We start from the raw sequence: 72089 nt of genomic DNA on the forward strand, positions 1-72089 counted from the left end.
AAAAATTGCACAGGTTTTTTTTGCATACTGACAAACTTAGAATAGTGCTTGGGTTTGTTTGTAATGTATGCTGATGTCTCTTTTTATGCATAATTTTATTGACTACATATGAGGTATCATTTGCACTTTTTTCTGCAAGGTTTTGCACAATTATATTTGTTTGAAATAAGGTTGATTTACACTTTATATTGCTGTCTATATATTTTTGTTTTTAAATGGTTTACCTTAAATGTAAGAAAATACTCCGAAATGAATAAGAATGGATAGATAAACAAACTGTGTATAAAAACGTATAATTTAAAATCAATTTTTGGGTTTTAGATTGTATATGGATTGATTCTGGGAGACTGTACATGATAAATTGAGTTGGTATATTTTCTTTTTGTGATAACTGAATCGATTTGTAATGATTTTACATACCTGTACAATAAATATTACTACTGCTACTTCTGTAACAAGACAATTATTCCTCTGCTTGATAAAACATTCTGAGATGATTAGACAGCTTTCATATCGTTCGTAACTAATTTCTACATGTGTTTGCTGTTTTAGGTTTATGCTTCAGAGCGAAAAATTGTGGATTTCACTGCTTTTGTCAATATTTATTTACAGGCCAGGCCGGTACAAAATAGCCAATTGGCAACTTTAGTGACAGGTCTCCAGGTGAAGTGAACAAAAGAGATAAATAGGGTAAAGTGAGTCCAGAACTTCCACACAGGCTGTGGGTGCATTCAATCAGGACAATTGTCAGCAGCAGAGTCATTGGTTGAGTCGTGCATAAGAATCCACTACCTGAGTGTGGCAGCTAATTCTATGTCAGGACTGAAGGCTTCGGATTATGCTTCTCCTTCTTTACTAAATTTTCTACAGCAGACAATAAACTTTAAGAAAAACAAAAACGACATATCCCATCAGCACTAATAGTCCTAGCATGCCCAATCCCAGGCCTGCATTCTCTATAAATGTCACTGACACTAAAGTCCTTCCTCTTTCTTTGCTGCTGCACAGCCAAAGATAAGTACTCATAACTGCATATTGTGATTTAAGCTGTTTTCAGTGTTTTTCATTATGGCCTGTGGAGCGGGAGCAAGGCTGAGCGGCGCTCTTTCAAAGGGGTTTTCCCTATATTTACAATAACTGGCATGCACGCTTTGCGCTTAATTCGTTCCCCGTTGTGGGTCTGGTAGCATTGTTATTTCTTCGCGTTTCCCTCAGCATCAAAGCATGTTATCAATACGCTCCGACCTCTGGGGAACGCGTTGTGTTTCTGTTGTGTTTATTTAGTGTTTGCCCAGACCACGGATGGTGGTCTGAATGGCGCTGCACAGAGGACGTTGTCCTCTTTCTATTTCAACGGTCGCGCATGTGCGAATAGAGAGTTCCGGAATTTCAGCATCGGAGATCGGCGTTCATGCAGTGTGAGCCTAATACTTGCCAGTTGTGCCACCAGAACGCCCGATGGGGCTCAAAAATGGTTTAGGGCTTGGCCTTAGGGGATTTGAAGCAAGTGCTCCCTCCACATTTCATATCTGGGCCTGGAGAGACTGTGTCTCTGTGACTAAATAGGAGTTTTTTTTTCTAATTGTCTGCCTCCTGGGTTTATTTCTCCCCCCCCTGTTTGAACTCCTTCTTTCCTCTGACAATATGGCGTATTTCGCAGAAGAGGATGACTATTTCCAGGAAGAGGCAGAGGTGCCCTTCGAACATCAGGTGGAGAACAGATTGGTACAGGCCCTTGGCCATCATGTACAGGACTCAGTAAATGAGGCCCTGGTTAAGGCCTTAAAACCTTTTACACAGCCTTTAGTAAGATATGAGCAGAGAGAGCTAAGTGGACGTCCATCCTCTGAGTCACTGAATAGAGATCTTCAAACTGATGATAGCGGCCAGAGAGCTCCTTTGAGATCTTATTCCTCTACTGAGCTGTTTTCCCAAATGGCAACTGCGGTCCTTCATGACCACGAATATGGGCATGGGCCAGTGATGGAGGGTGAATCTTTTCCAATTCCGTCTGTACCTCACACAGAGGAGTCCTATTCATCTGTTCACATTCTTCGGAGTCCAATCACGCTCTAGCAGAGCCCAAACAATCGGGCAAACATAAGCGCAAGGCCCATCACACCGCAAAGGAGGTGGTAGCGCAAATCACTTTGTTTTTTAAACCTGAAAATATTCATGCCAGATCTTCCATGTGTTGAACTAGCACATTATGTCCAAGATTGCGCAAAGGATTTGATAAAGACCTGTGCAGTCTTCTGCGTTCTGAATGTCCTCGACCCTCATTATTGGGTAAAGTGGCTGATACCCTGGAATTAGATCCCAGTGTGGATACATTTCTGAAAAAAATTGCAAAGGAACCCAAGAAGGGCCTAGATCGAGTCTGGAAGAGTTGCCAGGACAAGCTTCTTGACCTGTTGGGTCCCATTACGAAAATCTTGGAACTAGAAGTTCAGGCTAAGGAAACCAGCACACCTTTGGACCCGGTGGCCATTCTTGAATGGACTCAGCAAACTATTTACCTTTTAGGAAACGCTGTGCTATGTCCACAGAACGATAGAAGTCTTTTTTGATGCATATAGACTCTAAACTTGTTGAACTTGCCACTACAGAATCTGGATCTTTGGCTAATGGTCTGCTTTTTGGGGAAAAGTTTGTTAAGGACCTGGGCAAATATGTATACACTTTTTCAGCATTGGATACAGCTCAAACCTCAATGAGGAGAATGTTTAGTGGTAACCTTTTTACAAGGGCCGGACGCTATTGGGGTCGGGCGTCAGGCCGAGGCTTTTCTCAGATCTCTCATAGCTACGGCCAGAGAGGCAGAGGTTCCTATCAAGTCACCTCAGAATTCTACCCATCCAGATCCAGAAGAGGTTGTGATCGTGGCTACAGAGGTGGGGGACGAGGTGCTGACAACACCTCAGATGCCTCAGCTTCAGGTAAGGATGATCCATTTTCCAGACGTGGTTCTTGAGGGAAGGTTAAAGTACCATTTTCACGCTTGGGTGTGCTTAACCCAAAACCCTTGGGTGCTGCAACCAGTGCAGGGTTACAGACTAGAGCTTTATTCCACTCCCAAACAAAGTCTGGCCCCACTTTCTCCCCATTTTTCCTAAACAGAGAGCACTTTTATAGATGTGGAAATAGTAACGCTTCTTAGCAAGCAAGCGATAATCTAATCCCAACCCCATCCAACAGGCTACGTCAGTACAATATGTTTGGTTCCGAAAAAAGGCGGAGGCTTTCGCCTGGTACTAAATCTAAAAGACTGTAATTCATGGATAGTGTACCGTCACTTCAAGATGGAGGGTATCCACCTATTAAGAGAACTCTTTCAAGAAGGAGATTGGTTAGTGCGTCTGGACCTCAAAGACGCCTACCTAACGGTGCCACTTTTTTCTCTGCATTGTCGATTTCTTCAGATTTGTTGGAGAGACCAATGGTACGAATTGAAGGTCCTTCCTTTTGGTCTGTCTTCAGCCCTTGGTGTTTCACCTAATTGCTACGCCCTATAGCTCAGTTTCTTTGAGAACGAGGCATCTGCCTCAATATTTATCTCGACAACATTCTAATCATGGCCCAGTCCAGAGATTTGGTTCTGAATCATCTTTGTTGGGTGATCCAGATTCTACAGGGTCTCGGTTTCTTAATCAACAGTGAAAAGTCTATAACTCTCCCCTCACAATGTATAGAGTTCTTAGGCTTTCAGGTGGATTCCATTCGGGCGCAACTAAAGTGACATGTGACGAAACGTATCTCGATCAAGAGAGATTTACGGAGAGCCCTTGCCTAGATCATTAAGGACTTTAGCTCGCCTGGTAGGACTTCTTGCTTCTTCTATCCAGGCAATCTTTCTGGGACCTTTGCATTACCGAGCCCTCTAATGTCTGAAAATTATGCAGCTCCGCAAGGGTCTGACATATTCAGAACAGATTCTTTTGTCAGAGGAGGCCAAATCAGAGATTTCTTGGTGGCTGGACTACATGGATGTTCGGAACGGCAAGGCCATCTTTGCATCCTGACCGGAAGTAGTGATCGAGTCGGATGCCAGGCAGTGGGGCTGGGGAGCTTGTTGTGAGACAGTGGAGATGGGAGGCCGTTGGCCCTCAGAAGAGTAGAATCTTCACATCAACTGTTTAGAGCTTCTAGCGGTAGCTTTCACAATTCACTCCCTTTCCCCGTTAAAGGCCAGCTGCTGTATTCTGTTGCGGATGGACAACATTTCAGTGGTAAGATATATAAATCGCCTGGGTGGGACCAAGTCTCGCCTTCTGGCGGAGATCGCCAAGGACTTTTGGCATTTTTGTCTCCATCATCAAATCTCAGCGGAGTGTATTCTGGGTCGCTCCAATGTGGTAGGGGACTGGAATTCTCGGTTTCTGAAGAATGGCAGCGATTGGAAGTTGCATCAATCAATTTTTCACAGTCTGATCAATCGGTAGGGCTCATGCATCTGTTTACATCCCGACTCAACTCCCAACTTCTACGTTTTTTCAGGTAGAGACCTGATCCTCTAGCAGGGAGCTCAGATGCTTTTCTTCAGGAATGGCCTCAGGACCTCCTTTATGCTTTCCCTCCATTTTCTATGATTCAGAGGGTACTCGCGCAAGTCAAGAGGCAAGAAGCACAGATCATATTAGTGACCCCTCCCTGGAAAGCTCATTTGTGGTTTCCAGTAGCGATGTCACTGTTGTGTGCTCGGCTGGTTCGAATTTCATCGTTCCCTTCATTATTCCTGGACCCGTCGGGTCTCCCTCATCACCTGGCAGTTCAGGGGCAGTTAATTCTCATGGCATGGAGACTTTCCGGAAACAATGGCAAATGCCGGGAGTTCCGAAAGACGCTATGTTCTTCCTTTCCCAATCGTGGGCTCCCTCCACCCATAAACGATATGAGGCTTCCTGGAAGCGATGGGTGGGTTGGTGCAGTGAACGAAGTTTTGATCCCATGGGGGCTCAAATTATCATGATTGCTAATTTTCTGTCGGAATTGGCATCTTAAGGTCTAGCATACAGGACCATTAATGATTTTAGGTCAGCCATTTCGGCCGGACATCATAATTTTGAGGGTAGACCAGTTGATGAACTCCCCTTGATATCGAAACTCTAATGGGGTATTAGGATGATCAAGCCCCCTCAACCCAGATATTCCACTTTATGGGATGTACATATTGTTTTGCGTTTTCTCAGATCCTGGCCATGTAATGAGGATCTTTCTCATAAACAACTATCGGCCAAGCTTACTGTACTTTTATGTCTCATATTTTGTAGACGCATTTCGGATGTGCGAGCTCTGGATTTGACAGGTAGAGTATCTACTCCGACTGGAGTTTCATTCAAGGTTTCTAGACGTACAAAAACCTCAAGTAGTTCCTATCTGTCCTTTCCCCACAATCAAAAATTATGTGTGGTGCAATGTTTGAAAGCTTATGAAAGCTGTACTCGGGAGAGTCGCAGAGATGTTGGAAGACAGTTGTTAATTTCATTACAAAAGCCATTCAATCCAGTGCCATCAGCTACTTTGGCTAGATGGGTCAGATGGTTAATAGGGGAAGCTGGCATAGACACCACCATATTTGGAGTGCATTCAGTTCGAGGTGCCATGGCATCCAAGTAGTTTGGAGTTGGCTCATGTTTGGAAGATATCATGGCGGCCGCAGATTGGCCTTCTGATAATACGTTTAAGGTTTTTTATCATAAGCCTATTGTGGATGTAGCATCTGCTGTGGTGGATCAGCTTTGGACTATCATAATCCAAAGCCTCCAGTCCTGACATAGAATAAAACATTTCTAGCTAACGCGTCAAGAAATTTTAATTCTATTAAGGACACAGAGGCAAAGATTGTCCTACCCTTATGGTTATCTGTGTGATTTTATATAATTTGTTGTGTAATTATTTGTTTAAGAGATATTCTTACATGTGATTATATATTTAATTTTGACTGTCATGTTAATAATTGTTCCCTCCCTTGTTTTTTATGTTCATTTCAAGTTATTATTGTTGGACATTTCTTTCATTCTTAGGTTCCATTAATAAGAGCATTTGAACAACCGCTGTTATTGTAGAACATGATGTTCATCGCAGTTCGGCCGCTGTTGGCAGTTGAGTTCTCCGTTGAGACGTTTCCATTGTGTGGAGGTCAAGTTTCAAGTTGATGCAAAGAAACAGGAAGGACTTTAGTGTCAGTGACGTTTATAGAGAATGCAGGCCTGGAATTGGGCATGCTAAGACTACTAGTGCTGATGGGATATGTAGTTTTTGTTTTTCTTGAAGTTTATTGGCTGCTGTAGAAAATTCAGTAAAGAAAGAAAAGCATAATCCTCGCCTCCTTGTCTTTAATAGAATTGAACATTCTTGATGTGTTAGCTAGAAAAAAATGTATTCTCTGAGCAACTTGCACTAGTCATGTATGAAGCCTGAAACTTGCAGTGTCGAGACTTGCAGTATTCGAAGTATATGGTGCTAGCACATTCACACCAACAGGGTGTGTAGCATTTGTAGCATTCTGGAACAACAAGCACTGTAAGTAAAACATTCCTAGACTCTAATGTGGTTAGCGGTGCCACCTTGCTGGCCTATTACCAGCCTGTTCTGTCTTTTTGTTTTAGTCCAGGCCAGTAATAATATTAGGAAAAGCGGTGAAAACTGGCATTTTCCCTTCTGACACGTAAACCTAAAATAGAAACACATTAGGAAATCAGTTAAAAAGATATTTGAGAACTAAAACCCTTCTAAATGTTTTTTAGAGCAACCAGATGGATAATTGCCATAGGCTACAAAAGAATCCTGACAGTTATACATGAATTCTTTTCACTTACTACCTCTTACGTGCTCCAGAATAGCAAAACGTAAAGAAAATGCATTTTTTTCAAGAGGCAACCCTAAATGTAAGGTTGTAAGGTAGTACATAGACTGTTGATTATTGTCAGGAATGGGGACTGGTTTCTCGTGCACCCGTACTGCCTGCGAATGTTGTCCACCTGTGTACTTTAAAATATGTAACCGTTGATAGACAATAAATCGTGTACACATCTGTTTACACACATCTGTTTACACACCTCCATGTCACGCGAACGCAAACAGGAAGTAAGTATAAAGACAAGATTCTAATCGGAAGTATTTTTAAAGATGGCCGCCACGTATTCCGTGTCAATTACCGAGCAGCTGCGCTTCCTACTATTTGAGGTGTAGAATGAGTTAAAGTTCTTGAGGTCAATGTACGTACGCCATTTTCATCGCTAAAGCGAATCCTTTACGTTGTTCTAGGACTAGAGAGAAGAACATATGACTGAAGTTAACTAGTGTCTTCACAGAAATGTTGGGGGAAACCATATAAGGCGGAGGCTCATATAGAATAAATGGCATGCATGCATTTAAGCACAGGATACAACGCTCCTTCCATGTAGAATTAGTCTGTGACTGTAAAATTGTACCCGATATATTTTAGGAATTACAATTGAAAACAATTTACCCATTTGAAAGTTGTTCGGTAATTGTACCAATCGGTTTGGGATTCTTTCTGTTTGAGTTAAAATATTTTTGCACAAATATGTACGACCACCATTGTAAAATGGCCGTCACGTTTGGCGATAAGTATTTATTTCTTTTTACACTTTCAGCAATAGTCCGCTGTCTATGTTTACAGCTACGGGACATGCCTGCCTGTCTGCATGAGCTGCAAGCAGCAAGAACCAAGAGAAGTTCTTCGGAAGAAGGGCTGCAGCAGTCGATCAGCTAGTGTCAAAGCTTCTATTACTTTTCCTGGCAATGGCAGGCAGCAGATTAGAGAAGCTAGGCACCGTCTTCACCAGGTAGGAAAATAGCAGGTGTACTCTTGTTACTGCTGCCGTTGCAAAGTTCTTACAGGAATTGTCTTATATCGAATTCTCTAAAAATATATATGTTGGCTTTTCTTAAAGATTTTCAGTCCTTCAAATACACATTTAGTTTCATTTTGAAGGAAACAAGAATTAGACAACCTTCTTTTCCTTTTCATTAGTCGCATTTTTAACATGTTTTGGAGTAAACCATTTTCATTGAATGAAGGTCAAGTAGAAATAATTTTCAATGAGTACCAGGTATCACCTCTGTGCCAAGCATATCCCAAAGCGTTGGTCTCAGATTCTGCGTACAATGGGTAGTCATCATGCACCTCACCGATGACACTATTAAGTTCAATTGCATTTGTTTATCGTGTTGGTTCCAGGCGTTGTCGATGACCTAGTCGTTCGTGATGGGCTGTCCCCTCCGGTGTAGGACTAATGCACCAATTTAGTGTGCTGCTTTTTTTCAATCCTTTTAATACATATTTTAGTTTCTCTTGACACCTCCAAATGAAATGTCTAATATTGATGGATCCAAACATTCTGTTACATTCGGTTATTTTTCCTTATTTCATTACCATTCCTAACAACTAAGCCACTTATTTCTCAGTAATCCTTTTACTTGACCAAATTAACTTTTTCTTGCCTCCATTTAATATTTTTGATCACTGTTTTACCTTTATGTAATACAATTAAAGATATGTAGCCTGTTGGCAAAATTGTAAACATTGTAGTGAATCGCCTGAGTTCTTATCTTTGCTTCCCTGGTTGTCCAATCTCTGAGTTTACAACAGTATAAATCTTGGCTATCAGCAGCTCTTTAGGATAAACTATTGATGTACATCAACACAGTGGCGTAACAAAACCTTAGTCAGGCCTCCTGCAAGGAATGGCAAGGGGGCCCCTACAATGCCCATTACCTCACAGTGGACAACCACCTTGTGGAAGTACTTCACCTTTGCCTCCTGCATCCATAAGACATCAGCAGGAGTTTCCATGATATGTTTAGCGTCAAAGAGAAAAAAGGTACCCTTGTGGGATGAGCATGCTCTAGACACATACACACTAAAAATCGAGTTGAGTTCGTATTTTTATTATAATATTATTATTAGTTTTATTAACAAAATGTAACTTTAGGGGCTGAGTGAATGGTTCTCTCACTGGTGCCTAAATAGGGGAGTATGTCTGTAACGGATGTGCTGATGCAAATTAAATCTAGTTCCCAAAAACTGAAGATTAAGCAAGTTATTTCTATTTTGACAGAGCAAGTTAATCTACCATAAATTTGCAGCGCTCCCACTCTATGAGATTGACAGTTCCTCTTTCCATTTAATGCCTTATTCCGATTGCCCAGGTGTAGCACCAGATTATCTGGGACTTATTGTGTGCCCCCTCCCCGAAGTTTATTTCTGGGAACACCAATGATAGTGTGGCTAGTGGTATTTTAAACCTTGTATATAATAAGACGCATACAAAACATAATACAGATGTATGTAATGACCCAAGCAGGCATGGGCAATATGCATGATTGGGTAATAGACAGGGCTACTAGAATTATGCAAGTCTGATGCTGCTCCATTTTCCACATTATTATGCATTTGCTACATATCTCATCATCTGCTGCAAGCTACAGATTTTAGCAAACAAAATTTGTTTCTAACTCAAACATATCAAAAGTTACTACAATCCCAAATCTGTGTTGATGTGCATTGCAAGACCCTTTGAAAAAGTTGACTGGACACCTTTCTGTTGCTTTTTGCTATATTTGTATGTTAAATTGGTACAAATTAGGCCAACCTTTTGCCTAGGGAATGTATTAACATGTTACAAAATGACAAAAGTATGAAGTAATTCCATCACAAAATGTGTTGCATGATGCCACATAATTTGCCTTTTCTTGCTGCATAATGTAGATTTTCCTAGTCTCATGACAGAAAGTCTTAATTTTATTAAAGACACGGAGGCAAGTATTATGCGTTTCTTTTCTTACTTTAATAAATACCAGCATTCAAGAAACGTACTACGATTCCCAGAAGGCAAGAGAATAGCCAATGGGAATAAAAACGTAGTCAGAACAGTGTACACCAGTCACATGCATACAAGGGTATTATGACATCACTTGACTGCAAACAGCCCTCTTTTCTTGCGAGAGAGTCAATTAGAATGAAACAATGGGAAAATAGTAAACAAAATAAGAATTGCCATAATGAAAGATAAAACATCAGTACAAAAGTTCAAAATCCGAGACAACCAAGACGGATCCTGGTAGGTAACTCCAGCAGGAAGTCCAGCTTTGAACGGTGCCATGGAAGCTTGAAGAGAAGAAAACCAAGCTGAAGGAGAGGTCTTAAGTGGAAAGTTGAGTGATGGCCAGTGGCGCTAGAAAAAGGGAGGGAAAAGAAAAAACTAAGTTAATAAGAGTGGAGGGATAATACTCGCCTCCGTGTCTTTAATAAAATTAAGACTTTCCGTCGTGAGACTAGGAAAATCTACATTTTATGACAAGACCGGAGGCTCCTATTATGCGAGTTTAAAGCATATTAATTACATTCAATGAGACATTATGGACAGGTTTACTATAAAAAAAACTTTAAATACGTTGTCATTAGACCAATCTGCAGATTTAAGAATATCTTCTAGACGGGAGCCTGCCCAGAAGGCTTTAGAAGCCATTAAGCTCCAAACATAGAAGTATCTATACCCGCCAAGGACATCAACCATTTAACCCACCAAGCCAGGGTAGCTGCAGAAACAGGATTGTGGGGTTTTCTAAATGAAATTAGTAATTGGGAATGGGAAGAAGTTCTTAAATCTGCAGTCTTTAATTCGTAAGCTATCAAACATTGTCCAACACATAGTTTAGGATGATCAGGAAAATATGGATAGAAGACTAAGGATAAATTGGTTTTGGTTCGACGAACTACAGTAAACAAAACCCCGGAGGGTGTAAATTGATGATTAGAAATATCTAGAGCTTTAACATCCGAGAGACGTTTTATAGAAACAAGGCACAATAACATGGTTAACTTTGCAGACAACATTTTTAGAGAAAGCATGAGATTATCAGGCCATGGCAGTAGAAATTTCAAAACAATGTTAACGTCCCATAACTGACTATATTTCGGCAGAGGAGGATTGGAAAACTTTACTCCCTTTAGTAAACAGCAAATCAGAGGGTGTTCTCCAACAGGTTTTCCATTAACTAGAGAATGATTGGCAGAAGTAGCTGATCTATATAAGTTGATAGTATGGAAAGCCTTGCCTTTGCTGGCTTCTGCCGCTAACAAATTGAGAATAAAAGTCAAATCTGCTGAAAAGGAATCAATGTGTTTCCCAAACAGCAGCTGTGCCAAATAGACCAGGCTGATGTATAGGCCTTTTTTGGGCCCAAGACTGTGAGATGTATTGGGAAGTTTCTGCCAAAATGCTCGGGAAAGATTGGGATTGCCCGAGATTTTCCATGCAGAAAGAGTTAGTAAATTGTCCAGAATGAGAGGATGAGATCGGCCTAGAGGGTCTAGCAGTAGATTAGGGAAAGAAGGAATCAGAACCAGGAACTCTACTGACTGTTCTAAAAGAGCTGGGAACCAAGTTTGTGATTGCCAAAAGGGGGTTATGAGAATTAAAGAGGCTTGTTGGCGCCTGAGATGGGCCAACACCCTGCTGATCATGAGAAAAGGGGGAAATGCATAATTGAGGGAAAGAGACCAGTCCTGTAAGAAGGCATCTGTTGCTAAGACCAATGGATCTGGACGCCAGCTGTAGAATTGGGGAAGCTGAGAATTGAGGCGTGATGCAAAAAGGTTGATTGCTAGAGGACCCCATTTGTTCTGTATGTTCTGAAAAATTGAAATGTGGAGTTTCAAATCGCTTGAATCTCGAAGATGACGACAATTCCAATCTGCCACTGAATTTAGAGACCCGGAAGGTACTCTGCATGAACCGAAATGTGGTTTAAAAGGCAGAATTCCTAAAAGCCCTTGGCTAGTTCTGCCAGGGGTTTGGATTTTGTGCCTCCGAGATGATTGATATAACGAACAGCAGAAATGTTGTCCATTCTGAGGAGAATGGCACAGCGAACTCTGTTTTTTGCAAGGCTTCTGATTGCAAAGGAGCCGGCAAGCATCTCTAAACAGTTGATATACATTTTGGACTCCTCTGACGACCATGTGCCTCCAGTCGAGATTGGTCCACATCAGGCCCCTCCAACCGGATTGGCTTGCATCTGATTCTAATACTAGATCTGGGGCTGATGCAAAGATAGTCCTTCTGTTCCAAGCATCTAAATGGTCTATCCACCATTGAAGTTTTGTGCGTGAATCGACGTCTAATGGCATGATGTCTGAGTACGAGAGGCCTTTCCTTAAGTGACACATTTTTAACCTCTGAAGGGCTCTGTAGTGGAGAGGACCTGGGAAAATGGCTTGAATTGAAGAGGAGAGGAGACCCACAATTCACGCTAACGTTCTGAGAGAAATCTGAGAACTGTGTAGGACTTGTAGAATTTCCGACTTTATGGTCTTGATCTTTGCAGAGGGAAGCATAAGAGTGGCTGAAATTGAATTTATTTGGAAACCTAAGAATTCTATAATTTGAGAAGGAATTAGAATGGATTTTTCTCTGTTTATGATAAAACCTAGGTCTGCTAGGAGGGAACAAGTGAGAGATAGATGAGACAAAAGGGATTGTGGAGATTGGCTCATTATTAAGATATCGTCAAGATAAATGATGAGTCTGACACCTTGAGCCCTGAGAAAAGCTACCACCGGTTTCATGAGTTTGGTGAAACACCATGGGGCTGATGAGAGACCGAAGGGTAGAGAGGCAAAATGAAAAATACTGGTTTGACCACTGAAATTGGAGGAACTTTCTGAAATGAGGGTGGATTGGAACGACTAGATATGCATCTTGAAGATCCAATCGCACCATCCAATCCTGTTGAAGAAGGGTATCTCTGAGATGGAGGATGGTTTCCATCTTGAAATGATGATAGACTACAAAGTGATTGAAATACTTGAGATTTATCACAGGGCGCATTTTTTTGTTTTTCTTTTGAACCAGGAAAATTGAGCTGGTAAAACCCGATGGATCGGGAAGGGTAGGAGCAATGGCTTGTTTTTGCAATAGGGATTGCACCTCCGAAGCAATGAGAGATGCCATGTCTGAGGAAAAAAGTGGGAGAGTGGGTAACTGAGTCTGAACAGGAATTGCATAAAGTTCTATGGAGTAACCTTGAACAGTGCTGAGAATCCAAGGATCTGCTGTGATTTCCGACCACTTTGGTAGGAAAAAACGGAGACGCCCTCCTATGGGTATGGAAGGAAGTATGGGCCAGATGTATGATTCTGGCCCATTGCGATTCGGTAATTGCGATTTTTAAGAAATCGCAATTATCGACTCGCAAAGGGCCATGTATCACATTTGCGATTCGGTAATTGCGATTTCTTAAAAATTGCAAATGCAATTACCGAATCGCAAATTGCGATACTGGCCCCATTCGCAGCTATGGGCCTGTTGGCCCATAGCTGCTAATTTTTTGCATTTCCTAAATTGTGATTTCTGAACCAGAAATCGCAATTTGGGAAATGCAAAAGGCCAGGGTCCTGGGGGCCTAAGGCCCCCTCTCCTGCACCCCAATTTTTTTTTTTTTACCATGTAAAGTACACACATGCCAAAAGGGAATGTGTGCTTTACATATTAAATTTAAAAATGCAGTTTTACTGCATTTTTAAATTTTGCACCAGGTTACCACCTGACAATGGTATTTTGCATGTGCAAAATACCATTCTGCGAAAAATCGCAATTTGCAGAATTTTTTGCAGAATTGCCTTTTCCAGAATTGCCTTGCGACCTGGATTTTGCGAATCGCAAATTGCGATTCGCAAAACCCAGGTTGCAACGCACAAAATCGAAATTTTTGCGATTTTCATTTTGTGGTCTGCGAATGCCTTTGATGCATTGCAGACCACGATTTTGCACTCGCAAACGGCCGATTTCGCCGTTTGCAAGTGCAAAATATTTTGATACATCTGGCCCTATAAGACTTACTTGGTTGAGAAGAGGATCTTGAGTTCCTGAAGCCTCTGGAGCGGGAACCTCTGCTTCTCTGAGGATAAAATTGCGGCCTATACTCCTGGTAGGACGCGTTGTGGTATCCTCTGGAACCTTAATTGTGGTATGGACGGCCGGCAAAGCGGTTCCTTCCTCTGCCAGCCCTTGCAAAAACACGCTGGGAAAACATCTTTCAGCGATTGCTGAGCCTTATCCAGCGATGTAAAAGTTGCTACGTATTTGCTTAAGTCTTTGATAAAAGACTCTCCAAACAGAGCACCATCAGTCTGAGCGTTAGGTTGAACAATCGCCAAGTTGACCAACTTAGGATCAAGCTTCAAGAGTAGACCCTTCCGTCTCTCATGAGTAAGTGCGGAATTCGCATTCCCTAGAAGGCAAAAGGTACGTTGGACCCATAGAGTAAGTTCTTCAGGGTCGATGAAGGAGCCGTCAATTCTGGCTTCCTCAGCGATGTCAAAAATATGGGTTAGAGGACCCAGAACGTCAAGCAATTTGTCTTGACAAGAGGCCCATGCCTTATCCACCCCTTTGCGTGGATCCTTGCCCATTTTCGTAAAAAATGTTAAGAGAGGTTAGTCAATAGAGGGAGTAACGGAGAGATTACGGGATAGGGAGGGGCGGGGACACTCTGATTTTAATTTCGCTCTAGTTTGTTTGTCCAAGGGGCAATTCATTTTTGCAGAGACATATTGTGCAACATGGTCTGCAGGGACCCACTCAGTAGAGTTAGGGTGAAGGTAGAGCCCATCGAACTGTTGAGCCGTAGCGCGCCCGGTGTTTCCTCAAGCACGACAAGACCAACTGCTGCGTGAGGAAATGCCGGGCAGTTGGAAACAAAGCGCGCGGGGCGCCACGTGACGAAGAAATGTGGCAACCTGCCGTCTGGAAAAGAAGGGAAATGAACCTGATAAACGGCGCGTTAGTGCAGCGCGAGCATGAGAATAAATAAAGATTAATAATAACGAAACACTATTGAAATACTACAAAATTGTGTAGACAAATAAAACGGGTACTTAACTTGACTGCGAGCAGCAAGAAAAGAGGGCTGTTCGCAGTCAAGTGATGTCATAATACCCTTGTATGCATGTGATTGGTGTACACTGTTCTGACTACGTTTTTATTCCCATTGGCTATTGTTCTCTTGCCTTCTGGGAATCGTAGTACGTTTCTTGACTGCTGCTATTTATTAAAGTAAGAAAAGAAACGCATAATAGGAGCCTCCGGTCTTGTCATAAAATTTAATCGACAATGCTGCGTAATTTGGTCCTTTCATGCTGCATAATTCCAGTGGCCCTGGTAACAAATTTAAGTTACTTGTTGAGGGGTTCACATTCAGGGTACAAGATGCAGTCACATTTTCAATGCATCTGCGAGGATTAAAAATAAATCACATGTCCCTACAGAACTCCTCCCCTTAGTTTATTGTATATGCAGGGGACACCATGACTACATTTTACTATATCAAACAGGGCTGCCAAGTTTAAGTCAGTTTATGTGTGACATTTCATTGTTCACAGCAGCTAATGTGTGACATTTTCAGGCCTCACATGTGACACACTGAGTGACACCTTAGGGAAAACATTGTCTTTGACCGAAGCAGATATTTTTTATGTACAGATAGCAGGAATTTTCCCTGATGCGCTTTTATGGCCCCTTTGTGGATAACTTACCCTAATTGTGTCAGGAATTATACCTAGCAATACAAATTGACTTGATTTGGACCTCTCACAATATCACGACTCCCCTTTCAGCAATAATTCCCTGATGGCCGCCAGCCGCAATCATTTTCTGCCCAATAAAATCATATGTTTGGTCCCCTCCCTCGCAGCTCCTTAGATATTACCTTGGTATTACTGACTGCTTTGTTATACACAAGGAAATTATTTTTTTTGGAAACTAAAATAACCAACTGTGGTATACATTCTTGCTATGGGAGCTACCAGTATGAAAACACAAACTTACTTTGTGGAAACACTTGTATTTATATAGCACTTACCTCCCCTGAAGAGGCATTGAAACAATGAAGGAAAAGACTTCCATACCCATTTGTATACAAGAAATTATCAATTAAACACAGTCACCTCACATTTTTCTATTTCAGCTATGAGTAATTAATGCATTGCATTCTGGTACTTGTAATCCTGTCTATAATGGAAAATGTTATAATAAGAGCCAAGTTTAAAAAACAAGATACATCTGACAAGAGAGAGGTTGACATCTGCTTTAGAATCTTGCAACTTAATGTAGTTATTTAAAAATTCACTGAATGTTTTATGTAACACAGAGGCTTGACTTTGGTTTAAAAAAACAAAAGCATTTGTAAATTTTAGTAAAGCCGGTCAATTTAGTTTTTCAATCTTGTGCTTTTATTGGTATATATTTGTCATTTATTTATAAACTATAAGTGTTGCATGTTGCTTTTAACTGTGACCTGGCACATTATTAAATGCATGCTGGAGGGAAATAAGAACTCTGTGTTTCCATCACATTCTTTAATGGCACCATTGTGAAATCACATGAAATAATTAGCATTGACTGTCCTGGCCTTATGTTTTTCCACTTGCTAGTATGTACTTTTTTAAACAGCTAATATAATAAGAAAACACTTTAAAATATGTTCTATAGCAGTCCTAATGACCCCTGACTGATAACGTAAGTAAATAAAGACAATGTTAAAAAGAAAACATATAAACTTTGTCTTAATAAATGTGTGTAGGCCTTTGCAGAATCTTGAAATGTGAAGTGCCAGCTGGCATCTTTCTCTGGGAAAGGTAGCAACCCTACCTTTTACTGCAGTAAGTTCTGTGCTGCCTCTGCCCTCTAAAACATGTAGTGCTCTGCGGAGAACGCTCTCTCAGAGCCCTCTTACCCACTCCTGTAATGTGCCTGGCATGCTGGGACTGAAAAGAAACACATGCATTATTTTGTTTCTTTTTAGTCCTAGGCCATCTGTGTCAGCTCAGAGCAAGCAGCACACTGCAGTGCTTTAGCGAGACACTGACTGCACAGACAAGCTGACAGGGCCCTCTTCCTGAAGAGAAGACTGCCCCCCCACCGTAGGGGCTGCAGGGGTGTTCCTTACACCCCTGCATCAACATCAGAACTGCTCCCACCCTTTAGGTTTTCAATAGGAACTAAAATGCACCTTTTCAACGAACACTACCTATGCACTTTTTTGGGACCTACAGGCCCTCATTCTTTAACTTGTAAATGGTCATTGTAGGAAAGTGCTATCTTTCTAGCATGGTTACCTCCAGTTTTTGCCTGATGTCAGTGTGTTTAGGCTGTAGTTCACAAGGATTCTGCTAATCAGGACCCTTGTGTCTGTGCTCTCTCCTCTAAATGTGGTTGCTGGAAAACGTTTTACACCCACAATTGGCATACTGTGCACCTTTGTAAATGTCTAGTATATGGTACTTAGGTACCCAGGGCATTGGTATACCAGGGGTCCCACATGGGCTGCAGCATGTATTTTGTCACTCATGGGGACCCATGCAAACTGTGTCTGCAGGTCTGCTTTTGCAGCCTGCGTGAAATGGTGCATGCAACCTTTCACCACAGATCTAAGACTTGCCTTATATCCTGGCCACTGCATTTAGACACTGTAAGCCCCCATCTGGTAGGCCCTTCAGCCCAGGGGCAAGAATCTTGTCCCTAAGTGTGAGGATACCCCAGTATGAGAAGGGTGCCCCTACAGACCCCAGCCTCTAACAGTCATTAATCATATCTCTAGTCTTTGTCCATTGTTCAGCGTTCATTGGTCTCTGGCTTAGCCCATTGTATAGAGAAACCATTATGATATGCATGTACTCATAGTTATACATATCATATTTATATAGATCTTTAACAGTCCCTATAATGAAATAGAAAGAAAGCCTATTGATCACTAACCTACAAGCTTGGCTTCTATACCCACCTAAATATATAAATAATTATAACTCTTGGAAAAACGTTCTGGGAATGTTTTCACACAGGAGGTTTCCCCTCGCTGTCTTCTTTCTTAGTTATGGGCCCAGCAGGCATTATATCTGAAGTTCTTTAGTAAAAGAACATGATAGATGATGGCTCCAGAGAATCTACAAGATAGGGGTCCAAATCCTGTTATGTAATTGGGCGAGTGGGCCTGGCCTGTACAGTCACTTTTCTCCAAAGTACAGCAGTCACTATATGGAAGAGCAAAGGCGTGACATTTGAGAAACATATGCCTACAGAGATGGCCCCTCTCCTGTCACCTTCACACCTTAGTTTAAACTGTCATCACCTATAAAGAAAATATTTAAAAAAAACATATTTATTTATAACTTACAAATTAAAAGTTAGGTTGCCCCTGTATCTCTCCCTGGAGTGCACTCCTGTTTCATTTTTGGGGCAGATGGTGCACAATTAGTCTGTAGCAGAGGCACAAAAATGTATATAGCACATAATGCTAGGAACAGTATATAGACACTGATGTTTGGAAGAGTGAGGACTCTGAAAAAAAGATTCCTCCTAAATATATTGAAATGTATTTCTTAGTGAGGAAGAGATTTTGAAAGTGTAGTCCGTCATCAGCCTATTCACTCACTGAGATTAGACACCAGACTGAAGTGTACAGGTGTGTCTGGTGGCTGTAAGCTTTGATTGCAGATAAACAGGGAAAATGTCCTGTCTACATTCTCATACAATATTTAAACAACCAGTGAAATGCTATTTGTATTTTTTTTCTTTGGAAAGCCCCACGACTAACAAAACCCACAAATTATGAGCGGTGCGGAGGTGGAGAGTTCTGGACTGGCTGTGCCAAAATACAGAGCATTACCATTTTCCAATTAAGAATTCATAGTCACTCAAGGTCTGAATTCAGTAAACCTTTTTTAAAGTAGAATATGAATCCAGATACTGTTAATCACAACATTGACAAGAGTGTTCATTGCAAGGTTATGTTCTAGGTATAGCCCTAGCTTTTACTTTTCGTTTTAGGGGTTGCAGTCTGGGCGTGTACCCAAATTAGATCCTCTCCATTGCATCTCGGATCAATTGGAACCTTAATTTCTTCACTCACATCTCCATGCCATTCGCACAGACCAGCATATGTCCTGCTTTGCTTGAGTGTTGTTGATTTTTTTCAAAACATTTGCATGGCAACAGAATGTGATTGAAATATTAAAGGCTATATGGTGATTCAACGCATGCCTTTATCATGATATATTATTATTGATAAGTCCTCTGCATGGTAAAGATGTGTACCCCTGTCCTGAATGCTCACCTGTCTCACTCATTACAGTTTTGTTGGACCATGAGAGGTGCCCAAAGTGCTATCCTCATAGTGGTGGAGGGCTACCGTCCTTCACCGGGAGTTAAGCAGCACAAGCGCGGTGGTGGCAGCATACCATGTAGTGATCAGTAGCAGAGAACAGGACCTTTTTACCATGTGTCACTGGAGTGAGGCCTACAGACTCACTCAGCTTTTAAAAGTTCAGCTGCTGTGTGCTTAACCTACCCTTGGCCTACATCAGGTAGGTGTGGAGTGCTTCACAGTGCAGGAGTGACTCTGCCTGGTTGATTGTGTACCTTGGTTACAATACAGGGGTAGAGCAGCACAGTGTCGTACATGTGAGATTAGTGCATCTACTGAGTGTATGTATGTGAGGAATACATGACGTGACAGATGTAGTCCTTCGCAGTGCGTGTGCAATGAAGGCATGTGCTGGGCGTATGCATGCTTGCGTGAAATACAATCCATCAAGGGTGATGTGGTGTGTGTGTGTGTGCTGGCAGTGTGTATGTTTGTAAGTAACATGCCCTGGTTAAAGATAGAAAAGCTTAAGTGCTGAAAAGGGCACACAGATCGAGTGTGTGTACTGAATGCATGTGTACACGTAAGTGTGCAATGCATAGAGCTAACGGTGCTGGACTGAAAGTGTGCTGTGAATGTGCATTGAGTGTACCTGCAATGGTACATTATATGGAGGACCCTGGGTTCCATTTTGGGAAGTCCAGGCCTGTATGGTGAAGACACGAGGAGGAGAGGAATCCCCGAGACAGGTTTGTGTATTTCAACATTCCTGTGAGCTTTGTGGGGCACATTCTTGAAGGAAAAGGAAGAGATTCCCTTTCCATTTCAAAAGACTAAACTTCGCTGCCAGGCCTTTTCCCCCTCCTGTGCCAGGCCTTTTTTTGCCTATTTGGGGCAGTTCGCGCTTAGGCCCTCATAACTTTTTGTCCACATAAGCTAACCAAGCCAAATTTGCGTCCTTTTTTTCCAACATCCTAGGGATTCTAAAGGTACCCAGACTTTGTGGGTTCCCCTGAAGGAGGCCAAGAAATTGGCCAAAATACAGTGAAAATTTCGTTTTTTTCAAAAAAATTGGAAAAAGGGGCTGCAGAAGAAGGCTTGTGGTTTTTCCCCTGAAAATGGCATCAACAAAGGGTTTGCGGTGCTAAACTCAGCAGCTTCCCAGCTTTCAGGAACAGGCAGACTTGAATCCGAAAACCCAATTTTTCAACACAATTTTGGCATTTTACTGGGGCATACCCCATTTGTGCAATTTTTTGTGCTTTCAGCCTCCTTCCAGTCAGTGACAGGAATGGTCATGAAACCAATGCTGGATCCCAGAAACCTAAACATTTCTGAAAAGTAGACAAAATTCTGAATTCAGCAAGGGGTCATTTGTGTAGATCCTACAAGGGTTTCCTACAGAAAATAACAGCTGAAAAAGAAAAATATTGAAATTGAGGTGAAAAAAACATCAATTGTTCTCTACTTTTTACTCTGTAACTTTTCCCTGCAATGTCAGATTATCGAAAGCAATATACCGTTACGTCTGCTGGACTCCTCTGGTTGCGGGGATATATAGGGTTTGTAGGTTCATCAAGAACCCGAGGAACCCAGAGCCAATAAATGAGCTGCACCCTGCAGTGCGTTTTCATTCTATACCGGGTATACAGTAATTCATTTGCTGAAATATAAGGAGTAAAAAATAGCTATCAAGAAAACCTTTGCATTTCCAAAAAGGGCACAAGATAAGGTGTTGAGGAGCAGTGGTTATTTGCACATCTCTGAATTCCGGGGTGACCATAGTAGCACGTGAATTACATGGACTTTCTCAAATAGATGTCTTTTTTACACACACCCCTATATTTGGAAGGAATAAATGTAGAGAAAGACAAGGGGCAATAACACTTGTTTTGCTATTCTATGTTCCCCCAAGTCTGCCGATAAAAATGATACCTCACTTGTTTGGGTAGGCCTAGCGCCCGCGACAGGATATGCCCCAAAACACAACGTGGACACATCACAGAAAACAGAGCTGTTTTTAGCAAAGTGACTACCTGTAGATTTTGGCCTCTAGCTCAGCCGCCACCTAGGGAAACCTACCAAACCTGTGCATTTCTGAAAACTAGAGACCTAGGGGAATCCAAGGAGGGGTGACTTGTGTGGCTCGGACCAGGTTCTGTTACCCAGAATCCTTTGCAAACCTCAAAATTTGGCTAAAAAAACACATGTTCCTCACATTTCTGTGGCAGAAAGTTCTGGAATCTGAGAGGAGTGACAAATTTCCTTCCACCCAGCATTCCCCCACGTCTCCCGATAAAAATGATACCTCACTTGTGTGGGTAGGCCTAGCGCCCGCGACAGGATATGCCCCAAAACACAACCTGGACATATCACAGAAAACAGAGCTGTTTTTAGCAAAGTGACTACCTGTAGATTTTGGCCTCTAGCTCAGCCGCCACCTAGGGAAACCTACCAAACCTATGCATTTCTGAAAACTAGAGACCTAGGGGAATCCAAGGAAGGGTGACTTGTGTGGCTCGGACCAGGTTCTGTTACCCAGAATCCTTTGCAAACCTCAAAATTTGGCTAAAAAAACACATGTTCCTCACATTTCTGTGGCAGAAAGTTCTGGAATCTGAGAGGAGCCACAAATTTCCTTCCACCCAGCGTTCCCCCACGTCTCCCGATAAAAATGATACCTCACTTGTGTGGGTAGGCCTAGCGCCCGCGACAGGATATGCCCCAAAACACAACGTGGACATATCACAGAAAACAGAGCTGTTTTTAGCAAAGTGACTACCTGTAGATTTTGGCCTCTAGCTCAGCCGGCACCTAGGGAAACCTACCAAACCTGTGCATTTCTGAAAACTAGAGACCTAGGGGAATCCAAGGAGGGGTGACTTGCGGGGCTCGGACCAGGTTCTGTTACCCAGAATCCTTTGCAAACCTCAAAATTCGGCTAAAAAAACACATGTCCCTCACATTGCTGTGGCAGAAAGTTCTGGAATCTGAGAGGAGCTACAAATTTCCTTCCACCCAGCGTTCCCCCAAGTCTCCCGATAAAAATGATACCTCACTTGCGTGGGTAGGCCTAGCGCCGGCGACAGGAAACACCCCAAAGCGCAACGTGGACACATCCTAAATTTTGGAAAAAAACAGAGGTGTTTTTTGCGAAGTGCCTACCTGTAGATTTTGGCCTCTAGCTCAGCCGGCACCTAGGGAAACCTACCAAACCTGTGCATTTCTGAAAACTAGAGACCTAGGGGAATCCAAGGAGGGGTGACTTGCGGGGCTCGGACCAGGTTCTGTTACCCAGAATCCTTTGCAAACCTCAAAATTTGGCTAAAAATACACATGTTACTCACATTTCTGTGGCAGAAAGTTCTGGAATCTGAGAGGAGCCACAAATGTCCTTCTACCCAGCGTTCCCCCAAGTCTCCCGATAAAAATGATACATCACTTGTGTGGGTAGGACTAGCGCCCACGAAAGGAAAGGGCCCAAAACACAACGTGGACACATCACATTTTTTTATAAAAAGCAGTGCCTACCTGTGGATTTTGGCCTGTAGCTCAGCCGACACCTGAGGAAACCTAGCAAACCAGTGCATTTTTGAAAACTAGAAACCCAGGGGAATCCAAGATGGGGTGACTTGCGGGGCTCTGACCAGGTTATGTTACCCAGAATCCTTTGCAAACATCAAAATTTGGCCCAAAAAACACTTTTTCCTCTCATTTCGGTGACAGAAAGTTCTGGAATCTGAGAGGAGCCACAAATTTCCTTCCACCCAGCGTTCCCCTAAGTCTCTCAATAAAAATGGTACATCACTTCTGTGGGTAGGCCTAGCGCCCACAAAAGGAAATGGCCCAAAACACAACGTGGACACAACATATTTTTTCACAGAAAACAGAGGTGTTTTTTGCAAGGTGCCTACCTGTGGTGTTTGGCCTGTAGCTCAGCCGGCCCCCGGGGGGGGGGGGGGGGCAGAAATGCCCTAAAATAAATTTGCCCCCCCAACCCCCACCGTCCCCCGCCGGGAGCGACCCTTGCCTACGGGGTCGCTCCCCCTGCGTGACATTGGCACCAAAAAACAAATCCCCGGTGCCTAGTGGTTTCTGCCCCCTTGGGGGCAGGTTGACCTAAACTCAGCCAATCTGCCCCCAAGGGGGGCAGAAATGGCCTAAATACAATTTGTCCCCCAGGGGAGCGACTTTTGCCTGATGGGTCGCTCCCCATCTCTAAAAAAAAAAAAAAAAAAAAAAAAAAAGAAAAAAACGAAAAATTCCCCTGGCGCCTAGAGGTTTCTGCCCCCCCCCCGGGGCCAGATCGGCCTAATAATAGGCCAATCTGCCCCCCGGGGGGGCAGAAATGGCCTAAAATAAATTTGCCCCCCCAACACCCACCCCCCCCCGGGAGCGACCCTTGCCTACGGGGTCGCTCCCCCTGCGTGACATTGGCGCCAAAAAACAAATCCCCGGTGCCTAGTGGTTTCTGCCCCCTTGGGGGCAGATTGACCTAAAATTGGCCAATCTGCCCCCAGGGGGGCAGAAATGGTCTAAATACAATTTGCCCCCCCAGGGGAGCGACCCTTGCCTGATGGGTCGCTCCCCATCTCTAAAAAAAGAAACAACAAAAAAAAAAAACACAAAAAAAAAATTGCCCTGGTGCCTAGAGTGTTCTGCCCCCCCCCCCTCCCGGGGGCAGTTCGGCCTAATAGTAGGCCGATCTGTCCCCCGGGGGGGCAGAAATGGCCTAAAATAAATTTGCCCCCCCCAACCCCCACCCCCCGCCCCCCGGGAGCGACCCTTGCCTACGGGGTCGCTCCCCCTGCGTGACATTGGCGCCAAAAAACAAAACCCCGGTGCCTAGTGGTTTCTGCCCCCTTGGGGGCAGATTGACCTAAAATCGGCCAATCTGCCCCCAGGGGGGCAGAAATGGTCTAAATACAATTTGCCCCCCAGGGGAGCGACCCTTGCCTGATGGGTCGCTCCCCATCTCTAAAAAAAAAAAAGAAAGAACAAAAAAAAAAAAAAAAAAAGAATTTGCCCTGGCGCCTAGAGGTTTCTTCCCCCCCTGGGGGCAGATCGGCCTAATAATAGGCCGATCTGCCCCCAGGGGGGGCAGAAATGGCCTAAAATAAATTGCCCTCCACCCCAGGGAGCGACCCTTGCCTAAGGGGTCGCTCCCTTTGCGTGAAATTCACGCAAAGAAAAAACTCCCTGGTGTCTAGTGGTTTCTACCCCCCTTGGGGGCAGATTGGCCTCATCAAAATAGGCCAATCTGCCCCCAAGGGAGGCAGAAATGGCCAAAATATAATTTTCCCCCAAGGGGAGCGACCCTTGCCTAAGGGGTCGCTCCCCACCCAAAAAAACAAAAATGAAACAAAAAAAAAAAAATGGTCCCTGGTGCCTAGAGGTTTCTGCCCCCCCTGGGGGCAGATCGGCCTAATAGTAGGCCGATCTGCCCCCAGGGGGGGCAGAAAAGGCCTTCCCAAAAATATGCCCCCCCTGGGAGCGACCCTTGCCCAAGGGGTCGCTCCCTTTTGTCAATAACAATAAAAAAAAAAAAAAATCCCTGGTGTCTAGTGGTTTCTACCCCCCTTGGGGGCAGAAAAGGCCTTTTCAAAAAAATGCCCCCCCTGGGAGCGACCCTTGCCCAAGGGGTCGCTCCCTTTTGTCAATTTAAAAAAAAAAAAAAAAAATCCCTGGTGTCTAGTGGGGTTTCAAAAGCCGGATTGCAAGCAATCCGGCTTTTGAAACCCTCGGAGGGACTTCAAAGGGAAGGAAATACTTTTCCTTCCCTTTGAAGCCCCTCCGGGCCTCCCAAGTGATTGAAAAAGAAATGCTTGTGCATTTCTTTTTCAATCGCGCTGGAAGCAGAGCTTCCAGCGCGACGAGGGAGGCCCCTGTGACACATCAGCGCGCGCGCGCTGACGTCACAGGGGGGGGTGGGGGGGTCGGGGGTGGAAGGGGAAGGGATTCCCCGGTCAGCCCTGACCTAGGGGGGTGGGGGGGCGGCCCTCGGGAGGAGCGCTAGCGCTTCTCCCGAGGGAAGCATTCAGGACGTAATGGTTACGTCCATGGCGCCACACGGGCGCTGCCATGGACGTAACCATTACGTCCGTGGCGGGGAAGGGGTTAATTCAGTGATGGATCACAAGGAGCGGCCCGGACACATCTCAGGAAGGGGGATAAGGCTAATGGAATCATAAAGATTAGGGCTAGACGGTCCAGGATTAAGCTTTTGATACACATATGAATGTGGCAGACATCTAGGTATGAACTCTGGTCACTCCCATGGGTGATGTTCTGGGACAATCGGCTTCGGAGTCTTGCCTGCTATGACAGACACCTTTCATGAGGAAAAGAAGAAAGAGAGGTGTGTGGACTTGAAAAAGAAGCAGAACCCCAACATAAAACTTCAAAGACTCAGACACTAAGTCACATTTGATGTCTAGAAAATGACTATAAGGAGAGGCTGAGTCCCCATAAATTTGTCATCTGCCAAGTAGCCAGATTGGCTGTGTGAAGAGGAATAGCTCTGCAAGGCTTCTGCCTGTGACCAGAACTGGGGGCCAAGGACTCCTAGTCTCCCTGCTGAGTGAGGGGACACCACCCAGGATACCAAGATCATCTGCTGTGGGGCACAATTGCCTGCCTGCTTACCAAAACCATTGTGTCCTGTGAGGGCCACCGATTGGGCCGTTGCGCGTGTGCAGTATTGGCTCTGCGACCCTTGTATACCAGGAGAGGGCCACTTCCTTTTTCTGAGTCGTATTGGAAGTGCTGTGCAAGAAGCACCAGGCCACACCTCTGTGCCGCTGTGACACTGTATACCAGAGGGGCTCACGGAGAAATGATTTTGGGCCAGGATCTGGAATTTGTGACTGGCAAAGTCTGTGACCCTGTAAGCCAGCAGTACAAGACTATGGGCCATAGCTTTGTCCTCCGCCTGTAACCTGCCTTTTTGAAACATTCTCTGTTTCTCTGCCTCAATGAGCTTGGCACCCATCTGTATCTAGTTTCCATCCATTTTAGCCTGTGGCCATAGCATCTGGGGAAACCTGGCGTACACACAGCTTTGAAGAGGTGTTGATACTGTCTCTGGAAGTGACTCCCCTCTGCTGCACTTGGTAATACAACAAATAGTTAAGTCGTTATTTTCCTGAAACCTTTGGTTGCATTATACTCCATTTCGCTTTAAATGCATCTAGCATTGTTGCTGTCAACACAGACACTCTTGATTTTCACAGTTGATTCAATGTAACTGTTTTAAGTGCTCTATCTGAATTGTACTAATAACATTATGTAATGCTACCATACGTGTGCTGTTTTGGTGAATTAGAACAACAGATGCTTAATTTCGCAATTTAATGTAGCCTAAATTACCCACCTCTGTAGGATAGAAGTCTAGGTCTGCCTTGCTGGAAATCAAACTATCGACCTGCAGCTAACCGCATATTTCAGTTTTTAACGCTTTTAGCCAACTTTATCTACAGAGCCTGGTTCCTTTTAGTTCTTGGGAGATATCAGGGCAATGGGCATGGATAACTGGAATGCAATTATATGTTTCCTGATGTTTGGGCCACATTCGTTGTGCTGCCAGTACTTTCAATATTTTTTCAAGGTTGTGAAGTTTAAGTAGTACCTAATAGTTTGTAACTTGAGCCTGAATGTGTTCTCTGCTGTTAAATGTTTGGAGGATTGAGAGTTGCATATTGATTGCATTATACTCCATAGGCCTCAGCCGTGAATTGATATGTGCATGAAAGATTTGAATCAGAGAACATCTCCAAGTTCTTAACTTTCAAGACGTATGATTTAGATTAAAAGGCAAACTGCACAAGTGCCTTTTCCTTGCCTACTGTATGAAATTGGAACCAATTCCATGCTGCAGGCAAAACAGATGCTTAGCTTTGAGCTGATCCTTCAAAATCATCTCTGCCTTGAAGAGACTGGCACAGCTTTGGTTCAGTAGGTGCCAGCAGATTCTCTTAGGGCTTTCAAGTGTAACTCTTCAAATTGTTGCACTGTAGCTCCAGATCATATTAATAGTTTGTGACAGTTCAGAAATTTCCGAGTGCCGGGAAGGATCATTGGTTCTTTCTAAGATTTGGTGCCAGGCAAACAGGTTGGTTTTGTCTTTCTAAGCTTTTTCCTACCCTTTGAGACTCTGATTTGTTTGCATCCTCAAGGACCGGAACTCTTGAGTGAGAGGGTACTGTCGACATGAGCTCAACAAGGCTTGCTCTGCTCCCAAAATTCCAGGGGGCTGGCTTGGGAGCTATTGTCAGGAAAATCTCTAGATCTTCCTCTGATACGTTGCTAGAAAGCTTATTTGACATGGCAGTTGGTTATCCCTGCTGATGGTGTAGAGGAAAGGGGGCATTGGGAATAGCTAGGTTATTGTACTGAGAGGAACACCATCTTGTCCCACACAGCCATGTTCCACAGTGCTTATTCATGCCCACATGCATTGTCTGGATGGGAGGGAAAAGGGCCCTCTTCGCAGGGAGAGTCTGGACTTGACATGGAAGAGGAGGGTCATTAAACAATGCCTCTAAAGTAAGCCATGTTGCACTCCCAGGTAGATAAATTCAGTAACACCAGCCAGTAATGTCTTAATAAGGTGGGGGGAGTGTTGCAGAAGAAGAACTGTCCTCTTGAGAACACATAGATGAAGCCCTTTTTGGGTGTTCACCCTTGTCTTGGTATTCTAGTATCCAGGCTACTAGTAGTATGGCTAGTAAACTGGTGGTCTTCTTGGGAGTATGCGGCTTGGTGTGGTGTTCCTTTGGATTAGAGGCCAGCTGGATACAACAACAAATAGGGAATAGTCTGAGAGCCCACAGGAAATGGCAGGATGGGATAGTGGTTTTAAACAGCTATGGAGTTTAATCCCTGTGAGGAGTATCTGTAATTTGCTCAGTCACACAGTTCTTTTCGCTTTACTGAAGCCAGGATTAGAACTCCGGTTGCTGCACTCTAGGGTCAGTAACCTATCTAGTAGATCACCACTCCTGATGCCTTGATTCAGATGATGAGAGCAAAAACTGTCCTCAAGCGCCATTATTGAACCACTTCAGTGATACAGTGTGTAAACATAATGTGACATTAATCCACAGTAATATTGTGATACACTACATACTGCCTCTGATCGTTTATACATTGCCCAGCCATCTTGTTGCTCCTAGTAAAACCTTTGGGTTTGCGTAGTTTTAAAGAGAGTTGCCCAACTGAAATCTTTGAGGTGTGCATGTGTTCGGAGATTATCATGGGGGATTTATCTTTTCTACTGTGAAAGGCATTTAAAGATATTTGTGTTGTAACTAAATTTATTTTAACTTTTCATCCAATAGGGTGCGTGATCTGATGCGGGCGGGCGTGATAAAGCCATCGCAGAAGCCTGTCTGGTACGATGTTTATGCAGCGTTCCCCCCAAAAAAGGAACCTTTGTATCAGGAACCTAAGAAAGGTGTCTCTGTGACAATAGAAGATAACATAAGGCCAATTTTTTATGAAGAAGATCTCATCAGGGCGTAAGTTCAACTTTTCTGGAAACAGTTTTTTCCCATTCTAAAGCTTCACACATGTTCTCAATCACGTGCCCCACCCAGTGCATTGTGGCTACCAATAATAATTTACTTAAGGTAGAAGTACAGTACTCTCCTCTTTCTCCACACATCCAACATAAGATCTTTTTGAGATCCAGGGGCGGACAAAAGTACTGCAGACGGTACTAGAAACACCAACTAAAGCTTGTGTCAGGCAGGACCAATGGCACTTGCTTTCCTCATTCCTCACCTATGTATCTGTTCATTGGAGCTTTGGGGAATGTGACATATATTGTGACAGGCTACAGTAGCAGACAATTTACCTTGGTGAACAAGAGATTTCTGGGGGTGCCTGTCAGCAATAAGAAGCATATTTCTGATGTTGTCAGGACCTCAAAATGTGAAAAAGAAATCTGTAGGGCTAAGATGGAAAGAGTTTATTTGGTTGGATTATGTCTCTCCAAAAATGTAATGGGGTTTATTCTTCAACCAGGACCTCCAAAGTTCAAAAATAAAAATGTAGAAAGTCATTTTTTTGTTTAGTGTGGGAGTTTACCTTTAAATCTAATTATGATATGTCTAACAAATGATCAAAATTGAAGAGACTTTTCTATTGCCGTTTGTCCGTTTCTTATATTTTCTCTTTGGGAGGCTCACAAATACTGACCAAAACATTTCAAGATAAAAAAAGTACTCTAGGATATAACGGATGATGGACAGATGTGGAGACCGAGGATGGATGTGGGGGAACATTACAAAGGGGCATCCAGTAATGGGTAGGAAATCATTCCATACATATATTTTAGTGTTCTTGGAGCGGTTTGGGCTTGCATGGTCAAGTGATGGGCATTCCAACAATTGGGTAATAATCCCATTTCACTGTCCAGATGTATTAGAACATTATAATGGGATAGCTCTGTCAAGTGACGTAAACAAAGCAATTACGAATTACATTTTTTAACAAAAAATGTTGAGGGCAGATGAGGGGAGATGACAGCAACCGTACAAATGCAGAAAAAAGGTTGTTTAACCCTTCAATTTCTACATCTGTGCCACATCTGAGAATGTCCTCCTATCTTCAAATAAAATAGGCTTGTGGTTGTTACCCAAAGAAACTGCAGGGCCATTGTGAGCTTGGGATGACCAAACATATCCTTGAATTCTACTTCACTGTGGGAAGAAATTAGCAAGAGGAATGCGGTGGCTGCCAAAGAGGTGTGAAGCAATATTCTTTTTAGTTGTGGTGTTTTGTTATCACTACATGTAACGGAGCAAAGGCATAGCTTGGCATGGTATTTGCCTACCACATCATTCTATACTGCATTGTCCACACCACCTATCAATTTATCTGTTTTTGGGACATATTGTTGACCCAGATTCACTACATATTGATGCTGTACAAAGGATCCAGTACCGCTATCATAATCCACTGTCTGGAACCCAAGTTTTTTTTTCTTTTCTGGGTGATTAGTGAATATGTTGTATTTCCCTGCAGTCACTGCTTCTACAACTATTGTTAGCACTCCCATACTTGACAGAACACACATTGGCACTAAGCATAATGACAATCTTTTGAATATTGTTAAAGAAATATGAACCAAGTCCCTTTACATATTACATTTACATTCTTGCACACAGATATCTTAAATTGTAAAAGTGTGTCCAGTCATGTCAAGTGAGTTTTCTAATCTAATCCCCTATAGTAGATATTAAATTGGAGGCATCCCCTCCATGGGATCTTCCCACAACTAGGCCCATCCTGTCTCTACCTTGATATGGGTGACAGAGAAATAACCAATATACTCCTATGAGGAGTGCAAAAAAACTCTCTAGGGGTGATTTAATATCGAGTAAATGGCGCTCCCTCTCAAATTATCCAAATAATTCTCCAAGCGGTGCCCTTCACTGGGAAATCCCCCCCAAAAAACCCAGAGTGATAACAACTGTTATCCAATATAATGAATTAGAACGGCACTCATCTAATATTCCTGATACAAAATACTTCAATAATTATAAATGTCCATGAATAAAACAGTCCTCCATATATTCAACTGTAATGTTCTTTATTCTTCTTGAAAGTTCTTGTATCCAAAATTGCTCACATCACCGTCCCATTTTACCGTCCTAGTCAACACATGTTTCGTTTGGGGAATACCCCTTGACTTCTTCAGGACTTTCTACAACAAACAATTTTAATATATAGAATATAATTATGTTTTAAAATGTAAACATTAATCTAACGACCCCTCACCATCCAATGTGACTTGATGTACAATCACATGTGAAAACCGTGATTTCAAACATTGTGCAATAAAATACCAATCTCTAATTTACAAAGCAACCATCCCTATGTGCACACACCACTTCGTGCAAGGCCAAAATTGTATGACCCAATTATTAAAAAAGTAACCCCCTATAGATAGAATCAATACGTGAAACACATACTCGGTGATGCTAGTAAATGTACCCATTAAACAGTTTCAATAAAAGATATTAAAAAAAGATATAAAAAAATAAATGAAAGAAAACAATAAAAGAAGGGGTAGCTAATACCTTATCTCGAAATGGACAGTCTCAGAGGCAGAAATCTGTGTATTTGTTAATCATCCAATTCATTGTTATGCTGCCATAGGTAATCTGTAAATATAAGGTATGTTTGTACTGTCTTAAAAGACCAAGTCCTTTTTAATGCTTAATATAGTAGTATTGCTTACCTTACTCTGTGTATTTACTTGCATGTACTAAGTTTATTTGTATGCCCCAGATGTGGAGGAGGCATATCCTAAGGAATTAAAAAAGTTATTCAATACCATGTATGAACATTATTCAAACTTTCTCCCTTCTCACCGTATGTATGCGTACCTGCTCTTACTGGCCTGCAATCCCCAAGTGCCTCCGAAGATTTGTAAGGGAGAACGTGTTGCTTATCGGCGTTTTTATGCCCACCCCCTAAGGCCATAAACATTGAAGACGGACTCGTCCTTATGACGCACTAATCTAACGCTCACTTGTACTGCCTGTACAATCGATGGTCTCTTAATATTAAATGGATCAAAAATATTCCATTGGGCCCGCGAGTGAAACGGTCCGCTTACATCCTCAATGTATTCAGATCGGCCCCCTCTAGCCTGAGACATCAAAGACAGACTGATCATTAGTATCTTACTTTACTGGGCTTGCTCAAGGTTACACAAACAGTGAGTAAGCCTTCTCTAGTGGACAAATCAAATCTCTTATTCGTCCTAACCTTCATATACAGGATCAGTCTAGATATCTTATTGCGCTATTCCCGCGTACTCAAATTTTCTGCTCAATTTATAAGGAAAAATTAAGACACCCATAAAATATTCTGAATACATAATAACTACAGTCTGTACATGTGTTCCATTCTTCAATCATATACCAATGATTAATCATGTATAGCAATTCTATCCTAATTGCCTTGTGATACAAACAGTCCCCATGCATAAGGTATTAACCCCACAGTTATATACATCATAATTCATGATGGATCATAAATCTCCTATTCTATCTGTCCCCAAGAAAATATTCTAACTCATGGTCCGAATTTAAACCATGTTCCACTGCCCCTAGGCGCATAATCCAAACTGATTCTTTCCTTCTTAATGCCAATTCCCTATTTCCACCCCTTGGATTTTTTTCACAATATTCGAATCCAAAAAACTTAAAATCTTTATGAACTCCCTGTACCTTACAAGATCTTGTATGCGAAGCAATGGGATCGCGCTCATCCTCTTGTCTTATAGCTCTCCAGTGCTCCGAAATCCTCTTCTTAAGGGGACGAATAGTGCTGCCCACATATATCTTACCACATTTACAAACTAGCATATAAATAACATACTTAGTGTTACAATTGATGTGTGTTTCTATGATAAAGTTATTATTACCAATTCCTTGAAAGTCCCTTTTTGCATGCACGCCCACCTACACATTGCACAGCTACCACACTTATAAAAGCCCATATTATGTACATTGAGCCAGTTCTGCTTCGTTTTCTCTTTCAAATAACTAGGGCTATGGATATTATTGAGTGTAGATCATCTCCTATACAATACATCTGGTTTGCACCTAATATATTTCCTTAAGGTTTGGTCTTGTAGTAAAATTGCCCAATGTTTCTTCATGATTTTAATTAATAAAACTGAATTATCCGTGTAATCCAATACTATTCTTATCTTCTTGTCATCAATATTCTCCTTCTCTTTCTTTTTGATACGATGCACCAGTGTTTGTGAGCGTGATATCTTAGAAGCTTTAAGCTGGGACTTTCTGACAATATCTGGTGAATAACCTCTGTCCATAAATCTCTGTCCCATTTCCTCAATACATTTGTTAAAGTCATTGTTTTTGCTACAATTCCGTCTAGCTCTGACCATTTCGCCAAACAGTATTGCATCTATCTGATTCTTCGGGTGTGCACTAGTTGCGTGTAACAAAGTGTTACATGCTGTTGATTTGCGGTGCAATCTACTCTCAATCTTATTGTCTTCTACAAATATTTCCACATCCAAAAAATCTATGCCCTCTGAACTATATTTATATGTGAACTTAATATTAACCTCATTGTTGTTTAGATGATTGCAAAATTTCTTTAGAGTTTCTTCATTCCCCGTCCATATCATAAAACAATCATCTATATATCTCCCCCAATACAGGATGTGTGTCTGCCATTCTGCTGCTCCTAGACCCCACACCCATTTCTCTTCAAACCATCCCATAAATAAGTTTGCATACGACGGAGAAAATCTCGACCCCATTGCCACCCCTTGTTTTTGCTTAAACCAATTATTTTTGAAAAGAAAATAATTGTGATTAAGAATGAGATCAATCATTTGTAATATCATCTCTGTATTTTCCATCATGCTCGCTGATCTCTTATTCAGCATTTATTTAATTGCTTGAATACCACTTTCATGTTTAATACTAGTGTACAAAGCAACCACATCCAAAGTTACCATAAACATATTGGATTCCCATTTAGTATCTGATAACAAACTCAATATATATTTCGTATCGCTAATATACGAAGGGAGATTAATTACAAAAGGTTGCAAAAATATGTCTACAAATTCTGATAGTCTTTCTGTGGGACCTCCCATACCTCACACTATTGGTTTTCCGGGGGGAAAATCACATTCCTTGTGTATTTTGGGTAAGGTATATAAACATGGAAATTTAGGACGATTCACCTGTAAGTACGAATATTCCTCATCATCCAATAAATTATTATTGTGCCAAATTTTAAGCTGTCCATTTATCTTACTGGTTAACCATGCCATAGGGTTGTACACTAATGCCTCATAACAATTAATATTAAAAACTGTGCATATATTTCTTTCTCATAGTCTTCACGATTCATAACCACTGTATTGCCACCTTTGTCCGCACGTTTTATAATCACTTCATCACCATGCTTCAAAGTTTTTAACACCTGATATTCTTTAAAAGTTAGATTATATCTCATTGTTTGTTTTCATTTTGGCCTATATTTTTCCAAGGCATTCCATACTAGTTTAAAAAATACATCAATGTTATTATCCATGGTTTGCTAGGTATCCAAGTTGATTTTTGCTTCAGACCACTAGTGACATGTAAATCAGACATTAAATTTAATTCTTGTAATACTGAAGATATAGTTGTTGGATATTCCTCATAGTCAGTAATGGACATTAGAGCCACTGTATCATGTATGTCTTGTATTGAAAATTCACTATGTACTCTTTTATTATGAAAGGTTGTTACAACATCTGCCGATTTCATATTGGTCTCAATATGTTTCTTAAGTTTTAGCCTCCTAATAAATTTAAATAAGTACATTTTTGACTTGCACATATCTCCTCTACTAGTAGGGCAGAAGCCTAATCTCTTGTTCAAAAGCGTCAACATATCAACTGTTAAATCCTTTTTAGATATATTGACCACATTATTTTCTTCCCTTGAGGAAAGGCTCATATCTTTTTGTCCTGTGACCTCGTCTGCATACCTGAGTACTGTACCCCTACCCTTTCCTCTCTTTCCTCTTCTTGTCTTCCTTCCCGACTTCTCTTTTGATTTTGTTCCCAGTTCCCTTGTTTGATCCGCTTTAGCTCTTGTAAAAAAGCACCCCCTCGTACACCGGAGTTCAAAGATTGTGCTTCCATATTATCAATATCACTTGAGCTGATTGCCACACTACTTAGATTCGAATATTGTGAAAAAAATCCAAGAGGTGGTAATAGGGAATTGGGATTAAGAAGGAAAGAATCAGTTTGGATTATGCGCCTAGGGGCAGTGGAATATGGTTTAAATTCTGACCATGAGTTAGAATATTTTTTCTTGGGGACAGATAGAATAGGAGGTTTATGATCCATCATGATGTATATAACTGTGGGGTTAATACCTTATGCATAGGGACTGTTTGTATCACAAGACAATTAGGATATAATTGCTATACATGATTAATCATTGGTATATGATTGAAGAATGGAACACATGTACAGACTAGTTATTATGTATTCAGAATATTTTATGGTGTCTTAACTTTTCCTTATACATTGAGCCGAAAATTTGAGTACGCGGGAATAGCGCAATAATATATCTAGACTGATCCTGTATATGAAGGTTAGGACGAATAAGAGATTTGATTTGTCCACTAGAGAAGGGTTACTCACTGTTAGTGTAACCTTGAGCAAGCCCAGTAAAGTAAGATACTAATGATCAGTCTGTCTTCGATGTCTCAGGCTAGAGGGGGCCGATCTGAATACGTTGAGGATGTAAGCGGACCGTTTTACTCGCGGACCCAACAGAGTATTTTTGATCCATTTAATATTAAGAGACCATCGATTGTACAGGCAGTACGAGTGAGCGTTAGATTAGTGCATCATAAGGACGAGTCCGTCTTCAATGTTTATGGCCTTAGGGGGCGGGCATAAAAACGCCAATAAGCAACACGCTCTCCCTTTACACATTTTTGATCCATTCAATATTAACAGACCATCGATTGTACAGGCAGTACGAGTGAGCGTTAGGTTAGTGCGTCATAAGGACGAGTCCGTCTTCAAAGTTTATGGCCTTGGGGGGCGGGCATAAAAACACCGATAAGCAACACGTTCTCCCTTACACATCTTCGGAGGCACTTGGGGATTGCAGGCCAGTAAGAGAAGGTACGAATTCATACGGTGAGAAGGGAGAAAGTTTGAATAATGTTCATACATGGTATTGAATAACTTTTGTAATTCCTTAGGATACGCCTCCTCCACATCTGGGGCATCCAAATAAACTTAGTAAATGCAAGTAAATACACAGAGTAAGGTAAGCAATACTACTATATTAAGCATTAAAAAGGGACTTGGTCTTTTAAGACAATACAAACATACCTTATATTTACAGATTACCTATGGCAGCATAACAATGAATTGGATGATTAACAAATACACAGATTTCTGCCTATGAGACTGTCCATTCCGAGATAAGGTATTAGCCACCCCTTCTTGTATTGTTTTCTTTCATTTATTTTTTTATATCTTTTATTGAAACTGTTTAATGGGCACACTTACTAGCATCACCTAGTATGTGTTTCACGTATTGATTCTATCTATAGGGGGTTACGTTTTTAATAATTGGGTCATACAATTTTGGCCTCACACGAAGTGGTGTGTGCACATAGGGATGGTTGCTTTGTAAATTAGAGATTGGTATTTTATTGCACAATGTTTGGAATCACGGTTTTCACATGTGATTGTACATCAAGTCACATTTGATGGTGAGGGATCGTTAGATTAATGTTTACATTTTAAAACGTAATTATATTGTATGTATTGAAATTGTTTGTTGTAGAAAGTCCTGAAGAAGTCAAGGGGTATTCCCCAGACGAAACACGTGTTGACTAGGACGGTAAAATGGGACAGTGATGTGAGCAATTTTGGATACAAGAATTTTCAAGAAGAATAAAGAACATTACGGTTGAATATATGGAGGACTGTTTTATTCATGGACATTTATAATTATCGAAGTATTTTGTATCAGGAATATTAGATGAGTGCCGTTCTAATTCATCCTATGTAGAGTGGTTGTGCTCTATGAATGGCTACATCCTGCTGGGCGGTATGACTGCTAGTGGCACACTTTGTGCTTCCTTCATGTATCAGGAAGAGTCAACTTTTTGGGGAGGTCTACCTAGTGTCCGCAGACACACACTGTATCTACGCCTAGCTGTGTTTTTTTTTTCATAAGGGCGAAACCATTTCAAGACTTAAACCTGCTTTCACTATTTTTTTCTTCTATTATTATTGATAGTTTTAGTAGCATCTTTATTTATTATGGCATGTTAATGGCCTGTGGTCAGTGTGGCACATTATGTAGCTATGTAGTAACTCTTGCTGCTGTTACAGTGCAAGAGAACCTGACTTTCCTCTACAGGAACAGATCCACCTCCTTCCACTTTATGATGGATATTATAGGACACATCCCTCAACATAGAGACTATTCCCTTAACTTCTTGCTTGTTCTTCATTCTTCAGGCCCACATCCATAAGTGGAAGAGGAGTGCCATAGAGTGGCTAGATCACAGGCACAACAACAGTTCTAAGAGGAATCCAAATCAAACCACCAGCTTGTTCCTCCTTCAGGAGGTACATTGATCTGAATTCAGCCTGCGCATCCTCCCCTGAGCTATCATTACTTTTGGAAACTTTTAAGTTACTGCCAAAGTTTTCAGAGGAAGCCTACGAAACCCCACCACACCAACAAATGTCAGTTAAAAATTAAATCACCTGTTTACTTTCGAATATGTGTTTCATATGTACGAGTGATTCACATTTGGGTGACAGTTGTTCATTGCATAGTAATGGACAAAAATAATTTTAGAGCTTTGAAGCTGTCCATTGGTAGCACATAGCTTGTGTATTCCTTCTGTGTAACCTGGGTGCTACTACTATGGATGAAAAATGGTGTAAAATCCATCACATGTTAGAGCGGTAGTGTTGGAAGACAGATATTTTTAAATTAGGCTTTGTACTTGAGTTTCCTCATTACATTCTGCACACCATGCTCTTATTTTCCATTTTGAAATATAGACCTCACTGTAAGCCACGTACTTGACAGGTTCCATCAGAGAACGTTTGATGAGTAATATGAAAAGTCTTTTCAGTGTGGAGTAATAATATTTCCTGCCATTTGAATATGCAAATCCGCATAATTAAATTTGTATAGGTCAAATATTAAGTGAAGTGTTAGATAGCCTAAAGGGAGAACATAAAATATTCTGTATTATGGGTCCTGCATGGTGCTGCCCAAAGCTGTAGACCTTTCATTTAAAATTTACTGAATCAGATATCAAAGGGACCCTTTTTCATAATAGATCTCTCTCTTCTCTCAGGAGGCCAAATGACTAATCTTTAACCGAAGAGAGCCTTCAGGATTAATGTGTTCTCAGAGGCAGAGAGCAACTTTAAGGTACATGAAAACTAGAAATGAAAATGTGTTCTAGAAAACAATCCAATATCATCGTAACATCCCAATATTTGTGTGTGTTTATTCACGATCTTTCATTATAGATGTGGTAGAATTTTCTGACCTGTTCAGATCCCAAGATATCAATATCTACCATTCTGACAGTGGTAGGTACTTTTGAATATTTCCAAATTAGATTATTGAAAATAAAATAGATAAATATTGTGACGTTTAGAAATCTTTCAAGAACACTAATTACAGATGATGTGACATAAGTCGGAGACAGGCTAAGAATAAGTCACACGAGGGAAAATCAATTTTGTATTAGGGTTTAACAGAGATAGAGTTTAGTATTATTATCCCTTGGTTAATATTCATTTTTAAATAACCTCCGCGCCCAGTGCTAACACTGCATACGTTTCAGGGTAAAATCAAGTTGCAGCAAGGACCTTAAACAAAAGATGTGTGGAAAATCACATAAATAGTACTACACAGAGAGCTCCTCTTGCACAGCAACAGAACCATTGCTGACTGGACATCCATACCAGTTGAAGGTGGAAACTGTAGCGCTCCCTCTGAAGAAATGGTATTCGCTTGATGGGAAAGGTGCTAATTTAAAATTGTATTTTGAGTGCAAACCTAAGTGGGAAGAACTGGAATCTGCTTTTTTTTATAGAATCATTTTATTGGTATTTTTAACTTACATCATACATTGGATTTTCCATTGAACGACCGTTGACAGCTGTACTGCCCATCTATATACCAGCAAGTAACTATCCCCATCAAGTCCAAGCAAACAAAAGAACACCCCCACCTCAAGCATTTTCCAGACAAACCGTTTCAAGTATTATGCAACTGTGTCCGGCACTAGTGACTATCCCCTTCCCCTGTTTCTGGCAGTTGTCAGTCTATATTCTGAGCCCAGCATGAGTCCCCCTGGGCTTCTATTCTGACCCCAACATAGTGTGACCCAGCTGCATATATACCTGCAGTTAGCCCTCCTCCCACTCATACTTGTGTGAGCCGTATTTGCAGGGGCAACTTGTACCCTTTGAAAACTGTGGGGCGAGTAAAGTGCCCCACCACTTCTCAAAAAATAAAACACGCCCTCTCTCCAAAAGCCCAAAGAAAACCATAACACTAACTTCAAAATAAACACAACCACTGCATGCATCTCACACACATACACGTGCAAAAGCATTACATATTTAAAATAAAAAAACAGCACTTACCCATGGGCTGTGCCTCCTCATCAGTGCTCTTCTCCTTCTCCTGTGCCGGAAGAGCTACCCTAACCAATCCAGATGCTGCTCTCCTGCTGCTAACCAGCATGAGAGAAGTGCCTAGATTGGATGGAGCAGCCTGGCTGGGCGCTCATTCAGGCTCTAGAGGCCTGTGCGTGGTCTCCACCCAGCTGTCTGGAGAGCTTCAAAGTGTGCATGTCACTTTGGTCGGCGCAAAAGAGCCATCCAAAGTGACACGCGCACTTTGAAGTGTCCAGTCAAACCACTGCTCCATTTCTCTGCTGCCAATCGGCAGCAGAGGACACACCCAGCATGTCTCTGGGCTGGTGCGTGCTGTGCCGGTAAAAATAAAATGCAAATTAAATCTTTTCATTGACATTTTATTTTTGCCTGTGCAGCTCATTGCGGGTGGGGAACGATGCTCGCCAGCCCCTGAGAAAAAACGCGACTGCATATTGGGCATCTGTTCATTGGTGCAGTTAAAACATCGCTCTTGTCACACATTAGGTCAAGGGTGCAAGCACTCTGACGTGTTGTAATCTATCTGTGAGCTTTTAACCACGTCCGCTGCACGTCCATCACTATAACTTGTTCATGGGCTTGCCTTGCAAAAATTCTTTATCATTGGTAAATGCTTTATGTTTGTCCCTCCTTAGGGCAGTTTTGTTACCGCCTTGGCCATCGACCCTGTTAAATGGATAATTGCACTTTTGCTGATATGTTTGCGAGCAAACTTCTTTTTCCTTTTGTGCCTCTCCTTCGTGCTCACGCTCGTGGCGGCCGTGGTGCTTTGAATTGGCTTGCTTATGTCAACTTGTTTACTTTTCATTTTCAATTTATGTGGCAAGAAAAGTCCAGTTTGGAATTTGCAACGCTAATAGCTCTTACTCGAGAAAACGCGAGACCCATTGCATTGCAAATGCTTGTTTTTCCAAGTCTCTGTTTCCCTTCTAAACCTTTCAATTGGAGAATTCCTTTTCTGTGACATCTGGATTTGTGAGTATTATGCCCTACAGAATGGTTCCTCACAGCATGACTAAATTGAAATTCTTATGATCGTTTAGGCGGAAAACATTGAAGCAGTTCTCATATATTAACTAATCAAGTTTCTCCATACACTATTTTATCAGTGTTTTTTTTTATTTTGTTGCAAACGGCTAAATTAGATTCAGGATTCCTCACTTCCTTCATATTTTCAAGACCCCTGCATATATCATTGGAAGTCATTTGTGAGTGGGTTACAATTTGGGATGTACTTTTTACAATTCAACAAATTGAGTACATCCATCTTTGTTAGTTAACCAAGCATTACTTACATTACAATTAATCTATTATAAGCCGCGTAATTTCTACCATAACTAAGTATTGGCTTCATTGTTGATTCCTTAACGTTACCCTTTAATTTCAAATATATTACATTTATTCTACAAAGCACCATACATCATTTGTTATTCTATACATTTTAAACTCTGTTCTCTATTTGCCACCGTCAGAATATTGTTTTTACATTTTATAGGCCATGTTGTGATGTTGCATACAATAACCTCAAATCTAGATTTGAAATTGTGCATAGGTGTGTGAATTTTTTTCTGTATGCACATTCTGTGGCTTCCTAAATTGTTGTCCTTTTTATACTGTCAAATAAATGAAATCACACATTAATGTAATCCTGTTTTAGGATTAGGCGCCATCATAATGTTGATCTGAGTTTCGTTTGCATTTGAGTTACTCTGTTATGTGAGCCCTTATTTTATTTAGGCATACCCCTTCATAACATATTTTATGGAAACAATTATTTGATTGTTGCACAAATACAGTTGTATTTCCACACTTTTATATGAGGCAGTTTATGTTTAGGTTGACTGTAGTTGTTTCTGGGTGCTGCGAGAATCAGTGCTCCACCAGAGTGAAGGCCTGGGGCAGAATGTAGACTAGAGTGAACTAAACTTTGACATGCAAGACCTGGCACAATGTAATTAAGATAAAACTATCTGCCTTGTGATAGTACTACATGCCATATACACTTATCTTAAATGGTCCAAATTGGGGCAGAACTAGAGTGGAATTAGAGAACAAGCATGAGGCAAAGGCCACCCTAGTAAAATACTTATAGGCACATTGGTGTATCAATATTTTGTCTCACTTGACCATATTCACCGTCTCCGGTAGGTTTCACTATTCACTGACCATTTAGTGGCACCCATAGGTCTCTTCATCTTCACGATTGGGACAAGCCTGGCAAATGTTAGAACACTTTTAAATCTTTTTTACTATGGTCGTTTACGTTGAAACATTTGAGTCATTTGTTTCCAGGGACTTTTGACTTCTTTTGGACGTTGTAGATTTGGAAAATATGTTGCACTTATCTGGGCAGCTGACAAAAAATCCAAGTTTTAGCACTGTGTGAAACTGTCACTCAAAACTACAACTTTTGTTACACTAGATAACAGTGGTGTGCAGTAAACTTTTTTTAACCTAACATTGTAATTTCCTAGAAGCCATTATCCTGTGTTCAGAAGATGTTAGTCTAATAATACATGTATTTTGGGTCCATGTAATTAATCGTGTTCACTTTTTGCAAAATGTGAAATAACGTATATTTATTTAACATATTCCCAACTGTTTTTTGTTTACCTGTAGTCTCCGTTTTAAAAAGTGTCTGACAGTGCTGTTAGGCTCAATGCTCTCAGTTGCATAGAGGTCTAATATCTTTCCTTACTGCGCTAAGTGTGTAATGCGGGTGACAATGACGTGTATTTTAAATGTGCAACACATTTTAAGATTGTTTTTCCTTTTCTAACAGGAAATTTTATGAGATTTATGGGAATGGACCAAAAGCATTCGATCTGTCTCGGCATAATTTTAAGTCAACAAGCCAGAGGTAAAACAGATCTTAAAAATCTTGTTGTAGTATTGTTATGAAATGTTCACTGCTTGTGTTCTGGACGTAAGAGTCCATGGCAGCCTCAGAACCCGGCTCCCCACCCAGCCACCTATTGACTTTATCTTTGCTTTATGTATACAGTTTCTATACCTTTTAACTAGGTTTGCGCTATACAAATACCACATACAGACATAAATTTATTTTTCACTGCCCTGACTTGAAATACGAAGCTGTTTTTTTCGTAGCTTAGTGAAGCCCTTCTAAGCTAAAGAGTAGAAGCTACTCAAGGCTCTGCAGTTTAGTGGATTCTGAATGTGCCACATAATTTACTTATGCTTGTGTTGCTCCTAAGTTCTGTCTGTGTTTTGTGTTTTTCCTTCAATGCTGAAGAAAGTGTGAAACAAACAACTTGCTTACTTTAGGCCAGGTGTGTCAAACGTAGGCCTAGATCCATGTCCGATATTTAGGATCAATGTATCACGTGGATATCCTGAATATCTGGTGTGGATTCTGCCCTCTTGAACCTACGCTGATAACCTCCACTTTAGAATTTTATATTACCCCAGTCAGCACGGGCTAATTCATGAACATTTTATTCTGCGAGTAGTGTAGTTTTACTCCTGGCGTGGGAATTTATTTCAAGGAGTATGTCACGCTAACTCACATGAAAAGCTGTGTGAATTGTGTTCTGAGAGGGCAGTGGGGGCGACGTTGAACATCCAAGTGTATATCCATTTTGTTCCTGCTGTTTGGGACCTGGCTTATTTTAATATCACTTTGATAAATTACTTCTTAAGACTGGTACAGAAACAGTTTGTCCATGTCACAACAAAGTTAATTGCTGCCTATAAATATTTACAATTTGTGAAAAACTGTTCTAGGTTCTAGTTTTGCTGAGACACCCCTTATTTACTGAATAGCGGATTGTAAAGGAGGATTTTGCACCTCGCATCCTCATTTCAGACATAGGTATTATATGGGAACATCCTCCTACCAATCCTCACTCCCACAGAAGTGGAATGCTGAACTCTTTACATAAAGTAAATAAGCATTGTCAAATTAGTAGGTCTGGTATTGTCTGCAAACCTACGAGCTTTGCATGCCTCCTGTATGTTACTTTTGGAAATGCTTTTGTGAGAATGTATTACCCACTTGTGTAATAAGTTAGTCAAACTTTATTTCTATTGTACACAGTGATCATAAACGTGCATACAAAATCATTAAAACACATTCAAAGTCCATACTCTTTCAACAGCTTACGGTACATTTAAAAAAGATCCAACAGCTAAAACGGTATTGTGAGCTTAAGAGTTTGGAAATAAGTGAACGCCATCCTATAATATCCAATATTATTGTATCTCACTATAGGATTTAAAAACCTAGCAGTGTAAGCACACTCCTATTTGTACAAGCGAGCCATATTTGGTAAGGTAAAACAAAATAAACATTCCAAGATGTCCGACTATGCTCTGGGGCCAGTTCCCCTTCACACAAGGAGAAAAAATGCTAGAAAAGGGTAAAAAGCACAATTCGGTCAGCAGTCCCTAACACATTAAGAACCTGGTGGTTAGACCGCCAGCAGAGACGGGATCCATGATCCAGACAGGTTGGCGGTGACGGAGATCTCAATCAGCCCGGGTGGCGGTGCATGCAGTGCTTCCCTGCTGATTATGACCTCTGCCATGAAAAGGCTGGTGGCTAAAAGGTGCAGGGGGCCACAGGGGGCCCCTGCACTGTCCATGCACAGGGGCCCCCTGCCTAGCACCATTGCAGCAGACAGTGAACATTGCGAAGTTGCTGGTGCACCCTGCGGTGACAGCCTTGCAACCAGCTCGGTTACGAGACGGCAACAATGCTGCCGCCTGTTTCCTGCTAAGCTGGCGGTCGGAAACCTCTGCTTCCACCCACCTGTCTAGCGGGAAACCTTTAATGGTTCTGGCGGGGAGGTAGCCAGTGTGGCGTAAACCTCCCTGTCAGAGGTTTAGCAGACTGTTCAAACCGTCCGCCAAACTCCTAATGAGGCCCTTAGTGTAAGTCACCACTGAAAATGCTGAACATATTTTATCTTTACATTGTAGATTCATAGAAAAATTCCATGAGCTTCAGAAAGCAGGAGAAACGGATGAAGAAAAACTTTTTGAAGATACTGGGAAGGCCCTCTTGGCTGAAGGAATAATATTGAGAAGAAAAGGAACTGCCCCGGTAAGTGGTGCAGTGGATAGTTCTTGTTGGCTCAGGTTTTACTATACATGGGAATTTCTTGCAAGGGGATTTTGCATTGGAGTGGGTAAGTGACAGAGAGCCAGGAGTCAATCACTGGGCACCATATTCTTCACTTGTTTGAATACGGCCCCGTTGGGTATGTTTTAAACGTTGAATCACAAAGCCTCTACTTTGCCATGTGACTATTTTTTTATTTTTTTAAAGTGATGTATAGCTGGGTTCCACTCTTCACACATTTACTTTCTCCTGGAGATAAGGGCAAGAAGAGGATTGGTAGGCTTTGATCATTAAGATAATTCTTTGTTTATTTGATAGTAATTATATGTTCCTTCTCATATAGCATCTGCTGTTTTACAGTGCTCTAAATAACAGGCATTACTATTGCCCACTGTATGGCATTTAATTCACTGAGCTTAAGAGGGATGGTAGGCCCAAACCCGTCGTACCAGGATTTGAACTCATAACTGCAGAATAGCACATTTGATAGGGGTGTGCAATCATATTGTTGAGCCATGCTGCTGTAACTAACTAACACACACACACACACACACACACACACACACACACTCTCTCTCTCTCTCTCTCTCTCTCTCTCTCTCTCTCTCTCTCTCTCTCTCTCTCTCTCTCTCTCTCTCTCTCTCTCTCTCTCTCTCTCTCTCTCTCTCTCCCCCCCCCCCCCCCCCCTCTGTACATGTAGATAATTCCTCAGACTTAAATGCTTGATTATTGTTCAAAAAGCAGGAAAAGGAAATGAAAATGATATGTATATGAACAAACCTGCACCAAAGGGAGACAGAGTACACCTGAGGGCAGGTGTGCCAGATTTCCTTACGTCGTGGCTGCTGATGTATGGACTTATACCCTACAAAACATTATAGGCCTTTGTGTCCAAATTGAACGTGACATGGATGACCAAATGAGTTTCTGTGACTCAGTATTATGGTAAATAATATCGCTGACAAAAATATTGTCAAACATATAATTTACCACAATACTGTGGTCCTATACTGATAATAGAAGTGACAAGAATATTGTACTAAAAATATGATTGACAGTAACATTGTCAAAAAACAGACAAATATTTTTATTTTGTTTCGTATATATAGACTAAATTAGTAAATGTTAAATAAAATATATAAAATGAATATAATGTAAAGTATATACATTTCACTAATTAATACTACATCTAATATATATTTATATAAACACAAACCTACATGTGTGTATTTATATAAACATATATTTATAGTATGACATAATGAAAAATATCTATTTTATATTATACTTTGTTAATCTACATTTTTCAGATATTTTAAAAATTATTTTCATTTGGTACTTCAAAAACATATATTGTACACACATACATATGACATAAAATACAAACCCAAATGAAAAAACACAAAAAATAAAAAACAAAGCAGTAATAAAATAATTAATTTAACCCATATATAATATAGTAAAATATTAAAACCCCCAAAACACATTTACTAAAAATAATATAAACATAAAAATAAGCAATATTAAATATAAATAATAATATAAACCTTATTTTACCAATATTGGGAAAAGGTTTCACATCCGGAAAGATTAGATATACCATTTCCACTCCACTTTAAGCTACAGTAAAGAAAGTGTTGGACTTTGGAGGGGTTACATTTACTATTTCCACACCAGTCTAAAGAACGGTACGGAAAGGATTGGATTTTAGAGGGTTTAGATTTAGTATTCCCACTTCAGTGTAATCAACAATAGGGAAAGTTTTGGATTTCGAAGGAGTTAAATTTACTATTCCCATGCCAGTCTAAGCAGAGAAAGTGCTCGACTTCAAAAGGATTACATATATGAGTACTAGTCCTATTTAATTTAAATACAAATTTCAACTCCTAATATAAAATATAATTCAAGTACAACATACAGAAATCAGTATATATACACATTACAAAAATTAATATATAAAAAAAAGGAAAGGGAAAAAATAAAATTACATATAATATCAGCTTCCCTAACTACCAATAAAATAACAATATTATGAAATAACTACTTATTTAATTTTAAAACATAATAATAAACAAATAGAATTTAGAGACGACCTATCACTGCACAAACACAATTTTGCAAACACCATTAAATAAATGTTTTATAAAAATGATTAATGTAACAAATTATGCATAATTACAATAAAAAAATTACATTTACATTAATATAAAAGAAGTATATATTTATATTCTTTCCAATCTACTCACCTAAACCGATAACACAGGATTAAAAATTACATGTGTAACAAACATTTAAAATTCAGCATACATATTAAAAGAAATAAAACCGTACAAATACACAATAAGTAATAACTTATTTTACATAATTTATAATCACATAATATTTAATCAACAAAACTTATTTATAATTAAATTAAAATACATTTAATTTTATTTAACTTCCCACCTTATTTCCCTACAAACCCCGCAACCTTACTAAAATTTAAATTAAGTAAATCATTCTAATCTATTTAAATTATGAACAATCAATGAAATAATTAATAAAAACGAATTACAACACCCTATACCCCAGTTCATACAAAAACCCACAAATAAAATGTTACTACTACTAAATAATAAAACTAAAATAAAAATGTTAATTACTATTTTAAATTCAAGCTATAACAATTAAATAATTTACATAACACTCAATTAACAATTATTTAATATTGAAAAACAAATCACCATTAAACTCAATATATCTAATGTAAATAACATCCCTCCCTATCGTCCTATAAGCCCAACAACCTGCTACAACACTATAAATTACTAATAACATTAACACGAAAAAAAAGGACTAAAGGTCTGATTTAGATCTCGGTGAAGGGGTTACTCTGTCGCAATGGTGATGGATATCCTGTCTGCTGAAATCTAAATACTATAGAAGCCAACAGATTTTGGAGGATGGTGACAGGATATCTGTCCCCGTTGCAATGGAGTTACCATTCCTCCAAGATCTAAATCGAGCCCTAAATCACTTAAAATTACAAACTATATTTTATAATATTTATAACAATAAACCAACAATACTAACAGCTAAAATTATTATATTAACTAAACATTAAAATAATTGAAAAAAAGCTATATTTTTACAACTATATTACTGAAGTGATATAAAAAACAACAATATTTTTAAAAATAATATTATTTATCAGAAATGGCGACATTGTTCACAACGATATTCTGTACCTCAGTATTTTTGAATCATAATAGTTTTTGGCAATATTTTAGCTTTTTGATATTTTTAACTTGATATTTTGTCCAAACACCAACTATGCAATCTGAAGTTACCAGCGGGACAGAAGCACTGATGCAATGTAGAATGTTAAGGCTTAGCTCAGCCCCCATACAGCCTGTCAAGCCCCAACTCCCCAAAGTTCTGTGGTGAATACAAGACATCATAAAACACCCCCTAGCCATCACGGGTAACAGTGCAGATTGCATTGCAAACACTGATGGTGTTCTTCTGTTGCTGCCTTAGCTGCAACACTTTCCTAACACCTAGAGCAGGGCATGGGCTTTGATATGATTGTGGAGGCTATTTTTGGAGACCTCAGCATTGGACAGTATTTTAATCAAGTCAAGTGAAAAAAAATTCATTTTGGTTTGGACTGAACCATATAAACTCACATAAAGTTAAAATGTAAGCATAAATAAATAAAAAAGTGAAGACAGAATCATAAGAGTATTCATCTAAGCAAAAAGAGTAAAAAGGCTCTGCAGTTATAATGTCCAAATCTAGCAAAAGGATAATTTGAAGATGATGCAAGCAATTTATTTTTTCTTTTATCAGCCTTCACAAAACACAAAGCATAAGAGGGTAATAAAGAGAGAAGATAAAAGAAGACCAGAGAGCAGGACCTATGCAAATTTGCTTTAATTAAATGGATGAGGTAGTTCCTCCGAATATAAGAATAACATTTACAAATATGCTTAATTGTGCCTGAAGGAGCCACGACAATAAGAGTTCTGTTCCGTCTTTATAAAGAGCTTGCACAGTTGAGACAATAGGGGCCTGATTAGGAGTTCAGAACTTCTGACGGGGAGGTTGCTGCCACACTGACTACCTCCCTGCTGGACCCATTACTGAGGTTTCCGCCCACCAACCTAGTGGGAAACTGGCAGCAGCATTGTCGCCGGCTAGTAATCGAGCCTGCCACAGGGTGCACCAGCACCATCTGAATGTTCGCTCTCTGCACAGCAGACAGTGAACATTGAGAGGGTGCTGGGCAAGGGTACCCCTGCACTTCCCATACCAAGTGCATGGACAGTACATAGGCCCCCCTTTGCCCCCCTGCACCTGTTCTCCACCAGCCTTTTAATGGCGGTAAAGCTGCCATAAAAAATACTGGTGAAGAACCAGGTCTTAATCAGCAGTGTGGCGCTGTATGCAGCCCAACTCTGGCTGGTTCCGACCTCCTCGACCACCTGCCCGTCGGGATCATGGATCCCAGCGGTGAAGGCGTTAGCCTGGCGGTCTAACTGCCAGGGTCTTAATGAGGTGTTCGGACCGCCACAGCAGTGGCGCTCCTAATGAGGTCCTAGGTTCCTTACCAAACCTTGGGGCCTGATTACTCTGGGTGGTGGTAAGACTCCTGCAGTCCTGACGGTCTGACCGCCAGATTACTATCCTGGTGATCAGACTGACAGGAGACCGCCACCTCCTCTGGGATCAGGGATCCCAACGGGTTGGTGGCTGTGAAAGTCACGGTCAGCCACAGTAATGCCGACTTCAGCACCACTTTGCTGATCCAGACTTTCCTTTCTGCCAGCCTTTTCATGGCGGGGTCCCCACAGGGGGGCCTCTGCACTGCCCACGACCACATCGTGGGCAGAACAGGGTCCCCCCTGTCAGCACCCTGCGCATTCCGAGGATGCTGTGTGCGATGGCATTGGCCAAATACCGCAGCACTGTTTCCGCCGGGCTGAATGGTGGGAACATTGTAACACAACGGTAGTGAGGCTGCCAGCTTGGAGTTTGGCTGGTTCAGCCACCGAACTCATAATCGCCCCCTTAGTCTAGTGAACAGGAATATAACACAAGTCTTACTAATTAAATATCAAATAAGGTTCCATCCTTTTGACTGTTTACAAGGTAAAGTGTGCTCTTGCAGCACTTTAACGTCAGTATTCTCTGTCTTCCATATACACCACCTAATGGCAAGTATTCACTAACCATTTCATATCCAATTTCCCGATCGTATCAGGGTTAGTGAAAAGATCCAGCCATTTAATCTGCAAAAACATTCTAACATATTTAAGCTACAGAATGCTAAACCAATTATCCAAAAGAAGACAGCCCGTCCTATTCAAGCACGATTTTACCAGAAGGAACCCCATAGAATCAAATGTACTAGTCTCATGCTATCTTACCCATAGCTCAGACCCAGTTCTGTGTGCATTGAAAAAGAGGAAGCTGACTGGGGCAGAGTCAGCAGACTTGTCAGAAGTTTATTTTCCTCTATAGAAATCTGGCGAGCATTAATATATTACCAGATCCCTGCATTTTTTGTCATAGAGGAAATGCATTTGACTTTATGGACTGCTAGTAATTCCACCAGAGATTTCTGTCCAAGTCTGGAGACAGTGCTTAATACTGCTCCCTGAGCCTGCAGACAAAGTTTTCTTCATTCTGCTGATAAAGATTTCCCAATTTCAGTGGCAATAAAAATTATACCAAGCAGCCTGGAACGCCTTGATTGAAGCAACCTTTTCCCCACAACCATGGACTCCTTTTGTAAGTTTTTTTTGCCCTATCACCATAACATAGGTTTTGAAGATTTGCAGTTAGGTCCAAATCTCAATACACGTAATTAACAAGTTATCAAATCCTGTAATGCGCTATCCATTCTTGAAATAAGAACAGCATTGCCAGTTTTGTAATCCACAAATTATACTTTGCATTTGTTTGAGTAAGTCCAATTTCTTATTTATTTTCAGAGTAACAATGCACCAACGAACAGTGGCATTCTACAGCTTGATCAATTCCCACTAGGCACAAGTTTCCATAAGCTCTCAGGAAGAACGTATTAAAGAACACATAAAACCTAAGTACATTACGACACACATCCTGTCACCTTGGCTGATATTTTTGGTCTAGATTTGTAGTCTTCTGAGGATTACTTTTTCTGAGAAAGTCTCCTGGGTGCATGAAAATCTTTTTACAAAGCCAAATATGGGGTGGCAGTGGTGGTGAGACCTTTGTAGGTGAGCCATCAAATCTTGAAATGCATCTTGAATTTGATTGAGATGGTCTCCTTGGAGAGAGTGATGAATCTGGTTGCCTGCTATGGACCTTTGGCAGGCAATTGACTTGGCAGTCTCAGCTGATAAGAGTGCACAATTGCATGCAATCCACTTTAAAAAAAACTCCCCTTGTTTTCTGTAACCCTTTAGGTACGACTGCAGTTGTCTCCAGATACTGAAAATGGTGATCCTGTATTCAAACTTAACCTTAAAGATATCTTCCAGGAGTCCCAAGAGCAGCAGCGGAATCTTGCATCGACTGAAGCCAGCTCGAAAGACCCATTGCTCCAGTGACTGAGGGTGCCTTCTGGTTGCCTGTAGTTGTAAAGACTTTCTCGTTCTCAGCAATGTTACAAACATCACTCTTTCAGGGGTATGTGTACAAGCTATTCCAGTGAGCATCATGATATACATTCAGAACAGAATTTCTTATTTCAAAACAATCTTCAGAGACAAGGTGGCCTGGCCGGTTTGTTCTACTTTCCTGATTGATGTAAACAGCCAACGTCCAGCCACCCAATCATGTTTTTGTTTATGCCCTAGCAAATTAATTCCAGGTTTACTGAAGACTTCCAATTTGTTCTGCAGGAATGACTTGCGTCTGATGTTGTCATAATCATGAATTAACTTAAATGGTTTATTTTACAGTGAACTCTAGGCTATAAAGTTCATTTGCCTTTATAGAACATCTGATTGTGTTTGTCATACATAAACTATTACTCTAGAAAGTATCTAGTATAAGCTTCAATGCTCTCTTGAGGCTGCAGGGAACACCCCCCCAGGAGGTTGAAAGGGAAGAGTAGTGTACATTTTCTAGAACAACAGTTATCCTTCCCAATAATTGTCATCGAATACTTTCACTCACTTCACCAGAATGGAATTTAAATCTCTGAAAATGTCTGGAATTTGTGAGCCCATTTGAAAAGCTATTCAAGAAGACCTGAAAGCGTCTAGACTAGTGCTGCAAAAATCTACTTGTCAATTAGGTCTTGAAAAGTGAAATAAAACGGAAATGGGTAAGTATACTTTTATTTGCAACCAATTTCAGTACGATTGGCTGATTAAAAAATGACTTGTATTACAAAAATGTAATACTCTGTGGCACTAATCTAGACCAGTCTAAGGCTTTCTTGTGGAAAATTTGTCTTTGTTAGAACTTCACAAACGTTTAAACAAAGAAAATGTGCAAAGCCAATAGGTGTTGCCAGTGAGAGATGTATTTGTTTTGCCAGTGTTTGTTCAAGCCATGTTATACGCATGGTTCTAAATAAATAACGTTTTTCAAAAAGCTCTGAGATGCATCCGGCACTGGTTGTATTGTAGTGTTGGTTCTATTTTTTCTTAGGGCGGGTATGGGGTGTGCAATACAAACAACGGGAGGGAGGGTTTCATGGAAAGGGCAACGGGATGGGAAGAAAGCGGTATGATGCAGCCAGCGCTTGCCACGTCATAGTGATATTTTTTCTTATGGTGGGTAGAGGGACAACACAGCCAATGGGAGAATGGGAGATGAACACAATAAGTAGCAAGGACTACGGGGGTGGGGTTGAGAGAGAAGAAGCAACATAGACAGTGGTAGGGTAGGATGGGGCATGGGAGGGAAGAAGCAGTACAGACAACGGAAAGGTGGGGGTGGATAAGCAACATGGAAAACAGGAGAGTGGAGAGTGGGAAGTTAAGAAACAACACGGACAACAGGAGGGTGAGGTGTCAGGAGGGAAGAAGCAATGGAGGCAACGATGGGTGGTGGGAAAGAGGGGGTGGGACGGAAGCAAGAACACAATGGGAAGAAAGAAAAAAGAAGAGGCAACAGAACAGGAAGAAGAAAGAAAATAGTACCTTAATCATAGTGCGAGCAGCGGAAGGACACTAATCAAGATTGAAGCCATCAATACTTGGATTATGCTCTACATGAGGAAGTGAAGTGCACATGCATTGGCCAATTACGAGGCAGCAAATAAGAGTGACAATGAAACCAAAGAATGGTAATCAGTTGGTGGGCGCGAAGTCCCTTCTAGGTAGCGGTAGATCTTGCAGGCAAGAGCACATGCACTCTCAGGGGCATTTAGTCAGGCTTTTGAAAGCTGAGGCCTTTCAAAGTGTTTGTAGCACAGGCGGACGGAGTGATACGTTGGCGGTTTGGCTTGAGCCAGACCGCCAATGTCATAATTTGGAAAAGGTACCGCCAGCCTGTTGGCAGTACCTTTCACCAAATTACCACTGTCCACCAGGGTCGTAATGACCCCCATAGTCACTTAAATGCTCGCCTCTGACCTCATCCGTGGCTTGCATCTCGATAGCTCCCATCATGCTAAGGGCAACTAGTCAACCTTTCATTCTGCTGATTACCACTAAGGTGTTTAATAATAACATCTGTTAGTTAAGGAGCTTAGAAATGGCAGACGGAGCGGAAGGTAGCACTAGGGAAAAATGATTACTATTGTTAATAATGAAAAGCACTCCATGAATCTGTTACTTCTAACTGTTCAGATGGTCCATTGAATCAAACTCTCCCTGCTGACATCTGTTATGCTTTTCATAGTAAGAGGTAGGATTCCTGGTAGGGTACCTCAGCGTTTTATACTTCCAGTATTGGTAACGTGATCACCGTTGCATCTGGTAATGGAAACTCATCTAATTTATAGGCTTAGACAAATCAGCAAAGCATTGTGAAGCGTTATATAAAGCATGGGAGTATATGAAACCATGTGAATGCGTCCCAATCCATCTAATTTGACCGTATTCTGTGATATAATCATGTCAGTAAATCTAGAAGGGGACACAGCTGGTCCTCTTGCAGTAGCAGTGCCTCAGATTCCTAGAATACTGAGAGGCTTGACCATTCTAGCTTTTAATTTGATGTGACAATTTTAAAAGTACAAACCTGACTATTTCTGTGTGCTTTTTATAATAGGTGTCTACCTAACACACGATGATTGCCTCTACTCAACAAGATTGAAAGGCTATGATGTCCCTGCCCTGATGTGGTCTTATGACCTGCGGTTTGTATTCTTATGGCGGGTGGGACACAGACAATAAGCACAGGGACAACTGGGGCTTGGGGGAATGAGAGGTAAGAGTAACACAGACAACAGAATGGTGAGGGGTGGAGGTAAGGAGCAGTGCAGACAGTGGAAGGGTGTGGATGGTAGGGAATAAGTGACATGGACAACAGGGAGGTGGGAAGGAAGAAGCCACATGGACAGTAGAAGGGTGGGAGGGAAGAAGTAACACTGACTAGGGGATGGGAAGGAAAAAGCAACCCAATGGGAAAAGAAAACAAAGAAGCAACAGGAAGAAGAAAGAAAAATGGTTTATTACAGTGTGACAAGTGGAAAACCACTAGTTAAGATTAAGTAATCATTACTTGGTCCTTGCTACACAGATAGAAGTGGAAGTGAAGTCTGGCATGCGTTGGTCAATGATGAGGCAGCAAGTAAAAGTGACAATGAAGCAAATGAATGGTAAGGAGTGGGCAGGCTCCAAGTCTCTTCTATAAAACAATATCTTGCAAGCGAGACCTAAAAAAATGAAAATCTGTGAATTTTTTATTTTCTGCCTGTACAGACTTTGTGGCCGATTACGAGTCTGGCGGTCACAAGACCACCAGACTCATAGTGGGGTTGGACTGCCGTGGCCATCGTGGTCCGACTGCCACATTGTGAGGTTGGCGGGCAGACCCACCAACCTACTGCTGTCCCCGCCAGGATCCAAGATCCCGATGGGCTGATGGCGGTCCTGGTTGTAATCAGCCAGGGCGCCACTTAGTTGAGCGCTGCCCTGCTGATTATAACCTTGTTCTTCGCCAGCCTTTTCATGTTGGTTTCACCACACTGAAAAGGCTTGTGGAGAACAAGTGCAGGGGCATAGTAGACAGTGCGCATTTCAAGGGTGCTGGTGCACCTTGTGTGCAGCAGCATTGCTGCTGACTCTTGCTTTTTTGGTTCCTTGGTTTCTGCCGGTCAGCCCATTGGGAAAATTGTAATGTGGCCGGTAGCGAGACTGCCATCACCGCAGCAGTCTCCTCGTCAGGAGTTTGGCGGATGGATGTTTCTGTCTGCCAAACTCCTAATGACCCCCTATATGTTGGAGCAGTTCAGCCCTGTGTACCAAATGATCAGCTGTGAAACGAATTGTGAGCTCGTAAGATAGTGGTACAGGGTAATGCATCTGCTACGAAGTGCTCAATGTAATCTCAGTTATTAGTTTGAATTTCAGTGGATGACATAACCTCCTTACGAGTGGATCTCCATTGGCTCTCTGCGCCGAACTGCACCATCTGCAATACCAGCTGCATCATTTACAAAGCAGTCATGACCAGTATCTCTTGTCTTATGAGTATGCTGACCATCCAGCTATTGTGGCTCTCTTCACACCCAAGCCATTCCACTATTAAATTGGTGTTTAAAATGAGTAACAAGATAAAACAAGCAGCAGGCCTTTTCAGACCACGTACCCAGGAACATAGACTTTGTGATAAATGTTCTTGCTACAGAGAGAGATCAGAGTATTGTCTAGTGGTGGTTTTGACGTGCCATAAAGTAGCACAGAGGGTTAATATGCCTGCTGCAAAGAACAGATCTGTATGTTAAGTGGATAGCTGAGTGGGTTAATAAAGCTGGCCTTTACCATTGCTTTAGAACAAATAAAATGTATGGGAGAGAATGGCTATGGAGTGATGAGGATCACTTTTGCTGGTTGGTAGTGAGGGAATCTGGGTAGGAGGTCATGGGAGATGCACCGGGCGCCACCAGTGTTAAAGCCGGCCCTCCATACAGGCACTCTGCCTTCCGCTATTGGTTTCAGCTCCTTAACACAACTTCTTTCATAAAATGTGCTGTATGTGTACAACTGTTTCTATCCCTGTGCATAAATTGTGGCATAGCACTTAGGGGTTCATTATGAGTTTGGCGGTGTCATGACCGCCATGTTGGCTATGGCGGCCGTACCGCCAACAGGCTGGCAGAGGACTGCCAAATCATGACAATGGCGGTCTTCCCAACAGAATACAGCCAATCCACTGCTGGCACCGCCAGTGGGGTCAGGCCACCACGGACGATGGCAGCCACCTTCAGGCCGGCGGAGATCGTGTTCCTGCTTGACAGGTTACAAGGCTGCACACCACCAAGGTCGCACCACCATGGAAACCCTGACGGAAACCAACTCTATAAAAGGAGACAACCTTCAGGAACACATACCAGTCTGGGCCTGCCATGGGACCTGAACTGCACGTCTTCCCACTACTCCTTCTTGCCCAAAGACTCAGGAACCAGCGACGACTAAATCAACTGCGAGTACACACACACCTACCTGTCACCGTTGGGAAATGCCAATGTACCTATGAACACACAACATACACACCCGGGACGGGGGTGGCAAGGGTGACACACACGTAACCTCACACTTGCGCACAAACAAACACACAGCCACATACGTACACACACATGCACATACACAGTACACACCATATGGCCATCACACACATGCCAAAAACACACACCAACCCCCAAATACACAGCACTGGCACGGTCACACACAACAACACACACCACCACCAAATGACGCAACTTCATAACAATGGCAAGACCACAAAACACCATTAAGCACCCACAGTACTCGCCTCCACTTGAAAAATCATACATACAGCACAATGTAACAACACCAGAGAACAAACACACACAATCAAGCATCCAAACAAGGAGCCATTCTACATACCCTGCAAATGCACATCACAATGGATCTGACATACCAATCCCCACACGCACTCACGCACACAGTACAACCACACAAAGGCACACAACACAGCAAATAACATGTCAACGCAAACACCACACAATATCAACACCTCACCATGTTCCCAAAATACACATGTCCATCACACAACACACTCATTACTGGGGGGACAAATGGCATGCACACAACCACACATGCAGCCCACACACAACTGGTAGCATAACCCACACTAACGCACAAATGCTTACACACACACAATGTCAGGCAAGACCAAAAGTGCCCTAAGTAAAGAAATGCAGGACAACAATGTAACCTTGAAACCAACAACAGGTTGGTCCTGTGATATATTAAATATAGAAATAGTGGAAGGAATAAATGTGCAGGCCAGAGGCCAGTCCAATATGTACAAGTGCAACATGTACAATATGCAAATGTGGATGCCCCAACTTGACTCCTGACTCCCATGTAACCTCCACAGGTTGGGGCATCAAGGGGGCAGGCAGGCACCTCAGGGACTCTGAGGGGAGGTTTGGCTTCGGCTTGGGTTGGTGATCCTTGGGCTTGGGTTCAGGGTGTGTGGGGTCGAGGCTTAGGAGAGAGCTGGGAACACTTCGGAGGGGTCGACTTCTTGGTGGGGGAGGGGCATGGGAACTTGCAGGGGAGGTCTTGGAGGTGGAAGGGTTGGACTTGGGGAGGGACACAGACCATCTAGGGATAACACGGGGTGGGAGAGGAGTAGGGAAAAGGCACAACTCAGAGAGGAAAAACTTCTTACTCACATGGGGATACTCATGGCAAATGGGTTTGGGAGTGGAGGGAGAGGTAGTGGTTGTAAGACATATCTTGGTGGATGTCTTGGGTGCATGTGTGTGCGAGGTATGCCTGTGGGTGTCCGGTGGGTGGGTGAGTATGAGCGTTTATGTGTCTTGGGAGGGGTCGGGGGTTGAGGTGCTCGGAGATTGCATGGTGGATGGGTGACTGTTGGGGTGGTGACTGCAGGCATGGTGACTGCAGGCATGGTGGATGTGCTGCATGTAGGTGTGTCGATAGTTGTGATGGCTGCGGATGTGGTGACTAGGGTGGATGTCTGAGAGTCTGCTGTTGTGATGATTGTGGGTAAGATAGGTCTTGTGGCTGTATCGGTGAATGTTGGTGTGGTGACTGCAGGTATGCCAGATGTAGTGTGGTGGTGGGAGTGTCAGGGCAAGTAATGACTGTTGCTGTGTATGCAGGTGGGTGTTATTTGTCTACATGCTGGTGGTGGGTCTTGTGGTGCTTGTGTTTGTCAGCGCTACCCTTGGAGGTTGAGGTGGATGCATGCTTGTCTGTATGTGTGCTTTGGCTGGGTCGGGGAAGAGAGGTTTGGGTTTGGGAAGAGGAAGGTGGAGGGAGAACGGAAGACAAAGGGTGACTGGCTGCCATCCGTGTGGAAGACAGAGCCTAAAAGGATCTCCGTAGGCCAGCCAGTGCACTGTGAATGCCCTCCAGAAACGTATTACTCTGCTGGACTTGAGTTGCCAGTCCCTGGATGGCATTCCCGATGGTCGACTGACCCACGGATATCGACCTCAGGAGGTCAATTGCAGCAGGGCTGACAGGGGCAAAGGAGATGCCCACCCTCCTGGGTGACCAATGCGCAGGCAACTGGTTGGGGAGCTACAGGGAGGGTGGTGGTAGAAAGGGGGGTGGCGGACAAAGATGGTGCTGGGGTGGTCCCGGAAGGGTCTGCCACTGCTAGGGAGTGTCCACTGGAGGAGGCTTCCAAAGATGATGAAGCGGAAGATCCAGTCTCACCCGTGGCACTCCCCTCACCCTTTGGGCCACTGGGTCCATCACTGTTGGTGGTCTCAGCACTCTGGGTCCATTGGCCAGCAGCATCTCCACTTGCCTGTGCACCGCCTCCTTCGCCTCCCGATGCTGATGCACACAAATAGAGAGGTCTAAGTCTTTAGACTTAGGGGCACAAGTGATTTGTAAGCACGTTTTATTGGAGCATTGAATTGGTCGAAACTGAATTCTTAATCCAAGAGATTAAAGAGAGAGTATAAAACATAGCTAACTGGTCATTAGCCAGTATTTTCATGGATCTTCTGCTTATTAATAGATCACAACTTTGACAGTGGGCTTCACTACATAAATATCTGATATACATTATTGTAAGTGGGGGGTTCCAATCATTTCTCCAAACTGAACACAACAGGTTGAAGATATGGTTATGGAAATGCATTCAGACTTTGACTACAATTTTTGACAGAGACAGTTTGAGAGCTGCAATGTCAGCCAAGATATTAACGTCTATGACAAGGAACTAGGCCTTGCGTTCAATAGAAAATAAGGCTGCAAATACTGCAAAGAGAGTTGTTAAACTAATGGGTTGGTTGATTTGTTAGGAAACAATACACAGTTGATTAGAATGAGGTCACCGAGTCTATTAGCCCAGTGTTTCCTCTGAGGGGGTATTTGATTGGTAACTTCAGCACTTTAAATGGAGTCATGCAATAAGTGCTAGGCAGCCTCTAGGTTTAATGTCATTCACAGTAGAAGTTAATTTATCGGGCGCAAAATCGTTTAACCAAGTTACCAGAGTATAATATGGTCATGATAGTGATCAAGAAACGTCATCTGCCTTGATCTTACCTTTTACAGCTTATCTTATGTTCATCATGAAGCAGATCAGGAAAGGTGGTGTGGGAAGTCTATTTTTGTAATGAGGTTGTAAGTTTAGTTTTTTGCCCTATAAGCCACTGGAGGCATAGGCAGCCTACAGAGCATATTCTGGGGAGATTTCACAGTATGAACTTAAAAAAATGTGCGGTTGGAGCCAGGATCACAAATCATCTGACGTCTTTGATGTAAAATCCTCAATCCAACAGAAGAATATGTGACAATATGTGAGTTGGTTCGATGTTTGAGCAGGGAGTCCTGCACCGCTGTCTGCTCTGTCAGACTGGCACAGGAGAAGTGTTCATTTGTAAAAAGTAAATAGGTAAATTGTGGAAGTCCATATTTTTAAGGGCTTCTTACCAAATGCCAGGGTTACCGAATACCTTTTCTGTCCACTCTTGATTATAACTTCGTTCAGCTTTCCAACACCATTCTGTACTTCAAGAGTTTTTACCTAATGCTTCCAGGTTATTTTTCATCCCAAGCTTTCGCCCTATCACTTTTTTTCTCTTCCTCCTTTGTTCTCTCTTTTATGCATTTCTTTTGCTTGCTCTGGGTTATAGGCTAATGATGAAATATAAGTGCTGTTCCTCAAAGGTGAGGAGCTGGTGCACACCATCGAGACAAATGTATCACTGCCCAGAATAGATTGCCCGAAGGGGATATTTGGTGCACCGGATGGATGAACACCTAGCAGGACTCCTCGGATAGGCTTGTTGGCATGCACAACCTGTGCCTTCTGAAGCCAGAAACAATTGTTGAGCTATAGGCTTTGCCATAACTAGAGGAAATGCTCCATAAAATGAGTAGGTTTTCAGGTGAGCACAGCGGACCGGAGCCCTGTGAGAGAAACCCTTTCATGAAGCAGCACAATATGCAGCATGAACTCTGGGGTAAGTAAGCACATAACCTGCGATGAAGACACTAAAACACAAAGAATACAACTAACATCTGGTACTGATCACAGGAAATACCTGAGCACAGATACCCATCGAAATGAGATACATAGTCTTGCATTTTATAAAATGCTTAATGGTGGGTGATGTAGTTATGTGGCGGACATACAGGAGGGCTTTTTATAGGGTGTGTTTAATTGTAATGTAGCAGTGCCTTTAAGTGAAACATCAGGGTTATGTAAAAGGAACAGAGCACCTGCAACCAGTGCGGAAGTTCTGCCTGAAGAATGAAAGTTGGATGTCTAAAGTTGTTTTGACAATAGAAACGGAGAATGTAAGCACCCACACAACAAGAGAGGTGTGTTGGTAGGTAGTGTGGAACTACTAATCATGGCTGATTCTGGTTCCCGAATTACAGTTGTTTCGGCTGTCCTATTTACTAAACAATGGCACAAGAATATGACTTTGAATATACAAGATCTTTAAATCAAAGCGTATGGGGAACACAATATAGACATGTTAGGTTATTTTATAGACTCGCATGTGTTTGGGGAAAAAGGTACCACAAAAATGTATGTTGTCAGCAAAAGCAGAAATACCGTGGGTTGGCAAGACTTGGAGCTGGGTAAGTACCTGGTGCTGACGACCCTGTCACAATAGCCGATGTTGAAACTTCTCGGGTGGAGAACACTCAGTGTTCTAATTGAATCTATGTAAACATTTTGTGAAGTGATGCAGGAAAGGATTGGCAGAATCGCACTTTTTGAACATCTTATTAAGTTAAACCAAAATGCTGCACCTTAAGGTTAGGCCAGCACCCTTACGTGTACAAGCGGACCTCGGAATGTTACTTAATTTATGTGCAGAGGGCATAGTTCAAGAAAACAACTCTTCCGAATGGGTCAGTCCTGTGCTGAGAGTCTGTAAAAAAAAAAAAACTTGCGATATACACTTATGCGCACTTTAAATAAGAATATGATTGTGGACTGTCACCCTCCACCCAAAATACAGGAGATGCTGGTTAATCTAGGACAAGCAAAATACTTTTCAGTTCTAGACGTAATATCCACCTGCTGTCATATTCTACGTGCTGCAGAATCCCAGGACTTAACATTTGTAACACCTTTTGTGAGTCATACATTTTAAGGCTACTGTTTGATTTGGCATCTACAGCAAGTGTGTTTCAGAAGCTGATAGAAAACATTATTGCTAATGATTTTTTAGGTGCAAGCGTTCCAGGATGATATCCTTATTTTTGCAGAGTCAAGGAGAGAACACAGTTTAATTTTAGAAAAGGTCTTGGGCATTTTCATAAATATGAGTATCACTCTCAGACATAATAAATGCAAATTTCTGACAGAATCTAGGGCATATGGTCACATCTGGTGGAACTAAACCTCAGTTTTCCCTTATTCAAACAACTAAGGCTGCTAAAGATAAAGCCCCCTTAAGGTCATTCTTGGGTTTATCTGAATATTACGAGGGATTCATATGTGGTTATGCTTTTGTGGTCCAACTTCACCGCCAACTACTCAGGAAAGGTTAGATTTTTATTGTCAGAAAAGGCTAATAAATCAGGAACAGCCTGGAGAGGAACACGGTGGTCGGGTAAGTGCGGCTGGGGGGATTTTTAAGGATAATGCAGCGTAGGTTTTGGAGTTCAGGGCAGGGGGGTGGGTCTGTTTTTAGGACATGGTGGGGTAGGTTTTAGGGTTCAGGGCAGGGGTGGTGGTCAGGGTAGTTTTTAGGACAGGGCAAAGTAGTTTTCAAGACAGGGTTGGGTAGGTTTTAGGGTTTAGGGCAGGGGGTCAGGGTAGTTTTTAGGACAGAGTAGGTTTTAGGGTGTGGGTGGGGGTTCGGGGCAGATTTTATGACAAGGTGGGGTAGTTTTTAGGATAGGATAGGAATTAGGGTTTAGTGCGGGTAGCGTGGGGTCTGGGTAGTTTTTAGGACAGACTTGATAGGTTTTAGGGTTCAGGGCGAGGGCAGGGGGTTGGGGTAGTTTGTAGGACAAGGCAGGGTAGTTTTTAGGACAGGGTAGGTTTTAGGGTTCAGGGCGGGGTCAGGGTAGTTTTTAGGACAGGGTTGGGTAGGTTTTAGGGTTCAAGGCAGAAGTCAGGGTGGTTAGGACAGGATGGGTAGGTGTTAGGGTTAAGGGTGGGAGTGAGGGGTTGGGGTAATTTTTTGGACAGGATGGGAGTCGTTTTTAGGACAGGAGAGGGTTTGGGGTCGGGAGTCGAGGTCGTTTTTAGGACAGGGTAGGTTTTAGTGTTTAGGGGCAGGGGGTCAGGGTAGTTCTTAGGACAGGACAAAGTAGGTTTTTGGATTCAGGGTGTGGTCAGGTAGTTTTTAAGACAGGGCGGGGTACTTTTTAGAAGAGGGTGGGGTAGGTTTGAGGGTTTAGGGCGGGCGGCGGTCAGGGTAGTTTTTAGAACAGGGCAGGGTAAGTTTTAGGGGTTAGGGCAGGGATGGGGGTAGTTTTTAGGACAGGGTGGGGTAGTTTTTAGGACAGGGTAGCTTTTAGGGCGGGAGGTTGGGGTAGTTTTTAGGACAGGGTGGGGTAGTTCTTAGGAGAGGGTAGGTTTTAGTGTTCAGGGTAGGGGTTTGGGGTAGTTTTTAGAACAGGGTGGGGTCATTTTTAGGACAGGGTAAGGTTTAGGGCAGGGACGGGGGCTGGAGTTGTTTTTATGACAGGGCGGGGTAGCTTTTAGGGTTTAGGGTGGGGGATCGGGTAGTTTTAAGAACAGGGTGGGGTAATTTTTACGACAGTAGGTTTTAGAGTTGGGTGGAGTTCAGGGTAGTTTTTAGGACAGGGCAGGGATGGTTTTTAGGACAGGGTAGGGTTTAGGGTGGGGGCGGGAGGTCAGGGAAGTTTTTACGACAGGGTAGGTGAGGGTTTAGGGTGGGGGGGGCATGGCAGTTTTTAGGGCACAGTGGGGTAGTTTTTAGGGCAGGGTAGGTTTTTGGGTTTAGGGTGGGGGCGAAGGTGTCACGGGAGGGTGTATCACACAACCACGCATGGTGTTACCACATATACCTTGACTAAGCATGCTAATTTGTTGTAAAAGCTTGCATGCTAAAGACATTGTCATGGTCCTGACCGCGTTGTTAAGCCATGTGTGATTCTGCCATACAACCAGGCTAGGCGGCTCGGGTACAGTAGTGATGTCTGGCATTGAGTTTGGGCGGTCCCTGATCCTCACAGTTCTTCTTTGGTTGCCTGCAGATGCAGGGAAGCAGCTCCTCTGCTCCAAAGGAGTTCAAGACGACTTCCAAAGCACTGGCAGCTGTCCCGGTGTCTTGGAGGCTGCAGCAGCAGGATAGGCTATTGCTCCAAAAGTGTCGGGTGCAGCTGGCAGGTTTGGCTTCAAGTCCGTTGTGCTTCTTGGTTCTCTGGTCAGCAGGCTTCTTGTCCATTCCTTCTTTTTGTGTCCAATGAAAATCTGAGAATCTGGTGTCGGAGGGCACTCTAAATGCTCATAATTTTAGGGCGTTAAGGGAAATGAAGGGTAGTAGCCAATGGGCTACTTACCCTTGAGGTAACTACGCCCCCTAGATAACCACTTCTTTTGGGGAGTGGGCATCACCCTGTCCTAGAATTCCTAATTCCACCACACACAAGATGATAGGATTCTTAAGGCTGTGTTCATGTCACATGTGTGCCGCCTGACAGTGCAACACGCTTCCTGCATAACTGTTTTTCTTGCCTGTCCAGGTGCCAAATGGACCCTGGGTAGAGGGGTCGGCATCTCCCCTCTGAGGTAAGTCAGATCTGCATACCAAAAGCCTATTTGAAGCCTCCTTCCTTGGAATGCAGATTTGCAGGTCATCCAGTTGGGAGCAGTGTGTAAAACCCCTGCCAGAGCAGACTTTGTTCCTGACCTCCCGAGAGCAAAGGCTCTCACCCTTGGGAGTCAGAAACATGTCTGTTGGTGGCAGGCTGGCTAGAACTAGTCAGTTACCCCACCAGCAGTTGGTAGGTTTTCAGGGAGCACCTCTAAGATGCATGTACTAATAATTCCATCACTCAATCAATCAATCAAACAAGGATTTATAGAGCACACTAATCACCCTTTAGGGTCTCAAGGCACGGGGGTGGGAGCTACTGGTCATAGAGCCATGTCTTGAGGGGTTTCCTGAATGTCAAGAGGTCTTGGGTCTGGCGAAGGTGGAGCGGTAGGGAGTTCCAGGTCTTGGCGGCTAGGTGAGAGAAGGATCTTCCTCCGGCGGTGGTGCGGCGGATGCAGGGGATGGAGGTGAGGGCGAGGCTGGCGGAGCGAAGATTGCGAGTGGGGGTGTGGAATGTGAGTCTGTCGTTGAGGTAGGCTGGGCCTGTGTCATGGAGGGCCTTGTGTGCGTGGATGAGGAGTGTGAAGGTGATCCTCTTTGATACTGGTAGCCAGTGAAGGTCTCTGAGGTGGGGGAAATGTGGTTACGGCGTGGGATGTCCAGAATGAGGCGGGCGGATGCGTTCTGGATTCTTTGCAGCTTTGTTAGGAGTTGTAGGGTCTTTCGTGAGGGAGAGGATGAGCTGAGTGTCGTCTACGTAGGAAACTATGTTGATGTGGTGGGTTTGTGCGATGTTGGCGAGGGGGGCCATGTAAATGTTGAAGAGCGTGGGGCTGAGCGAAGATCCTTGGGGAACTCCACAGATGATTCTGGAGGCTTCTGACAGGAACGGTGGGAGGCGAACTCTCTGGGTTCTGCCTGAGAGAAATGACAAGATCCAGTCAAGTGCTTTGTCGCGGATTCCAGCGTTGTGGAGGCGTGTGCTGAGAGTTTGGTTACATACTGTGTCGAAAGCTGCGGAGAGGTCCAGGAGGATGAGTGCTGCTGTTTCTCCTTCTCCTGTGGCAGCAATGAGTGCAGTCTCGGTGCTGTGGTTTCTGCGGAATCCGGATTGGGAGGTGTCGAGCACCTTGCTGTCTTCCAGGAACCGGGATAGTTGGCTGTTTATGATTTTGTCGATGACCTTGGCTGGGAAGGGGAGGAGGGAGATTGGCCGGTAGCTCTTGGGGTTGTCTGGGTCTGCCTTTGGTTTCTTCAGCAAGGCGTTGATTTCTGCGTGCTTCCATCTTTCTGGGAAGGTGGCTGACTCGAAGTAGCTGTTGATGTTTTTGCAGAGGTGGGGAGCGATGATGATGATGTTTGCCTTATTGAAGATATGGTGTGGGCAGGGGTCCGATGGTGATCCGGGGTGGATGGAGGCCATGGTGGTGGGGGTGTCCTCTATGTTGACAGGGGTCCAGGTGTGGAGGAGGTGGATGTTGCTTGGAGCATTAGGTTCTTGGGTGTTTGTAGTCAGCTGGTAGGTCTGGGGTTTGAAGCTATTGTGGATTTCTTCTATCAATCAATCAAAAAAATGTATAGAGCGTGCTACTCACCCGTGAGGGTCTCAAGGCGCTGGGAAGGAGGGGATCGAAAGGGGGGGGCAGGGAGGGTCACTGTTCGAACAGCCATGTCTTGAGGCTCTTTCTGAAGAGTAGGAGGTCTTTGGTTTTGTGAAGGTTGGTGGGGAGGGAGTTCCAGGTTTTGGGGGTGAGGTAGGAGAAGGACCTGCCTCCTGTGGTGGTGCGTTGGATGCGGGGGACTGTGGCTAGGGTGAGGTCGGCTGATCGGAGGTTGCGTATGGGAGTGTGGAAGTTCACTCTTTCGTTGAGGTAGGTTGGGCCGGTGTTGTGGAGGGATTTGTGAGCGTGGATGAGGATCTTGAATGTGATTCTCTTGTCTATGGGAGCCAGTGAAGGGATTTGAGGTGTGGTGAGATTCGATCGTGGCTGGGGAGGCCAAGGACGAGGCGTGCGGCTGTGTTCTGGATTCTCTGGAGTTTGCGTTTGAGTTTGAGTGTGGTGCCGGCGTAGAGGGCGTTACCGTAGTCTAGTCTGCTGATGATGAGTGCATGGGTGACTGTCTTCCTGGTCTCTGGGGGAATCCATTTGAAGGATTTGTTTTAGAGTGCGGAGTGTGTGGAAGCAGGAGGAGGTTAGGGTATTGATTTGCTGTGTCATTGCGTACGGGGGTGGGTGCGGGGCCTAGGGCGGTGGGTCACCAGGAGTCGTCCCATGTGGTTTTGTTGGGGCCGAAGATGATCGTGGTTTTGTAGGAGTTAAGCTTGAGGTGGTTAGTAGTCATCCAGTTGGCGGTGTCGAGGAGAGCAGCGTGTAGGTTGGTTTTGGAGGTGGTGGGGTTGCGGGTGAGGGAGAGGATGAGTTGGGTGTCGTCTGCGTAGGAGAGGATAGTGATTCCGTGTGCTCAGAGGATGTTGGCTAGGGGGATCATGTAGATGTTGAAGAGTGTGGGGCTGAGGGAGGACCTTTGGGGGACTCCGCAGATGATCTTGGAAGTGGAGGAGTGGAAAGGGGGGAGGCGGACTCTCTGGGTCCGGTCGGTGAGGAAGGAGGTGAGCCAGTCTAAGGCTTTGTGGCGAATTCCTATGTTGTTGAGGCATGTGCGGAGTGTGTGGTAGCAGACGGTGTCAAAGGCTGCGGAGAGGTCTAGGAGGAGGAGTGTGACGGTCTCGCCCTTGTCGACTTTGGTCTTGATGTCGTCAGTGCATGCGATGAGGGCGGTTTCCGTGCTGTGGTTCTTGCGGAACCTGGATTGTGAGGGGTCAAGAGTGTTGTTTGCTTCGAGGAAGTGGGATAGGCGGGTGTTGACTAGTTTCTCGGCAACCTTGGCGGTGAAAGGGAGGAGGGAGATGGGGCAATAGTTGGAGAGGATCTCCGGGTTGGCTTTGTTTTTGTTTAGGAGAGCGGTGATTTCCGCGTGCTTCCAGGGGTCTAGGTAGGTGGAGGAGTCGAAAGAGGAATTGATTATGTCGCAGAGTATGGGGGCGATGGTTGGGCTGGCTTTGTTGTATATGCGATGTGGACAGGGGTCCGGAGTGGATGGAGTTCTTTCTACGGAAGTGGGTTGACAGCGAGTTGCAGAACTCCTGTGATGGCGGGGGTTCGTTGGAGCAGGTCCTGGGGTGGAGAGCTCATTGACAATGCCGAAGAGCTCTTTACTGTTGTGAGCAGTGGCGTAGATACGGTTTTTGAAGTGGATCCTTTTGGTGGTGCGGATCAGTTGGTGATGTTTGCGTAGGGCATCCTTGAAAGCGATGTGGTTGGAGTTGGTAGGGTCAAGGTGCCAGGTTTTTTCCATTCTGCGACATAGCCATTTGGATTCCTGTAGTTCTGGGGTGAACCAGCTGGCCTTGACTCTGTGGGAGGTGTTTTTTTTTTTTTTGAGCGGTGCAAGGGTGTTGGTGCAATCTTCTATCCAGCGATGCAGGTTGGTGGTGGCTGTTTTGGGGTCCGGGGTCCCAAGGGGTGGGGCACGGCGAGAGTGGAGATCAGTTGATCCATTAATATTTTGCTCCAGTTGCGTCGGGGGGGTTGTGTGCAGTGGTGGTGAGTGACTGGTTTCTGGTAGGAGAAGTGGATGCAGCTGTGGTCTGTCCGGCTGAGTTCGGTGGTGTGTCTGAAAGAGACGAGGTTGCTGGCTGAGAAGATGGGGTCGAGTGTGTGGCCTGCAGAGTGGGTGGGTGTAGTGACGAGTTGCATGAGGCCGAAGTTGGCGAGGTTGTCGATTAGGTTGGTGGTGTTGATTTTGTTGTTATTTTCTAGGTGGAAGTTTAGGTCACCGAGGAGGATGTAGTCTGTTGAGGCGAGGGCTTGGGAGCTGATGTCGTCGGCGATGTCGTCACAGAACTGCGGTCTGGGTCCAGGGGGTCTGTAGACCAGTGTTCCTCTGAGTGTGTTGTTGGCGTTGATGTGGATTTTGAAGTAGAGGTGCTCGGCGGAGTTGATGGTGTCGTGTGGACTCAGTGAAATCAGTGAGGGATTATTACTATGATATGTTCAATACCAAACATCCCTATTTTCAAGTGAAGCCATCATGTATTGACCAGCATCTAGCACATGTATGGCTTCCCTGTTCACTTACTATGTCTGAGAAGTGACAAAGACATAGTAGAGGCATATTTTCTCATGCGTATTTGTCCTCATCTGTAAAATAATGCACCCTGTCTTAGCGCTGTAAGACCTGCTGTAGAGGTGACTTACAAATATTATAGGCAGTGTTAGGGGACATGGCACACAAGTGTGTGCCATATCGTGTTTTCACTTTTTGGAGCTCCTTGTCATGCAGCCTGTAGTGGCAGTCTGCATTAGTTTGGTGTTGGGTCCCTTAGAATGGCACAAGTTATGTTGCAGTTCCAAAAGGTGCTAAAGGTCTTGTCACTTGGGGATTGAGTGACCAGTGGTCTTGTTTTTGAGGAAGGAACATCTGGCCCTCAGGACATAGTTAGCAGCAACCCAGTGCACTTAACTCAAAAAGGCAAAAAGTGGGGGTTTCTGTAACCAGAACCAAGTTTCCTACAGGCTCTTCTTTTGATATTTATAGTGACCACATACCTTTATTTTATATGCTAAACTGTAACGGCACAGGAAAAGTGTCAGGGAGATTGGTCAGGCTGTTGGCTAGGCTTCTGGGCTATAATTCATCCATTAAATACATTCCATGAGATAAAAATGTCAAGAATACCTTTTGGTTGAGGATTGTGCTGAGGAAATCTGTGATGAAGTTGAGTGTATTGTTGTTGGCACGGTCAAAGAGTATAGAGGTGTTTTTCTATTAATGGGCTGAGAAGAGGCGAAGGATAACAGCAGTTGCAAGCTGTCTAGTGGTATGTCAACATGGATGCTCTAAGGATATAAATGTGATGCATGTTTTAGCCCTTTTGTTCAAGTTGCCAGTGAGTTATCTTTAGTTGACATATGGGTCCACACCAAGATTTATGTGTTCTTCCTGCATCTTGATGTGATGTTTTAATATCTTTCACATATGAAAACTATTTGGGAATTTCTGCAACATGTAAGAATTTAAAGCAGTTTACTGATGGTCTTTGGAGTCACATGTCAGGCAACACATTGGTAAAGGTGAGGCTTGTTTGTCATCTGATAAGCACTGGAAAACAGTAGAAACACCATTGCATCAAATGCCATTCCCCAATTAAGCCTGGGAAATGTTGTGTGAGACTTCGCTGGTCCATATAAACTTCTTTCCTGTGATAAAAAAATACTTGCTAGTACTTATTGACTATTACTTTAAGTGGGTGTATTTTGATTTTGCTTCAACACCTAAAACCATTTGTGTAATCATTTTGTAAAGAAAGCTTTGCAATTGAAGGGCCCCTAAAGAACGTGTGATTGATAACGGCACTCACTTGACTTCTGCTCAAATGAAAGAACTCATCGACTCTCATGATATTGTGTATCTCAAAATTGTGTTGTATGTACCTTCCTTAAATGGCTTAGTTGAGAAAAGGAATAAATTAGTTAAGAAAGGTGTGTGGACTGCTATTGCTACGGGCACACAAGTTGAACTATGTTTAAGAAAGATGTTATGACGTACATAATCACACCTCAGAGGACCACTGGTGTTTCTCCATTCTAGCTGTTACGCAAAAGAAATGTAAGGAGAAATTGTGCTCAAAATGCATGAAAAACAAACATAATAGTTCAGAAGCCAATAGTGAATTTAGTACCTCTTAGAGTGTCACAACAGGATAAAATTAACCATGATAAAACATTTCATTGAAAAACCGATTACAGGGAAGATTTGGTTCTGAAAAAAGAAAAACCTGACAAGGTTGTGAATGGTGAATCCAAATTTACTGCTCCAGTTATAATAGAAAAAAGTCTCAACTGGAGCAGTATTTTTGAATGGTAAAGGGTGGTGGAGCAGAAGGCGCGCAGTGAAACTGGAGAGGAACACTTCCCTGTGTGTCCTAGACCACCAGGAGCAGTGCTGGACATCCGAAATTCCCTCAGCTAGGATTACCTTTTCACGGTCCTGAGGAAGTTTGATCTTGGCCCTTACATCACCAGTTCCATCAGGCTCCTATAAATCTCCCGCATGGCTAGGGCCCACTTTGGAGGAATGATATTGGGGCCCTTCTTGGTCAGGTGTGGCACTTAGTAGGGCTACCCTCTCTTGCCCTTGCTGTTCACCATGGCTATAGAGCCATTGGTCGTTTGGGTGCAAGTGTTAGTGCTTAACTTGAAAATAAAAACGTGCCAGTGCTCAAAGCTCTCCTCTGAAACACAGGGCTGCTGCAATTAAATGTGCGAGAACAGAATACTGAGGCAGTGTAATACTAAAGCCATCTTGGGTCTTTTTAATCCATCTACAACCACTCTCTGCCCCTTCAGCTTACTCTTGCAGCTTTCCACTTTCTCCCTATCTTAAGCTTTTCCGTCTTTCTCTTCCTCTGTCTTTCCCATATGTGTCTTTTGCTTGCAGTAATTGCCTGATACAGAAAAATAAGTGCTGACCCCCAAAAATAGGTGCCAGTAGTCCTCTCCCGCTGGCAACAACTGGCTGAAATTAAGCACTGGCGGGTGAAGAGACTGGGCTGGGGTATTACCCTGTACGACCAAACCTAAATGGCCTCCTTGTATGCTAACAATGTCCTGCTATATTTGTGGAATATAGACTCTGACCTCTCTGTGGTTGCTTTATTGCTAGCGGACTTTAGCTGTATGTTGGGACTTTCAGACAGCTGGAATAAGTCCTGTTTGTTCCCTGTTGTTGCAGGGGAGGGAGCGGAGGGTCATTGATCTGTTGGGGGGGGGGAGGAGGGGGTGGCAAATCCAATGCAAGTCCTCCTATCTTTGATATTGGGGATTAGGGTATACCACACAAGTTCCGACCTTCTAGAGAGTAATCTGGTGGCAGCTGTTGTTTCAATTTGCTTGTCCTTCTCCTTCTGGGCATTGCTACCCTTGTCGGTGGCTGGCCAGGTGGCGATCTCTACGATGATCGTCCTCCCCTGCCTCCTCCATTATTTTGTAAATCTCTCCCTTTCCCTCTCTTGTTCCTTATTTGGGGGATTGCATGCCCTTATGGGGTATCTCTTCTGGCATGGGTCACACAGATGGGTGGTGCTTGGGAAACACCAGCTACCCCCAGAGTGGGGAGGCGTTGGGACTCCTAACTTCGAACACTATTACCTGGCGACCCAGTTAGTGAATTTCCTGCTGGTTGGTGGGCCACTACTTGGTGGACACTGGGATGACTGTTCCCCCCTCTCGAGGGCACTTCTTCTTCATCTCCTCTACTGCCTAGTGAGGGGGTTAGGTGGAGTACTTTGGCAGACTGCTTCGGGACAGAGTGTGGGAGAGGGTGCTGGCATACCTGCAAATGGTGTATTGCAATGCCCACAACAAACTTATACAGTTTTACACACCACATAATTTCCCTAAACAGATCACACTGATCTTTCCTTGCACCTCTGACTCATGCCCTAGATTTTATGGGATTGCATATATTTGCATGCTTATTAGCTTCCTGTTCTTACACAGCTGGAACATCTCACGGGCATCCTAAATCTTTTCACCTGGGATGTGGGCTCCTTGGGCATCTAACCTAGACCATGGAAATGTAGGGCTGCTACCCTCTTCCTTGATCTGGCTCTCATACAGGCTAAGAAGATGATCACATCCTGCTGGAAGTCCCTATACCTCCGACCTCGGCTCAGTGGTTGGTGCTGTTCACTAAATGGGTGAGAGCTGAGGCTGTGGTACTACAAGGGGAGAAAACTTTGTTGATGCCTGCTAGCCCATGGCTGGGAGGACTTGCTCTCTAAATTAATTGACCTGCAGTCGGGGTCCTCAGGTTCTGATTCCCTGTCTATTTGAAGACTGATGCTTACTCATGGTCTCATGCTGCCCCCGAGCTTTTTCCCCTCCCTCTGATTGATATGTGATCGTCCCGAAGATTGCAGATGCAGCACTTGAAAATCTGTCACTCACACCTTAGTCACCAGCATGTTGTACTATGGGAACACCCACAGATGACCAAGCACCTCATTAGAACACCACAAACTATCCAGAACTTGGCAGTCAGACTCATCCTCAACTTCCGACACAGAGCTCACATCACAGTACACCTCTGTGGACCAGTCGTGGCTCGTGGATATTCCTGAGGGTAGGGTGGGACGGGCCAGTGCGGCACGCAGGGGA

The 72089-nt window shown here is 43.0% G+C and overlaps 1 protein-coding gene across 1 annotated transcript; it reads left to right on the plus strand.

The window, feature by feature from the left end:
• The first annotated feature begins 7640 nt into the window (after positions 1–7640).
• On the plus strand, positions 7641–52073 carry MRPS23 (mitochondrial ribosomal protein S23). The gene is made up of 5 exons (XM_069226621.1): positions 7641–7811; positions 28509–28688; positions 42201–42278; positions 44360–44483; positions 50936–52073. The coding sequence occupies exons 1-5, from the start codon at positions 7768–7770 to the stop codon at positions 51077–51079; spliced, it is 570 nt and encodes a 189-aa protein (XP_069082722.1). The 5' UTR covers positions 7641–7767; the 3' UTR covers positions 51080–52073.
• The last annotated feature ends 20016 nt before the right edge of the window (positions 52074–72089 follow it).

This window comes from Pleurodeles waltl, chromosome 3_2, assembly GCF_031143425.1.
Source record: "Pleurodeles waltl isolate 20211129_DDA chromosome 3_2, aPleWal1.hap1.20221129, whole genome shotgun sequence".
In the NCBI taxonomy this organism is placed as follows: domain Eukaryota; kingdom Metazoa; phylum Chordata; class Amphibia; order Caudata; family Salamandridae; genus Pleurodeles; species Pleurodeles waltl.

Bases quoted from the DNA above. Each gene is read 5' to 3' on its own strand.
- MRPS23 (XM_069226621.1), top strand. From the start codon at position 7,768: ATGGCAGGCAGCAGATTAGAGAAGCTAGGCACCGTCTTCACCAG. The intron at 7,812-28,508 runs GTAGGAAAATAG...TTCATCCAATAG, and splicing joins CTAGGCACCGTCTTCACCAG to GGTGCGTGATCTGATGCGGG. The intron at 44,484-50,935 runs GTAAGTGGTGCA...GTAACCCTTTAG, and splicing joins GAAGAAAAGGAACTGCCCCG to GTACGACTGCAGTTGTCTCC.